The sequence below is a fragment of the Panthera leo genome, chromosome D1 (genome assembly GCF_018350215.1).
Source record: "Panthera leo isolate Ple1 chromosome D1, P.leo_Ple1_pat1.1, whole genome shotgun sequence".
Taxonomy (NCBI): Eukaryota; Metazoa; Chordata; class Mammalia; order Carnivora; family Felidae; genus Panthera; species Panthera leo.
The window spans coordinates 41,093,648-41,165,736 of record NC_056688.1 but is presented as its reverse complement, the minus strand read 5'-3'; positions in this window follow the sequence as shown (position 1 = coordinate 41,165,736).

Sequence of the window (72,089 nt, the reverse complement as noted above, 5' to 3'; positions counted from 1 at the left end):
TTTCCGGACTAATGCAAATTAATTGAGGAAGCATCTATGAAAATATACTATGAACATGTGAGCTATTAGGGTGATTCTGTTCACAGATGGGCTGGTACAAATATCGATAGGGTAACAATTCATAGGCTCCATCCACCAGGAGTTGGAAAGCTGTGTTACTACCTATTGATGAATGAGGGAGCAGCAGAGCAATAATCAGGATAAAGTATCTTTGGGAAACCATATTTGTTTCCCTATAGAAATTACAATTTAGGTTTTAGCTCAAGAAGAGAGTCTGAGATCTGATGCCATCAGGCTACATTAGAGAGTTTCAGATCCCCCATAGAAGCTTGGAACTCATCATTTCTATTTGACAAATGCAGCCATAAACCTGAAACAGGAGAGGCAGACATAATTAAAGACTAAATGACTGTTCTTTAATGAGAAACAATTTCTGTTTTGACTCCAACAGCCTTGAATGTTGCCTTGAATGTTAAACTCCTTGAGTCGCCAAGGAGTTTAATTTGAAAATACAATTCAGGTAGAGAAATGGTGATTTCAATAGAAGCATTATCACCCTTTAGGTTCCTTTTAAATCTAATTCTTAAACCTCCCCCCAGTGAATGGGATGATGATAACAGCAAATTCACAGTACATGGACTCTTGGGTTGTTTGTTTGTTTGCTTGTTTACATGTTCATTGTGTTTGTTTGCTGCATAGCATGCTCCCTTTCCCTGGAAACACCACACCTATTTCCTTTAATAGAATTGCCTCTGTGCAGCCTTGGTGAATCTTATATAAATTATTATTTCTTTCATGAAGGGAAGGGTGGGCAGTTCATGATTCAAGCTTGGCCAATAAGACATTGAGTGTAAAGACAAAGGGTTCTTAAAGATGGCTGGACCTGACTCCTCCTGCAGTGTTATCTGATGAGACTGTGATTAACTCTTGCTACCTGATTTCCCAAAAGCTCTCGTTTATAAACTCTTCCCACTGTGGTTCCTCAAATGTTCCTTTGGTTCTGTGAGTCAACTCATACATTTTCATTAAACAACCTCTGTTTCAATTAACTAGAATGGGTTTCTGTTGCTGGAAACCAAAACCAAAACAAACACTCAAAAATAAACAAAAACAAAAATGCAATGATATCCCAACCTTGTAGAGCTCAGAGCGAATTATTTCATTCAACTATAAGACTTGTGGGAATAAGCAAGTTGTTCAGATTTATTTTCCATTGTGCCTTTAACAAAGGAGACAATTTGAAAGTAAATCTACCCACCTTTACAAGGCAGAAACTCCATCTCTTCTCAGTTTCACAAAGGAAAAAGCACTCCTTGATGGCATTTAGACCTGCCAAAAACAGAAATTTTGGTGTAGTCCATTTATCTATCTTTTTATTACTGTTTCATTGCTTGTGCTTTTAATGTCATATTGAAGAAATCATTGCTAAATTGACTGATCCACTGTCATGAAGCTTTCTCTTTTTTCTTCTAAGATTTTTATAGTTTTAAGTCTTGCATTTAGGTCTTTGATTCACTTCAAGTTAGTTTCTGTACAGGATGTAAGGTCACAAACAGAAATTTAAACTTTATTATCCAAGAAATCTTGGCATCACTTGGTGGAAGTTCTAACCAAGGTAGTTTACAGAATCAGAATCTCTGAATGGGAGAGAAGAGTGTAAAGGAATAACTAAAGGCATAATGTAAGGAAAACTATGGGTTTGGTAAAGTGTGCTTTGGGTACCATCCCACTTTGTTTATGGCAACTCTTTCTGCCCATCTAGCACTCAAAGCCAGTCCTCATCCATATCCTTCAAGATACTACTCTTTTCAAACTTCCAACCAAATACCACCAAGGTATATGCTGGGAAAGAGAGCTGGCCTTTGTGGAGTACCTACTGCATGCCAGAAACTACTGTATGATCTCATTTCACAGCATCTGAACAAAGTTTGCTCATGTCTATCCTATATATGGTTCCATCTGCACTCAAATGAGGAATTCAAGACTAAAAACCTTTCAAATCCATTTATTCCTTCACTCATTCATTCATTTAGTCTTGCTTCCTGATAACTATTGAGCACCAACTATGCACCAGGCACCATGCTAAAATTTAGAAATATAGCTATTAACAAGCCCACAAAGAACTCAATACCTAATGTGGAAGGCTGAGATAATGCAAGTGATTCATTTAATAACTTCAAAGAAATCCTTGAGAACAGCAGGTTTGCAAATTGATATCTGGGAGTAAGCAACTCCTTAGCCAAAACACCTTGGGTCTATACCTCATAAGATCTTATTCATGAGGTCATTCCACATTCTTCTTAGGTCACTTATGATGCATATAATGTGATTTGAAGCCATAGTGTTTTGAATTTTGATCAGATGAGAGACCAGCTGGTATAAGGACAGGAGAAATGATAGCACATTGTCCCCTCTGGTATCTAGCAGCAATTCAATTGTGTCTCATTCTCACCTCCTCTCTCTCATCAAAAGATAACTGTCCATTAAAGTCCAATAAAAACAAATACAAAAGTCCATTTTTTTGCTAACTTCAAACAGGGCCACAGATGTTACTTGCATGAATGCCTAATAAATTGCTGACTTTCCACAATTTTGCCACCCTGACTTTGTCCACACGTTTTCCAGTTGCAATCTCAGGCATTATAAGAACATGTCCTGATTCCCATATTTTAAAGCAATTGTATATTTACGATGTAGGTTGCATATGGTTTCATGAAAATTTTTGCCTGTGGTAGAGGATGAAAATTGCCCTTTATTGAGGTTTTAATTTTTTTTTAATTGAGATTTCTGTTGTTGTTGTTGTTGTTGTTGTTGTTGTTGTTGTTCCTGTTCCTCTGTTTCTTTCTGTTATGGTAAGTTTTTGATTAGGAGATTTGGTTTGGTTTGCTGAGGGCTTTTCTCAGGAATTTCACAGTCCACCTCCAGGAGGTGGTGTCTTTCAGCATTTCCCATATGTCAATCCTCTGTCAACTTAGGACAAAAAATTAAAATTGAACCAGATGACTCACTTTTATCAGAAAATGAGCTACACTTTAAGCCTAACTTCTGTTAACTCCACTGGGAAGGGGGAGGTAAAAGTCTGTGAAGAAAGGTTTCTTAGAGACAACGAAAGATATCTAAAGTGGATCAACAGGACAAGCACACCCATACCTCGTGTTTTCTGACACGAACAGACACTTTTGCAGCACAATAGCTTATATTCACAAGATGTCGGGCTATTGAAAGATTTCTTCAGACTTTTTGAAATCTCTCTCTAATGAGAAATTAAAGCTAAAAGAGTGATAGTATCAGAGAGATTTTTTTTCCCCTCGTTTCTTTAGCTTGAGAAACAAAATCCCTGAATACTCTTTTGTGATTGGACTTATTGACCATTTCTGGAGGCTCAGGGGAATTTCTTTACATGGCTGTTTAGAAGACTCAATTCAGGTGGGGAAGGTTGAGACCTGTCAGCTAACCCATCCTCCCTCAGGGAGCGTTCAAAAGGAAGAAGAGAGTGAACACTGATACCCAGCACTTAGGAAGTGCTATTCACCTGGGTTCAGAGGTTGCTTTACCTCGACAATACCTATTTTCATTTATTGAGCAACTGCACTCCATGAGGCACCTGATCAAGCACTGACCCAACTGAGATTTCAGCTCCTAAATCATAAAAAGGAGGCAGAAAGCACAAAGGTAGAGATAGATGAGAACATGCAAATGTAATTCACCTAATCATCCAGGAGTCCTAGGTAAGCCATAGGGAGCCCACATTTTGTCTCCTTCTCAAAGATGCAAGTATAAATGACCCACTGTAGAAATTCAGCTTACTTTTCTTCCAAGTAGATAAGCAGGCAACCATGCAGCAGCCTGATTTGTGGAAATCTAACATATTACAACTCAAATTCATGCATGCCCTCAGAATACATTTACAATTCTAAGGCTTCTTGTCTTCGAATCAGTGATATGACCTAGTGTCTGGGGCCTACTGTGTGACCGGGAAAGACCCTGACTGTCTCATTCATCATTATGTCCCCATACCTGGCACTGTGCCTAAAACACAGTAGAGTCTTGATAAGCGGGTGATGAATGAAGGAAAGAAAAAGGGAAAGTAAATTAACCCCAAATTATTAACAATATGTGCTGTATGTCACTTTTTTCTACTTAATCAGGATTCTGTTGGTTTCTGTTTTGACTTACCATTTTGTCTAATATGATAAAATGGAAGTTTGGATGTTAAGGAGTGTTTCTCTGTTTTGATTTTTAGATTAGGGCTGAGGGCAGACATCATAAATGTGGTATTTTTGTCCCTCCCGCTGTTAGCCTCCAGCAGGACTTTCAGCTTCCCTCTATTCCTCTTCTCATGTTATCTCTTCTTTCTGCCCCAACAATGTAAACAGGCCCATTTTTTTCAGAAGGAAAAACCTTATATAAGAACACAGCTATCAGCACCTATTGGGCAAACACCTCCATGGGCCAAAGCAGTAACAGAACACAGGTGATGTTCTGGCCACCTCTCTTCTTCCACTGCTTCGGCACTCTGGGGACTCACCTGTTTATCTCAGGGGAGTAAGGCAACTACCAGAGCCTGCTTCCCCTTTTTCTCATTCCGTGTCCCCTACCTTTCCCCTCCCTCCTCTACTTTTTCATGCTCTTTCCTTTCTTTCTCCTTCTTCCTCTTGGCCAGAGTGATTGCATCTGTTCTCAGGCATTCCTCTTCTCCCAGGAGGCTAGGTAGCACAGGCTGGTGCAGCTATCTTTCCTAATCTCTGTTGCTCACCTCCCCTAAGTTGTTTACCTCATTCACATCAAAGCATGAGAGACTTAGGTGGCTATCCTAAAGATGAAATTTAGATTTCCTTAAGCCTCTCCTTCACAAAAATCTCTGCCCATCAAGCTGCCATGATAGCATGCTCTCTTCTTAACTTGCTCAATATTCTATCATTTCTTCCCTGAAGCAACACTGTAGAAGCCGATTATAGAAAGGTCCATGCGATCTGTGATGGAAGGATGGACTGCTTAATAGATTACTTCAGTGTCAACCAATATAGTATACTGGTAAATAGAACAGACTATGGAGTCAGACTGCCTGACTTTTAATCTCAGATCTTTATTTATTAGTATTAATATTTTGAGCACATCCCTCTTTATTTATTAGCATTAAGACTTTGAGCACATTTCTAGGGGTGCCTTGATGGCTCAGTAGGTTAAGTGTCTGACTTCAGCTCAGGTCATGATCTCACAGTTTGTGCGTTTGAGCCCCGAGTCAGGTTCTGTGCTGACAGTTTGGAGCCTGGAGCCTGCTTCAGATTCTATGTCTCCCACTCTCTCTGCCTCTCCCCTGCCCCCACCTCTGAAAAATAAATAAACATTAAAAAAAAATTTAAAAAGGACTTTGAGCATATTTCTCAGGTTCATCATTTGTAAAAGGAAGATAACTATAATACCTATCCTAAAGAGTTGTTGTGATCATTAAATAAGCAGTTAGATAGAAGATAGATAGATAAATAGATACATAGATACACAGATAATAAAGAATAGTCCTTCACATTTGGAAGCTGACTTGGCACTCACAGGTAAGACCTGTTACTGTCCTGTTGGGCATAAAAAATCTCAAAGAATACTAACTTCAGACAAAGTTATTCTGAGACCATGAGAGAGTAAGACAGAGCATAGCCACTTCATAATTTTGTCTAAGAAAAGACAAAAACAAGGTCACTGTGCTGCTCATAAAATGCTAAATATCCCCTACACACACCACCCTTGGCTAAAATGAGTGACTGCTACTTCTTTACCAATGACAGCTTTACTCTGGCTCCAGTCTCCACTCCCCAAAGACAAGATTTAATGAGATACTCGATCATAAAATTGCCCCTGCTTTTTGACAGCATTCAATTTAGCAGAAATTCCAGCTTTCTTAGACCTTCTCCCAAATCTCTCAATTGGATCCTAAATTCTTTAAGTTTTTTCTAACACCCTACTGTTGAGACATCCTACCGTTCCCTTCTCATGTTCTCGCATGTTCTCCCTTTTTGGCAACTAGTAATAAACTCAACTTGTTCAGCTTCTGGTGTTCCTGTGGTCTTTGGCTGAAGGGCACTGATGATAGATGGATGAGAGGCACAGAGAAGGATAGCGCCTGCTCGGCCTGCTAGGCATATCACACGAAGTGTTTTAAAGTCTTTCCTAGCACTATCATTATCCATACCTTGAGAATATTAAGTACAGGACAGGGAAATCATGTGCAACATAAGAACCAAGAAGGAGATTCGGAAGGTCAGGCCTATCAATCAAATAATAAGAATAAAGCATGTGTCTAGGACAGAAAGTCAGTACCAAGGCAATGAGACAACTGGGTAAGCACCGAAGAGCAGAGAGGCATTTTTGGTCAATAAACAGAGCATACTAGAAGTGGTAACACAATGCCTCGCACATAGAAAGCACACAGAAATGTAGCTATTTTTTTCATCATTTTCATCAAATGTTCAGGAAACCACTTGGAAATAAGATGATGCTGGCCCTCTGTTTATATGGTAGGAGTCCATAAAGGACAAGAACACTCTTTCTACCCGAAACAGTACATGACTAAGTACCTGGAGGTTCTCCTTTCAGAAAGCTCTTGGCATTTATGTCTGTAACTGGAAAGCACAAATATGTTTTTGCACAGCAACCATATCACTGTCATTTGGCATTCTGTGGTACGGCCCGTGACAGCCATTTGCAGTGTAAATTCGAGTCACATCCCAGCAATTTTGCTATCACTCTTACTGTAAAGTCACCTTGCAGGTTTCCTCTATGAGGCTCTGCTTATTTTTCAACTTTATTGCTAAGCTGATTTGTTTTCCATTTGCTTATTGATGAATTGCACTGTTAACCAGAAATATTTGTTCACTGGCTAGTAGCAAGCCCAGGGAATCTTTGCAGGACAAACCTTACCAGCTGGCAGGAGTAACAGGCAAAACTCATGTGGATCCAGCTCACATCGCTCATTCCACAGCCTGTGTTCCAGGCACTTATCAATTTATTCCACTGATAAGAATGGCAAGCTCACAACAGTCATGGGGAGAGGAAAACAATATATCTCTGTCCATTATTTATTCATGCCCAAGCCACATGGATGAAAAATACTAGCCATTAACACCAGAACAGCAATCTTTTATGATAATTGTGCCATTGCTTTCTGTACCATTCATTCCATAGTGTACTGCATACAGCAAAAAATGGTAGTTTGGTAATTAGTTCTCAGCGACTCCTCCAGAGTGTAGGAGTAGAGATCAGAGTTTCTGGCTTCTCATGTCAATATTGTTGGTCTCAAATAAACACATAGGGTAACTCACTTCACATTAGTTGCCAAGATTAACAGGAAAAAAAAATTCTATTGCTTTCGCATCCCTCCAAAAAATACTCACTGTTAATATCTTAATGTATTTTAAATATTTTTAACGTCCATGGTTTGTTTCACACGTAAACATTTTTTTTTTCAACGTTTTTTTATTTATTTTTGGGACAGAGAGAGACAGAGCATGAACGGGGGAGGGGCAGAGAGAGAGGGAGACACAGAATCTGAAACAGGCTCCAGGCTCTGAGCCATCAGCCCAGAGCCCGACGCGGGGCTCGAACCCACGGACCGCGAGATCGTGACCTGGCTGAAGTCGGACGCTTAACCGACTGAGCCACCCAGGCGCCCCACACATAAACATTTATATATACATATGTGTGTATATGTACGTGTAGTTGTATTTTCATCATACATACAATTTTAAGAAAAACGTTTTCCCCATCTAATATATATATTCTGGCCATATCTTCCAAGTGTTTGGCTGGAAACTCAGGGATTTGCTTTTTCTTCATATGCTTATTCCTCTTTTGTATTAAAAATGCAAAAGAGGGGCACCTGGGTGGCTCAATCAGTTAAGCGTCCAACTCCAGCTCGGGTCATGATCTCATGGTTCACGGGTTTGAGCCCCACACCAGGCTCTCTGTTGTCAGCACAGAGCCAGCTTTGGATCCTCTCTCCTCCTCTCCCTATCCCTTCCCCACTTGTGAGCCTGTGCATGTGCTCTCTCTCTCTCTCTCTCTCTCTCAAAAATAAACATTAAAAATATATATTTTTTTAAAACGCAGAATTTTACTCTGCCCCTTTCATAATGTGTTATATCCCCAAAATACATGCAGTTTTGTTTCATTGTTTTTGTTTGTTTGCTTGTTTGTTTGTTTGGTTTGTTAGTAGATCTCATCCTTACATCAGCGATAGCTCCTGTTTCTCAAAAGACATTACTTAACGACATCCCGGAGAAAAATCACTCACATAATTGCCAACACAGCAGTAGCAATTTCAGTACTGAAATCTTGTATTTTTGTGTGTGCCATTGTTTAAAGGAGGATAGTGTTGGCTAAATTTCCACATGGGTAGGCAAGACCTGGAGAGATCCTGTAAGGGACACATGGAGAAACACTTATATCAAATAAGGTAGAGATCACAGTGGGAGATAATGTGCAAAGACTGGAGGGTTGGGGGGGATGTGCAAGGAAAAAGGTAGAACTGAAGAATAATTTATCAAAAAGAAATCTAACAACCCAAAGGAACACTGTAGCTTGTTACACAGGTTCCCATGACTGGAAAGGATTAGAAAAGTTCCTGTATAATGAAGGGGCAATTAGAGTGAGTTTAAGGCAGCCTTCTTATTTATGATTGAGCAAGGTCAACGTGATTAAGTCTCTTCCATTATTTATAAGTTTGTATGTAATTACTATAAATTCTAGGTGTTTTGTATATTATAATAGACCTCAAAGTAATGTTATTTTAGATCCTCTTGATGTGTGCATCTGTTCCCCCCAAAATTTCAGTCATTAAACCAAAAATACACACAGTATACTCTGACACTAATCAACAGAAAGAGCAAATAATTTTTGGCAGACTCAAATTTTTTCAAAAAGTGTACAGGATAATGAAAAGCATAGTCACTTTCATTCTCTATCCTTTGCTTATGGAAAACAATTTATATATTTATTTTTAGAGAGAAAGAAAGAGAAAGTGCAAGTGGGGGATGGGCAGAGGGAGAGAGAGAATCTCAAGCAGACTCCATGCCCACTGCAGAGCTAGATGCTGGCTCGAACTCACAACTGTTAGATCATGACCTGAGCCAAAATCAAGAGTCAAAAGTTCAAGCAACTGAGCCACCCAGGCGTCCCTGGAAAACAAATTTAAAAGCAGTTTACATCAAACTCTTGACTTGAATCTTTTTTGGAAATGTCTCTCTTGGTGGCCACTTATAATTTAACACACAACTCTTAAGATTATTGTCAATGTTTGTGACTAAATGAGTCAATTGTTCAATCAGCTACAGCACTGAAATGTAGGCATGAACAATGAAGGAGCGCTCTCCTCCAAATTTGCATGACTAACATTTCCACTTTGATGGGAGAGTTAGCTTATAGCATCTGTTTCAGACACATGAAAATTCAATTAAACTATCAGCTATCAGAACTGCCGTGGAGCAAATATCAACATAGGAAACCATGACCTAATTATATTATGAATTTTAAACCAGAGATTAAAGCTACATTCCAAGTTAAGTCACACTGACTGACTCATTTCCCAGAAAGCTAACAAATATTTTTGAAATAAAATATTCTCTGGAAATATAGGCAAAGGAGAATCTTCTGTAATATATTACTAGTTTTTTTACTAGTTTTTTACCAGATCCTTCTAAAAATACAATTTATTATTATTTATTACTATTATTATTTTGAGAGAGAGAGTGTGCAGGCAGGCATGAACGAGGTTGGGAGGAGGGTGGGGAGGGGCTGTGGAGCAGAGAAAGAAAAAGACTATTTTAAGAAGGCTCCAAGCCCAGCACAGAGCCCAAAGCAGGGTTTGATCCCACAACCCTGGGATCATGACCTGAGCTGAAATCATGAGTTGGACCCTCAAGCGACTGAGCCACCCAGGCACCTCTAAAATACAATTTATTATTAACAAATTTAAAGCTTTAGTAAAAGAAGCTCAGACATTGGAGCAAGAGACAAGAGGTTAAATTGGAAGACTGAGCAAAAATTTCTACAGTTTTGCCCTAGCTAATAAGAAGGACATTGAATCAAGACTTTGACAGCCTTGAAACTCTATTCACACTAGCTCTGACTACAAAGGAAAGCAGATGTGCTATGTGTGAGATCAGAGAAATGGTAGATCCTAGCATGAGGGAATCTACCCAGGCAGAGCTAAAACTAGACAGTCTGTGTGAAGACATGCCACCATACTGGGAGTTTCTTCCATTGGAACTTAGCTAAGGAGTTCAAAAGAGGTTACCTGTCACTCTTCCTATTTAAATTATACATGTAGTTTGGTCACAGAGGCATTCAGCCAACACGAGGAAGTGGAAGCCTTAGAACAAGACAGAGCACCAGAGGCCGGCCACCATGCTCACTGAATATACCAAGTAGAGTCTTGCCTACCAAGTCTCAGACATGGAGTCCTCTCATCCTCCCTGACCTACAGTACTTATGAATTCTACCTTATTTACTGATTGATGTTCAAAATTGTTTAGTCTCTTCCTAAAACAAATGACTAAAATAGTTACCTAAGGACAAAAGATTTTATGAAGTGACAAGTCTCAACCAGACAGAGTCTTATTCAGTATTAATCAAGCAATAAGACCACGAGTGTCACTATTGTACATACTCATCTTATGTCCCCAGTGTTCCAGCCACACTGGACATTTTACATTGCTCAAGCACATACGTTTGTCTCCATCCCCAAGCCTTTGCTCATGCTGGCTGCTCGTCCTATGCCAGATATGCCCCTGTGCATCTTGTGTAGCCGGTCAATTCCCAATCTCGCTTTAATATCTAATTAAAATGTCTAACAGCACACTGTTACCTCACAAACTCTCTTATAGCCCCTCGTATACTGTATTTTGACATATATTTGTCCCTGTGCTTTTTTGATTGTGAACTCAGTGACAAAAGAGATCTAAGAAAGATGAATTAATTCATGTGATAAGGTCCTCTACAGAAGAATCTTTAATTGCTCTGGCCCTTAATTAGGGTAGGAGTATCTGGGGGAAGAAAAAGGACTTACTTCTATTTCCTTGCCTAGACCCTTTTCTTAAGAATGAGGAGATCAAGCTCCCATTCCACCAAGGAATAGGAGCAAATACACAGGACGGTCCATTATACAAACTGGATACATGTGAGGGGGAAAGCACAGTTAATACTCACAGAAGTACTCATGTGTTCAGTTTACTTCCAAGGACACAACACCATGGAAATGAAGACTGCAGACTAAATCCAGACTATTCACTCTGGGGAGTTTATCAGAGCTATAACAGACACTGGTTGATACCTATAACAATAACCTAAGGATGAAGTCTGAGCCCTGGGTCAAACAGAATCTTTAAACTTTGTGATCATGGCACACAGAACTGGATAATAAAAGTTTGTGCCTACTTCAGAACTGTTAACAAGAGCTAATGAAAACTTTTAGCATTTTTCCATTCCTGTATCATTCCATATTGTCCCATCTAGTATTTGTAAGTCATTAAAAGAGTTGAACTGACAGAACAAAGCAGTTACCAGATTTCAATGGAAATAGATTAGGGAAAGTGAGAGACCTACCATCTTCATGGAGACACTAATATTTTTTTCTGCCTACATGTTCATGGCAAATCCTATTTGAAATAAGATCCCTGTAGCCAGCAAGCATGTAGGTGGGTTGTGGGAATCTTAGCAATCATTAAACTCCATATGCTTCCTCACTGCTGCTCATGTACATTGTATTTTTGTTACTAGGCAATTTTTTTTCATTGAAGGAAAAGTGACTCTAGCTCCATGCAATTTTTAATATGTAAAAACCCAGAAAAAAGATCATTAAGAATTTGATAAAAATTCTTGTAAATATATGATATCCTGGGGCACCTGGGTGGCTCAGTTGGTTAAGTGCCCGACTCTTGATTCTGGCTCAGGACATGATCTCAGAGTTCATGAGATCAAGCACTGACAGCACAGAGCCTGCTCGGAATTCTCACTCCCTTTCTCTCTACCCCTCCCCTGCTTGCTCTCTCTCAAAACTAAAATAAATAAACATTTAGAAAAAATAAATGAATAAACATATGATATCCTGGTTTTTTTCTTATATATCTTTGATTACAGAGAGTTGTCTACATTCTCAGTCTATTATCCCTTTCCTCCCAATCTCTCTTAAACCCCACTCTACTCAGGGTTTTGCTCTGTCTTCCTCCATTCTTCTCAAAGTAACCAATGTGACCTCCATGTTTCTATGGAGCTAGTGGGCAATTCTTAGTCTTTATCTTATGGATTTGCCAACAATGTTAGATACAGCTGATCCCTTTCTCCTCCTTGATATACTTCCCTCACCTTGCTTCCCGAATGCCACCCTTCCCTTGTGTTCCTTCTTTTTCTCCTTTGCTAGCTACTTTTCCTCACCAGCCTTTATCATTGGAGTGGTTCAGGTGTTTATCAGCCTTTGCTCCTCTTCCCCTCTCTATTTGCACTCATTCCTTTGGCGATCTTACCTAGTCTCTTGAGTTCTATGTACCCTCTGCATGCCAATGAGTCTCAAACATGCACAAACATTGCAATCATGGCACAAAATTCTTTCCCAAAGTCCAGACTCATTTATCCCCTGCCTATTCAACATCCCCCCTACATGTGTCTAATAAAAACGTCATGTTTAACATGTCTGCAGCTAAATCTTTGATCTTCTCCCCCAAATCTATTTTATCTTCAGCCTTCTCTCTCCCTGTTGTTAGCAATGCCATCTGTCCATTTGCTCAGGCCAGAACTTAGAGGCGTCTTTGACTGATTTCTTTCTCTGGCTCCCACATTCAATTAATCAGCCAATCTTTTTGGCTCTACCTTCAAAATATTAATCCAGAGAAACAATCATTCTAGAAATATCTACAGGGAACAAAAACATTGTTCATGGGACTGAAATATAATTTAAGAATCACTCCATGCCCATGCTTGCATGGATTTCTATGCCATGTAATGAACCCAGTAAACAAACTGCATATGGCAACTGAAACTATTGTTTTTGTTTCTTCTCTGAACATACTAAGCAAAAGAAAATTAAGTTTTGGTTTAATCTCTGCTTTATTTTTTTCTAAATATCTTTCTTCACTGATGCTAATGTACCACAGCTAGTTCATTATTAGAAATTGACTATTTTTTTCTCCCAGAAGAGCATAACACTATTCATTTGGAACTCCAGAGAGCCTATTAATACAATTTAAGGTATGTGAGGATAATCAAGGGCATATCATTTTTAGCTTAGTGTGCTTGCCAGGTAATTAGTAAGAAAGAAATCATTCGTTTCCATCTCTTACTACTGATGTATTTCTCCTTTCTCTCTTTCTTGTTTCCTGTTTTCCCTGTATATATAAAACACATTTTTCATCAGATAGGGGTACACAATTAAAAACAGTGGATAGTAACAAATTCACCTCCATGTTCTAATCTATTCAGCTAACATACACGATATGCCAGGCACTTTGCTAGGCACTGGAGATTCAACAGTGGTCAAGGCAGATGTAGCTTCAGTCTCTCAGTACAACTTAGTCTAGGGACAGCTACAGTCAGAGAAATAGTCTATTTACTACAATTGAAGATCTGCTGAGATAGGTGAGGACCAGAGTGTCACAGGAACGCTGACTTGAGCATTTCAGCAATGGCCTCTAAGAGAAAGCAACTTGCAAGGTATGGTCTGAAGGATGAGTAGGAAGAGTCCGTTTGTCAGGGAGGAGAGACTACTGTTTTAAGGAAAAGGAATGTCACATGCAAAGACCCAGAGGTGAAAGAACACTAAAACACACTGGAAGTTCAGAGTGTTCAAAGAAGCGGTAAGGAAAAGAAACAAACTTGGGCCAATTCTAAGAGAAGGCAAAGGGCCTGCACTTGATAGTAAGAACTGCAGAGAAACCATCTCAGTCTGCTCAGTCTGCTGTAACAAAACTACCAGAGACTGGGGGCTTAAACAACAAGCACTTACTTCTCATAGTTCTAGAAGCCAGGAAGTTCAAGATGGACGCACCTACAGATTTGGTGTTTGGTGAGGGCCCATTTCCCATTTCAGAGATGACCATCTTCCCTTTGTACTCTTACGTGGAAGAAGCTTCAGGGGAGCTCTCTCCCTTTTTATAAGGGCCCTCATTCTATTCATGTGGGTTCCACCCTCATGGCCTAATCACCTCCCAGAGGCCCTAGCTCCAAATATCACCACGTGGGGTCAGGATTTCAACATACGAATTTGGGGGACACACAAACACTCAGTCTCTGGAAGAAACCTTAAACCTGAAAGTGAACAACCCAGTTGTGTTTCAGAAAGATAACTCTCACGTCACTGTAAAGAAGACACAAACAAAGGGGCAAGATTAGAAGTAGGAAAACAGGTAACAGCTAACATAATCTTGGAGAGAAATGATGGTGGTCCGAACAAAATGAATGAGAATACAGATAGAGATAACAAACAAGAGAGACCCCACAAATTTGGATCATTGCCAAATAAAAGTGTGGCTATCTAGGGGATTTTAAATTCTAGCACATTCCCTCAGCAGCACTTGTGGAGCACCTATTATCAAAACAGGCATACCATTATCTGGAAACTAAGACCCAAGGAAATTAATGAAATTAATTAAAGTCACACAGATAATTACTGGTATAATAGAGTCTAGTATAGGTCTTCCAGTCCAGTGATTACAGCTCAATGTTTTATATGTAACAATGCTCAAGCTATCTCAATAAAATGAATTCGTATCTATCCATCCAAAATGATACAAAAGCAAGGTTAGGAACTACAATGTTTAAAGTGAGTTTAATTCTGATCCTTATAATTCGCATTTTAGAAATGTAATTTGGTTGCACACCTTCCCTCAAACAGTTTAAGTCCCTTTGAATTAGGCTGTATGTACAACTGTATCTCCAACCAAGAAGAGCCTAATATTGTTTGCCAGAGACTGCCTCCAGCCATGCCACTCAATTTGGTACAGCCATCAGCAGACAAATTTATCACATACATTAACCTGCTGCCTTGAGTGGAAGGTTACTGAAATAATGACTAGGAGTATCAAAATCATGAATAAAATATGGGAATTGGGATTGCAAGTTATAAAGTTCTCTTATCAAGTCTGCAGACTAAATGTGCTCTCAGAGGTGGTGCTCCCACCTCGGGTGACATAGATGAATGATGACACTTATTTTAAAAAGAGAGAAGAGCAGATTCGCACCTTAGGTTGAATTTTGTTGGCGTTGTTATCAGTTGGATCCAAATAAAATGTGTTAATTTTTCTGTGTTTTCTCAGAGTTCACTTGTGAAAATGGAGATGTCTCATGGAGACGAAAATAAGAAAAAAGTGAAGATAAAATAGGTCTTTTCAAGAGACAGAAGCATGGCAAGTAAAAAGAGAGGATATTTGGGCTAAAATCAAATTCTTCTTTGGACCAAGATATAGTCTTAGTTTTCTTAGACAGAGTGAGGCATGGAAAATACAAGGTAATTTGTTGGGATTATAAGTGGTAGGTGGAGAAGAAACTGGAGTATTGCCCTGTACAAAGTGGTGGGGCGGGGGTGGGGGTGGGGGTTAAGTTTAACATATAGAATGTATGTTTAGACTCCTGGGTTGAATTACCTAGATAAGCTTTGACAAAGCTGTTAAGTATTTTTTAACAATTCTGCCAAATCTCTCCAAATTCAGTCATGATTTAAACACTACAGAGAAGCTAGCAATTTCATACGGCACCAAGTCTTACCGAAAGAGTCCAAAGTAAGCCAAATTTGACTGACCCTTGCCAAGAACCTCGCAGAGGTTTTAATCACAAGAAGGTCTACTGGAGATCAGCCCGACTTCCTGAGCAATTCTGTAGTGTTTCACCTGGGAATCGTCTTTTGTTTGCAAGTCAGTGCTGGGTAAATTTCTATTTGGGGGGGGGGGGGGAATTCACCAATCCTTACTTATTTTGAAAGTGTGATTATTCATCTTTGAATTTGGATCTTTGTACTTAGTAAAGAAAACAATCAGGCAGGTACAATAATCACGTGCATAAAATGAGAAAGAATGTTTGTATTTCTCTAGGGAACTAAATGCTTGCAAGCACTTTAAAAGCACCCCTTTGTACATTAACATAAGAATGTCAGAGTCAACTCAAAGAGAAATGTCCAGTTTTACTCCACATTACTCAGAACAGACTGTAAAAAGATACTTGCTCCTTCTGATATCTACCTCAAAGTTTATGGATTGAGAAAAAAGGTCCTAGCTCCTGTTTTTAATTCAGGAGGAATTTGTTTCATCCCTTTAACAGTCTTATTATATTTTCATCTATAACTCATCGTTTAATGTTTCATTTAATCCTTATAGAAACACTAAAAAATAGGGATTAACTTATCCTCAGGCTGGAAAACCAGATAGCTTCATCTGGGAATTTATTCATTCAACAACTATTCATTTGTCTGGTTTTTTGGAGGTCATACAATGAATAGATGAAATTGTTGCCAGATCTAGTTTGGAAAGTTTTGGAGTCAGACTGACTTGTGTTACAGTCTCCCGGGTTTACTAACTTGGTGAATTGAACAATTTCCTAAATCCTTTGAGTCTCAGTTTAATAATCTATAAAATGGGTTTAATAATAGTACTCACTACCTACCTGGTGACAAAATGTTTATAAATTGTTCTAGTAATGGCCTTCAGGCGCCCTTCAATTCTAGGAGCCCTTCAATTAATTGCACCCCAAGAGGAAAGAGACCCACTGTTGTTAGATCAGTGTTTATAAGATTTTTTTGTTTGTTTGTTTTTGGCATTGAGCCATTGAAAGGAGTCATTTAGCATTAAATGATCCTTGTTCCTAGTTTGACCTCATTTTCTTCTTTATTTCTTCCTTTGGGGAAAATACCCAGGGTTTACTTGTTCTTATTATCATTCTCGCTTTGCCGTCTCTCCCTCTCTCCCACCACCACCACCGCATTCTCCTGAATGCTGCAACAGTGAGGGAATGAGCCTAGGCCAGTTCAGCTCTAAGATCAAGGGATGCCAACTCTCTTGGTTTGTCTCTAGCACCACTTCCCGTGCCTAATTTGTTTTTGGATGTTCTTTCCTCCCACTAGTGAGAAAGATAGAAAGCGCTGGTTTGGGCTTGGGGAAAGTATCAAGAACAAGTCTTGCATTGTTTTCTTTCTGGGCTACTTAATCTTAAGTAGTTTAGGGAAAAAAACAGCCCTCTTTATGGTCCAGCTTAACTTATTGGACCAAAGTCCTAAATAATAAAGGGTTAGTGTGCCCTGCTTTGACTTCTTCGTGCATGGACCTCCCTCAAAGACTTCATTCATATCAAGGAAGCAAGGCTGCACCAAAGCTGAAGTCTTGTGATCCTTAGTGTTTAGCCTAAGAACACCATAACCTTCACTATTATTTCAATCCCTGCTACAATTATTAATCAACTATTTGTCTCCTATTCTTAAGTTCTGTGATATGGAGGGAAACTCAGGAATTTAGTTTGTCTACATGTTTTATGATTTTAATGACTACTCTCACTTATAGGAGCAATGTTGTATAAAAACAAATTAATTTTATTCTTTTAAAATTTGTTTTAAGTTTATTTATTTTGAGAGACAGAAAGAGCAGAGGAGGGGCAGAGAGAGAGGTAGAGAGAGAATCCAAAGCAGGCTCTGCGCTGTCAGTGCAGAGCCTGATGCAGGGTGCAAACTCACAAACCATGAGATCATGACCTAAGCCGAAACCATGAGTTAGACGCTTAACTGACTGAGCCACCCAGGCACCCCAAAACAAATTAATTTTAAATCCCTCTTTCTTATTATCAGATAATTTACAATGTCGAACATATTAAGAAAGACTTTTCTCTGTATAATTATATGTCATTGGAAATAATAATACTGTATTTTTATAATACATATTCAGACTTTTCACTTATTTACATGGGCCTTTCCCTAGTTAATCCTAAATAACATTGTATTGATTCATAGGCTTTTCTTTGACTTATACTCATTCTAATCTCAGCCTCAGTTTTCTTATCCCTAAAATAGGAATAACAGAAGAGTGCTTATTTCCTGGTCACTTGGAACTCACTAAATAAGAAAAAAAAAATGCTGTGTTTGAATAAGATGCTTTACAGTAAGTTTAACGTGACTGAATGAGGCATGAAGTAACAGCCATACACTTAGACCTTGAGTAAACAAAATAATACAGACATTTCAGCTAAAATTACCTTCTCATTAAAGACACTCTGCTGACATAAGCCGTGATCCAATTATGGCAAACTTGATTTTATAATCAAGTATTAGCCTTATGGGTTTTCCCAGCAAGCTATAAGATTTCAGAGTATCACTTCTAGGTGTATAATCAAATGCTATAACCCAAGACAGTCAAGCGGTTTTAAAAGGCATTCATAATACAAAGTCTTTCTAAATTGCTGTTTTTAAAAGATAACAGCTCTGAAAATGAAAGAGGCTCAAGAGATAAGATCTAATCTGATGGTGAAGAGATCCAAATGTCTTTCTAAAGATCAAGTCATTGAGGTACCAGGCATATAGCAGTGGTATTCTGAGATTGAGATATCCTTTAATTTAACAAGCATTTATTGAATGCCTAAACACGGCAGGCCAGAACTGAACTAGACTCCAGGGATACAAGAACCAACTCACTGTGACTCCAGGCCTCAAGAACTCCTAGTCTGGTGGACAGGGTTGTGTACAGTACAGTGGGGTAGGGACAACTATTCACTGTCTATGCCTGAGGACGGAGAATAAACTGGGCCTAGTTCAGGAGAAGTTTTATAGCATGAGTCATATATTTCCAAATATGCTTTCCCAGGTAGTAAGAGAACTGATGTAAAATTGAGTGATTTCTTGAGGTGTGGGGAAACAAACATTCATATAATTTATCTCATTTAATTCTCCCAGCAAACCTCAGAGGCAGAATTGTTACCCCTTTCTATAGAGGAAGTGACAGAGATTCTGTGGCTAAAAGACTGTCCCTCACAATGTGCTAATATGTGGCAGGCCCAGGTGCTTACCCAGATACAGCTGATTTCAAAGCTTTGTTCCTTCTGTTGTACCACGTGGCTCCTCTGCAAGGGTGTGAATATCAAGCTGTGTCTGAATAGTGTCTGAGCTTCCAGAAAGGAAAACTCTGACTCCTGCTTCAGAGGACAGACCTAGTAAGTTGCTCAAATTGGCTACAGCAGAAAAGACAGTCAAAACCTTAACATAGGACGACACACTAAGAGGTGTATGAAAGAAGTTGGCTGCCAACAGATGGACCATGTGCACTAATTTGCATCCTTCCTTGTCCAGAGTGTTGTAACACACTGGGGCAACTCTAATTACACAAAGGGGTAGAGCAATGGTGATCACAGTTATGCATAAGATTGTCCATCACATGAGTCACAACAGATGTAAAGGTGATGAAATACTGCATCTCAACTGTTAGCTATGTATATAAGCCCTGGGTCTGTGTCCCATTCACTGGTATAAGCTCAGCACCTATCACAGTGTCTTCATACAATAGAGTTTCAATACTTGTTGGAGGAATTAATGAATGAATGATAGTAGCAGACAAAACTCCATATACTTTAGTGCAAATTATAAGTCAGGTTTTTCTTTCTCAGTCTGATGATCTGAGGCCAGAAGGTGGGCCTCCAAGTAAGCCCTGGACTCTGATTGAGGAGCTCCTATTTACCTCCTGGGAATACCCACAATCTTCCAGGTGAATTCAGTGTCTTCATATAATTTCCCCAGAGCTCAGCTGCAGCACCTGTTCAAAGGGCAGCCTCGATGCCTGCCTCAGAATTTAAATACCTGGTGGCCCTGAGTATGCTCTGTAAGCTCATCTGTTTTTTTTTTTTACAAGGAGTCACTGCTTTCTGTCTATGCAACCTAGTCCGCAGATCAGCATAGGTGAATTAATGATGTAGTGCATTAGTGCAGAGATTCAGAATCTCCATCAGTACATGCTGTCTCTCTGCCTCATCAATTCCTAAAAAATAAATCTGTCATGGTGAAGAAGCAGAGGACTCATCATAGGACCCACCTGATGTAAAAGAGAAGCGGGGTAAGGGAAAGCTGACAGGCAGGGTGCACATGTGTGGGGAGAGGTTTATGTATGCATTAGGAAGTGTGAATCTCCATATATTTAGAAGAGGTAAAAATAAACATGTCAGTAAGGTAGTGTGTGATATGGGAGAAGCATGGACCTTGGTGACCAACAGGCTTAAGTTCAAATCTTACCTCTAACATTTACTTTGTCATGTGACCTTGGACAGGTTATTTCACATCTCTGGGCTTGAGTGAAGTTATCTTCACATCTATGGGCTTAAGTGATCAACTGCATATACCTTCATGGGTTATGGTAAAATTTAATTGAGAGAATTATGTAAATCTAATGACAAAGTGCCTTGCACTTCACAAATACTAGTGACTTTCCTTATTCTCTCTCCTGAAAGGGGAAACATCCCTTACTAGTATGCTCCTTAATTTGGGAGCCTTCTCCTCTCCATTCATCCAGAGCCATTTTCACCATTACCTAGTCATTAAGAACCATATTAACAACCCCAACCACCAGAGTGACTTTTCTTGTTCGCTATTAGAGACATCACTCATCCTGTCTTGACTGTATCAGAGATACTGAAAAAGCCTCCACCATAAAGCAATGCCATTATTATTTAGATTATCAGAGTACTTTCCTATGAGGCTGATCATGAGAGGAGTGGCTTCCATGTATGGAGTTCTGATGAGGGAGGTAGAATTTCACAGTAATTAGGAATGTGGAATTTGGGGTCAGAACCCCTCTAAAATTTCACTCTACCACATTCTAACCATATGACTCTGGAAAATTTATTTGACTTTTTTTTAAGACTTTTTATTTATTTAAGTAATCTCTACACCTAATGTGAGGCTCAAACTCACAAAACACTGAGATCAAGAGTCACACGCTCCACCAACTGAGCCGCCTTCTTTAAGCTTAAGCTTAAGTTTCTTTTAAGCTTCTTTAAGCTTTATAATCTCTATAATATAGGAATAATGATAGTATCTATTTTGCAGAGTTGTTGTGACGATTAAATGAGATATTTATGTAAAATAGCATTAGAGTCATACCCAACCCATGTTCGTTTTTATTGTTACGTAGCTGATGCTCCATGGAGACTTTTCTAATGCAATCCTTTCAGCCCAGGGCAGTTGAGGCAACTGAAACTCAGAGAAGTTAAGGAAGTGTTCCAAATTCTCACACTCTTTTCATTTCTTTATTGATTGCCCCTCCCTCCATAAGGCAATTCTGTCAAAGCTGCCTAGAGCAGGGAGGCTCCTGCAGCGTGGACAGAGAGCAGGTCTAGGAGCTGCGAGAGACCATTTAAGCAGTCGTTACTCCACTTATCAGCTGCACAAGGGGGCAATTCACTTCACCACTCTGTAAATGAGAAGGTTTGACAAGGTGTTTGCTAAGGTCACCCCTGGCTCTGACACACAGATTCCATGTGACAGGTTTGGAGACAAAGAAGCACACTCATCTCATGGGACCTCAGTGGGCCTAACCGATAGTGATGACATTACTGGGATCATCACCCTGCTTCCCTCACTATTCCATTCACCAGGATGGCCCTGTCATCCCTCTTCCCACAGGGAACTAAATGAGGTTCTCATTATAATTCAACTTCCTCATCTGGAAAAGTATATTCCCAAACACCAATCATGTTTCCATATGTACAAAGAATAATTCATTTCCTCTTTTTGCTTCCTTTGATTTGTCATCTTCAGTCTGGGTTGTCACAAGGTAGACTTTCTTGAATATTTTCAGGCCATATCCACTAAAAATGATCACAAGAGTCAGAGGTTGTAAATATTGAAATCATAAATAACATTTTGAATCCTAATTCTAAGGACAGACTTGAATTTCACTGTTTCTGGGAAAGGGTTCCCACATTTATACTGAAATGGCATGCATAAAAATAATATTCGATGGGGGATGGGCTAAATAAGTGAGGGGTTAAGGAGGGCACTTGTGATGAGCACTGGGTGTTGTATGTCAGTGATGAATCACTGAATTCTACTCCCAAAACCAATATTGCACTATATGTTAACTAACTAGAATTTAAATAAAAACTTGAAAAAAATAGCATTCAAGATATTTTGTTTAAATTAAAATGCTGATAATCTCATTACACTGGCACAAATATATCTATTCCTTTGCTATATTTAATATGTATCGATCCCTCACCATGTCAGGCACTGTGCTAAGAACTTCATAGGACCTATCTCATTTAATCCTTAGAGCATCCTGGGGATACTAGAACTATAATTAATTCCATTTTGCAAATAGGGAAACTGAGGCTTCAACTGGTTAAGGGAAAAAAAATACCCCAGATCACACAGAGATAACGGAGATAATTAGATTCCTAATTCCACGGAGATAACGTGGGCCAAGTTTTGAACGCAGGTGTGTCATATTCTAAAGACCGAGGTCTAAATGGTTAAGCTATTCTGCCCCCATCTGTAGTCTTTCATATTTTTATATAGTGTCAATAACAGTGGACATGAGGTTCTTTTCTGGAATCACTTGAATTAGTATTTAAAAATGAAAATAACAATGAACGTCAACATTGCCAGCACCGGGCTAAGTGCTTTACCATCACTCTTATTTGACCTTCAAAATACTGGTGTAAGGTAAAGAACTACGCATGTCTCCATTTTGTAGATAAAGGAACAAGCTCCAAGAGGTTATACACCCGACATGGTCACAGCACTTAGACATGGCAGAACCACAATTTAAACTCAGATCTGCCTGACTGTAAAGCCCAAGCTCTTAACTCGAGCAATACACTGAATAACATTCTGATAACACTAAAATATTCTCCACTTTCTAAAAGGTGCAGAGATAGCAAGAAGTAGTGGGACTTCCTCCAGAAGTGGTATTTCTTTCCATTTTCACCTGTCATTATTCAGGGACTCTGAGCTTTCAATAAAGGCCTAGGACCTCTGCAAACCACAGACGAGATTACAAGAAGCTCTGGTGAGAAAGGGGCTTGCAATGGAAGCCACGCACAGCACTGCTTCAAATGACAAGGCCACCAAGAACTGTCCACATGGAAGCCCCATGGAACTCAAGAGGAAGGCACAGAAAGTGATTCCCTCAGTTTGGTTCCTCAGTGACATCTTCTACCACTAGGCAAGCCAGAAGCTGCCCCCTGTGGATTTCCATGTGGGCTCTCTATTCATACCAGTTCTCTCCATTGGCAGAGATGGTCTTCCAACTATTTTTTCCAGAAGTTTAGGAGAAGGAAAAATTCAACAAATGCCCACTGATAGAGTCTTGAGCTCCACAGACAATGTTTGTGAAAGAAATGATAAAGAAAGTTGTAGATGTGGGCTTCCATCTCTGTTTTACCACTTTCTAAGCATGTCACTTCACCCTTTGAATAGCAGGTTTGTCATCTATAAATATGGGCAGTAATGTCCCTCTGAAGACCTTGTAGGGAATGAGATAACTGACACAAGACAGTTGGAGCACTCTTTTCCCACCTTAACAAAGAACACAAATTCTGGGCCCTCATGCAATGGCTACCTTTCCTCACGGACACACATCTCTGAAATCAGAAGACATTCTAGTCCGAAAGACCACAAAAGCTGACTCACAGCCATGAAAGCTGCCGAGCTATCCAGTGGTACTATACACTCTACATGATTTTATGGCAAGGAATATAGCCATATTCCTTGTAAAATCATCGGCTTAGAGCCTCCTGTCCAGCCCCTATTAATTTTCCTGCGCAGACGATAAAACGGAAGAGAGCTTGATAGTGCCAAGGCTTCAGACAGCAAAGGCAAACTCCCCCTCAGCTGAATTCACTTACACACAGATTATGCTTAAACACTGGTCATTATGCACGCCTAGATAAGATTTCCAGATGTGCACATTTGGGAGACCAATCCTGTGTGTTGGAAGACTGAAGTGAACTGTGTTTTCACTGATGATAAATGATCTCTTCACCCATGGAATAACTCTCAGGAAGATAGGGACGAGCATGTCTGGCCACCACAGGGCTAATCCCCAGTTTTTAGGTACATGCGAGGCTCCTTTCTTGGCTAAGGCAAGACCCTCATCCATCAATGGAGGGAAATCTGTGTTTTTCAATACTTGAAGTTACTTCTGAAGCTTGGAATGCAGGATGGTGGGACTGCTAGAATTCTGCATCAGACCCTAGTGTTGCCTCTTGTTATGCAGGCTCTGAATCATTCAAGAAACAAAACACTACCCTTTATCTCCTCTGCTACTTTTTATCCCGCTAATAAAACTGGAGTTGTAATAGTGATACCTGTGTCTAATTATAGCAAGGGCTAGGGTTATGGAGCACAGTTCAGCCAGGATGGTAAAAGCATTTTTCAAAACATAGTTCATCCATTCTCTCAACCTTCTTCCACTCTCATAAGCCAATTCCTGAATGCTCAAATTATTTGAACAGGCACAGAGCATGGTGCATTAATAAATGATCAAAGGGTGTGCATTTTCTAATGTCCCTTTGGCCTCAATAAAGAAACTGGCAAATATTCCATTAACCACAACCCATGAAGTCATTTTTTAAACTTGAAATATATTTCCCCAATCTCATGCTGGAGGTGGGTCACCAGGATTGCTTACTTTATGCACTTGAAAAGTGGATCCTTAAAGAAAAAGGTTGAGATGGATTATTTATGAACATGTGTAAATTATGTAGTGACTTCATTGAGATTTCTGGGACTTCTATGAAGTGGAATGTCCCCTGTGGTGGCCACATCTCATTTAAGCCATCCGTTTCATCTTTTCCTCCACTTCAGAGAGTTCTCATATTTTAAGGTTCACTTCGAAACAATAGCTCATTTTGAAATGTAATTTAGAAATATATTTATTATTATGTGTTTCTGTGTAGCATTAAATATTGATATATATATATATATATATATATATATATATATATATATATAAAGAATCCCACACAACAGGAACCAGGAAAAACGAAGTCATACCCAAGAGTCACCTTTCATTTACGATAAGATGGGCAGGGGTTGGGGGGTGGGGCGTGAGGATAAGAATATCAAACGAAATCACAATACGGAAAAACAATGAGAAAAATTGGAAAATAATAGCCACGAAAACTATATGTGGCATCATTCTTCTCAGTGCTTTAAGGCACTTATTATCTTCCACAAAATCAGAGTATTACTAGTACTATAATACTAGTAAGTACTACTAGTATTACAGAGTATTACCATTTCTACTCATTAGCCATTTCATGAGTAGAACACTGAGGAACATAAACTCACACATCGTACCAATCTTACATAAGTGAATCACTTACAAATCAGCACTAGAGATCTGCAAAAAATAAACGTATTATTTTCATCTCAGCTGCAGAATTGGAAAACAGGAAGTCACTGTGGCCTTTGGTCAGTATTCCAAGGGACACAATCCACATAAACAAGAGAACATTCTAAAATCTATTCGTGTGGTTAAACTCCATACTTAATATATGCATATCGGTACCCTATTACACAAATAATATCTACATAGGTAATATATCAAAAATATTGTGTAAAATTAGTCATCACAATTTTTGGAAATGATTTTAATATTTAATAATAAAGGAGTATATCCATATAGTAAAATACCAAGTAGAAAATTAAAAATAGCATTAGAGGCAAATCTTTATTAACATGGAAAAATGTTTTTCTTATATTGCTAAGAGAAAAATAAAACAGGCCTCAAACAGTACTTAAATTGTAGTATTTTTATAAAGAAAAAGCATGGAAAACCCTGACAGATCATACATCAAACTTTAACAGTAGTTACCTTTGGTGGTAGAATTATAGCTGATTTTTGTTTCCTTTGTAAATCTCCATGTTTTATAATATTATCATGTTGAGCTTTACTATAGCTGTAATTAGGGAAAATTTACAAACCACTTTTTAAAAGTAAAAATAAAAATACTTTGTAAAGAGACCACGCCCAGTAGTGATTAAATGAATTACACAGATTCTAGGTACTCTCTTCTTGAACCAGTCAAATTTTTCACCAAGTTAAATATGCATTTTGATGCCTTGATGGTCAAGTTCAAATTGGGAATATCATCATCTGAAGAAGCCTTTTCCTTAATTTTCAAAATGAACAGGGACTCTAACATGAACATTTAATGAAGGTTTATCTATAGTTCTATAACTCAAAAGAATTGAGATCTGAAACATATGAGGAGGCACAGCATAAGGTTTTGAGGTTGTTATCACTCAATGTCTAAGTTGAATCAACAGTCTAGTTTAATCCAACCAATATTTGCTGAATACACAATATATGCCGGGTACTCTGCTATGTGAAAGGAAAACAAACATGAATAAGACATGGTCCTTGAAACTCACAGTCTAGTGTAGAAGGCTGTGTGTGCTACAGGAAAGAAGACAGTATATGAAATCAGAGAACAGGTATCCAAACCATACTAAGGACTGAGAGGCAATGAAGATTCCCTGAACGACTTGACGTTGAAGTGAAGAATAAATACAAAATGAAGCACATAAAGAAAAAAGGGAAGATCACTCCAGGCATAGAGAACTGCACCAAAAAAAAGGAGAGAGAAAGAGGGAATTAAAAAAAAGACAAATATTTGAGTTATGTTCTAGCAGGACTCGTGATGCAGGTAGTGGTGGGGATAAAGGCTGGACAAGTAGGCACAGGCCAGATCTTATACTTACTTGGTTATGAAGGAGAAGGAAGGGCTTGGGATGGAGGGTGAGATTTATGGTGACTTTCAATTTTTTTTTTAACGTTTATTTATTTTTGAGACAGAGAGAGACAGAGCATGAACAGGGGAGGGTCAGAGAGAGAGAGGGAGACACAGAATCTGAAACAGGCTCCAGGCTCTGAGCTGTCAGCACAGAGCCCGACGCAGGGCTTGAACTCACGAACCGCGAGATCATGACCTGAGCCGAAGTCGGACACTTAACCGACTGAGCCACCCAGGCGCCCCTATGATGACTTTCAATATGTTGGCTTGGATAGGTGGTTCCATGACACCTCTCACTGAGATAAGAATAATAATAGTGATAATAGTGTACACTTCTTGAGATCTAAAAACTTGATAGGACCTGTGCTAAACACGTTCACATATTGGCTCACTGAAACTTCCTAAGAAGCTTATGAGCCAGGGTGATGCTGAGATGCTGGGAGATAGTAAATAGAGGCAGGTGAACAGGCTGGGTGGGAGGAGCAGACATTGAAATCAGGTTTAAACACACTGAGGGGTGCCTGGGTGGCTCAGTCAATTAAGCATCTGAATTCAGCTCAGGTCATAATCTCACAGACCATGATCTCAGAGATGGTCACCATCTGGCATCAGTAAGGAATGGCTGTAGAAAAAGGCAAAGGGCATTTATAAACAGTGCTGTGCTCTTACTAGTGACCTTAAATTGTTTCCACAAAGTACATAAGCTATTTTGAAGGATGTGTGCTTTAGAAATAGTACTTTGATGGGGCACTGGATGGCTCAGTCAGTTAAGCATTCAACTCTTGGTTTCAGCTCAGGTCATGATTCCTTGGTTCATGGATTCGAGCCCCACATCAGGCTCTGTGCTGATGGTGCAGAGCCTGCTTGGGATTCTCTCTCTCCCTCTCTCTGCTCCTCCCCTGCTCATGCTCTCTTTCTCAAAACAAACAAACTTAAAAAAAAAAAAAAAGAAATACTATTTTGTCAATTTTGTAGAGAACAGACTGGGGGAAAGCCTAAAATGTAGACAGGTAGACCCCTGTGAGTACCTAATGTAATAATTCAAGGTTGGCTAATGAGGCTTGACCTAAAGAGATGAAGATGACTTAAAGTGAAGGTAAAGATTGGGAGGAATGGACATTTTAACATTATATAAAATTAGCAAAAAAGGAGAGAAATATGGAGTGGGCAACATGGTTCCTAAACATCTGATAATACCATTCATTAAGAGAAGGGAAACAAAATAAAGAGAAGAAGTCAGGGTGGAGTTGGAACAAGAATCGAGTATTAGCTCATATATGATTAGTTTACATGTCTTTGGGTCATCTCACTGGAGATTTGCAATGAGAGGTATGCACAACTAGATTTCAGGAGACCATTATGGACAAAAGATGCTGGAAGCTATCAGAGTAATGGTTGATAAATCTACTGCTAGGCCTGTAAATGGTAGAACCGGAATTCAAAGACAGATGGATTTGACTCCAAATGTTCCATTCTTCCTTCCAAACACTCTCGCTCCCAGTCATGCTGTCATGACCAAGAGTAACTCTAAGCCTGATTTAATCATTTAAGAAATCTACACAAATGGGAAAAGAGAAGGCCTAAATGAGAATCCCGAAGAACATCAATATTTAAAGCTAAGTGGAGTAAGGAAATACAGAAAAGAAAAGAAGGAAGACCAGAAAATGTGGTTTCACAGCCACAAAGAGCTTAGGGTTTCAACAAGGACTACTGCCATAGAAAGCAGTAACATAAGGACTGATAAGTTTCCATTGGATGGAGTTAAATGAAGGCATTTGTGACCTGGGGATGGCCTTTTCCATGGAGAAAAGGGATGAAAGGCAGATTGCTTCCTGTTGAAGATTAAACATGTGAGGAGAAAAAAGATAGCTTAGAGGTGAAGAGAGGGCAAGAGACAATTAGCAAAATAAGGTAAAGGAAAGATTTTCTTATGATTTTGTTTTATACTCACAGAGGGACATGAGATTTTTACTGAGAGAAAAGGAATGGCAGAAGTTGGAGAAACAGTCCAGAGGAATTAACTGATGAGTTGAGTCTCTCAGGGAAAACAGGTGCCAGAACAAAAATGGTGGGATTAGTTTCCACTTCTTGGAGCCACCTTTCATCTACCAAGATGAGAATGAGACAAAGAAGGGGAAGAGGCAGATAAGACTCTTCCCCCATATACAAGTTAACCACCACTAATGCCACATGAATTATACTACACTCACCAGACCCCATGGGCTTAAAGATTACTTAAAAGAGAAAAAGGAAGAGACCTTAGGCATTATAATTTTCTAAAGCCCGTAACATGCATAAATAAACTTGTTAAATTATTTCCTAACCACAGCATATTATTCTAATTGCTAATAGTCTAAGGAAAGAATCAAGAAATCAACAAGTCAACATATCAACTCTCTCATGAACCCTGCTGATCTTTAAAAAAACAGACATTTTCTGAGGCCAAAACAATAATTAAAATCATAAATATGTATTGCTACATCAAGTCAAACAATTGGAAAAGGCAAACTCATTAAGAACATTTTAATCATCTCATTACTTCTGTGTCATAGTTGTATATAAATAATTTTAATTGTTCTACAGTTTAAGTGAAACATTTCAAAAACACAACTTGTTTTTTGTGTGTCTTTTTTCCCCAAGGCAAAAGCAGAACTTCATTGAAACTGGGGTACTTCCTATGGGATAAACCTTTCACAAGGAAATAGGATATGGAAAGGCATATGGATGAAGTGACATTTTGGTTTAATTATTGAGACCACTGTACAAACAAATGCTGTGAATAACAAAACAAGTCTAATTCCAGGTTGCTATAAACAGAGAAATGAAAATCCCATCCACAGATGATACCTCTAATACATGATGCTGAAAGTGGCCTTGGAGATTCACTTCTCGTTACCTTCACCTCACAGAGTCACAGGCCTCTGAGAAAGGGATGAGAAATATACTCATTCATCCACAGTGCATCAGCAATCAAAGGAATGGATGGAGGCAGCCATACAAGGCATCCATACATCACCCCTCTCTCCATCTCTCTTCTCCCTCCTCATTGCCCCTCTCTAGGCCGGTCATCAGTCTTTGTTCCCGACCTCAGACACAGAAAAAAGGAGTAGTTTTCCAAAATGACAAATAAATATTCACACTGAGATTCAGTCTTTAGCTTTACAATGTACTGCATTATGTTGCACCACTGGCCTCCAGCCCGGTGCAACAAGATGTATTTTCAGAGGTGGTGGGCAGTGGGGATAATGGGAATGAGGCCTTGATTCACATTCACCAGAGAAACAAGCAAGACACTTCTCTTTCGGTGAACCCAAAAGGGTCACTGCCACAAATCAGCAGAACTCTCATCCCATGCAGAGCAAGGCAAGTATTCATAGGAGACGAGTGGTTGATATTTCTCTGTGCACACTGCAAGCCCAGATAAAGGCTTCTTGCTTTCATATATTTTTTAAAAAATGCCAGTCTTCTCAGCAGCCCAAGGACTGTTTAAGAAATATGCAGATTTTAAGTTTTCTTTTTATAGACTTAGAGAATAAATTCTATGTACATTAAAAACATATGTGGCCATCACTTCCCACCCCATCCCACCAACCATGCCTTTACTAATAAGCCAACACAAAGGCTAACCTAACCTATGACCAGACCAGGGAGTTATTTTGCATGGAAAAATATGTTCAAGAATTAAAATTCACTGCTTCCTAAGGCAAGAAACCCAAAGGTGACAAAGGAGTTTAGCTTCCGATGGCAAAACAAAACATGCTTGTGCCAGGTGGGGAACAAAGGAACAATTTTTTTATTCGGTAGCCAAAGTTGCTGAAGCGCCCTATGGAAGAGATGGCAGTTCTATTCAAACGTGCTAGTAGGCCCAACTTTGGCAGAAAGCTAGGCCATCCTGACCACCCTCTCAGAGCCATCTCACCCTCACACCTATGATCAGAGGACACTCACCCATTAACCTGAGACAACCTGCCCAGCAAGTGCTCTTCATTCCCAAGACAGGGCAGGGTCACTGTCAGCCCAGAATTGTTTACAACACCTAAGGAAAGCCAGAGGAAACCTGAACAGTGCCTTAACACTTGCTCATTCATTCAATCAGCCAGTTAGCAGACAATTCATCTGAAAACATTTACCAAATACTCATTACGTGCTTGTCACTGTACCGAAAACTGGTGAGAAGAAGAGGCACAACTGCTCCCCCCAAGGCTTACAGCTTAGTGAGATCAACAGGTTCTGATGTAGTAAAATAATTCAGGAGCTCTGCATGCTCAAGGCTGTGGGCTCTGCTTTTACCTGGGATGGAGTGTGGGGGTAGAGTGGTTTGTCAGCAAACATAGCTCTGAAAAAGTTAAATGTGAACTGAGATCTCAAAAAAGGAATAGGAGTGAAGTAGGATGAGTGTCCCAGGCAGACAAAAGAGAGCATGGAAAAGCCCTGAGATAGGAAGGAGCGTGGGATAGGCAAGGAACTGACCCAAGGGACTGGAGAGCAGAAAGGCAGAAAGGAATTCAGAGTGGACACTCAGTAAATGTTTCCAGTGAGCAAATAATGGATGAGAGAACACATGAATGAACAGGTGTCTGGTTACATAAGCATCCAGCATTCCAGCCATTCATTCACATAAGGATACTCAGGCAAATTCCACCTGCTTATTTTCTTTTGACTTCTCCCAGTCTACCTTTTTAAAATTCAAGTTTAACGAAAGTAGAAAAATTAGAGAAAGGAAAAAAGAAGTAAAGCAGAGTCATCCTTTCCAATATCTCCAAACCGAGATCTACCACCATCATACCACAGGAGAGAAGTGTGCCAGGCACCTTGTTAGGGGCTTTTAATGCACATTATATTATTTAATCTCTACAACAACCTCATAAGGTAGCTATTATTCCTCCTATTTTTTAAGATAAAGAACAGAAAGGTTTATCTACCTTGCCAAAGTCCTGAAACATAAGCATATGCTCTAACCTTTAGATCAGTGATTCTCATCCAGGGCCAATTTTGCCCTCAGGGGAATATTTGGCAATGTCTGAAGACACTTTCAGATACCATTGACATCTAGCAAGTAGGGGCCCAAGATGCTAATAAATGTTCCGTAATGCATATGGCACCCCTCACAACAAAGAATTATCAGACCCAAAGTATCAGTATCACTGAAACTGAAAAACTCGGCTTTACACCATTCTGTCTTTGAAAAAAAATATATACTTTTGCATCTCAATTCTTGCACTTACCAGCACACGTGGGGAACTGTAACATCATTAAATGGTGGTTTTATGTCAAACTGTTTACTCTCCCCAAGAGTAAGTACAGTACATGGCACAAAGTAGATGCCTAGTTATCATATGTTCTTATTGCTTTTGAAGTTAGGTAGTTCAAATATGGTAAAGGGAATTAGTGACTTCCACTGGAGAACGGGTATGGGCAATAATTTCAAGGCTGAGTGTCATGCAGTAGCCAAAGGCCTCGTCTCACCCTCTGGCACAGACCTTTCCTCCTTATGATCAGACTGCCTATAAACATTCACGAGAGGGACCTTGCCAAGACAGAAGGAAGAAAGCCAGGATGGTAAGATTTAATATCCTCAAAAGGTAATGGATTTTTCAAAAATACACCTATAGAGACAACATGGTCTCCAGGGCAGAATCAACTTCTTCATCTACACTGGAGATTAAAAAGACATTATGTAAAATGGCACAGACACTTGGAAAAGCAGTTTTTCAGTTGACCCAGTATATACCCAAGAGAATTGAAAAGATATGTCCACACGAAAACCTGTACATAAATTGTCACAGCAGAACTATTCAAATAGCCAAAAAGTGGGGGCGGATATTTTCAACTGATAGATGATTTTTTAATGTGGTATATCCATACAATGATATATTTTTCAGTGAAAATGTACTACATATGCAACAACATTGATGAACCTTGATATCATTATGCAAATTGAAAAAAGCCAGACACAAAAAGACATATATTGGATGATGCCATTTATATGAGATTTCCAGAATAGTAAGCCCACAGAGACAGAAAATAGATTCACAGGTGCTAAGGGCTGGGGCAGAGGAAATGGGGAATGACTATAAATAGATATATGTTTCTTTTGGGGGTAATGAAAAGGTCCTAAAATTAGATAGTGCTAATGGTTGCACAATTTTGTAAATATACCAGAAAACACTGAATTGTACACCTTAAAAGGGTGAATTTTGTGGCATGTGAATTATATCTCAGTAAAGCTATTACTAGCAAAAGACATTTAAAGTATTTTACTTGCTTCAGTGATAGGATCCACCATTATTCATGCTATTCTTGGCACTGTATCTTAAAAAGTATTATTGTTTACCTTTGAATAGGTAATTGAGTGATTACAAATTCATTTGGAGATTTCGTGACTAAAGGGCACTGCTTCTGAAGGTGACTTTGCCTGCCCACTTAAGAATGCAATGTTCTTCAAGATTTCCCTTTCTGGTATTTACAAAGTTAGGTATTCATTTGCTTTCCTCAAGAGTCCACCTCTTCAGCAATATCACCCATTATAAACTTGGCCTGGAGATGTTACAGGATCAGATTAGACAGAACTGAAAGCTAAAAAGGGGGAACTTTATGTTATTTGATCAAATATCTCTAACATTTCCTTGCAATTTTTTAAACACTTTGCCTACAGTGAGAGTACCTGTTTTATTTTCTTTCTACATCAATGCTCAAATCCTTCAGGATTACCAGGAAAATTGTATTTTGAAAAAAACACATCTACTGTCAATTTCAAACTAATTCTAATCTCCTAATGTTACCATCCTAGTTTTCATTAACCACATCAGTGGGGAGAGCTTTAAAGATTAAAATTTGAAGGACACTAAGATCCTTCCAACCTTCACTCTTTCTCAGGAACCAGAGCCTTCCCTTCATCCTCCACCTCACACCCTCATCAGTCAAAACCCTCCAGGGAGGGAACAAAGAAGAAATAGACCATTTGATTTCCTTAAGGTCCTTCTCTGAGCACAAAATGTCCACTTCTTCCATCCATTCAGCAGAAAAAGGAAAGACTAGCACAGAGCAGGTAAGTGGATTCCAAGATTCTAATTTACTTCCATAGCCACAATAAGGACTACAGGCAGACACCAGGGCCAATGGATTTTGTGGACCCTTGGGCAGTTCCATGATACCACCTGGAGCTCTAGAGTGCTTACGACATCTGTAGGCTCTGTGGTGCTTGAAGATGTAGGAGCTCATGGGGCATCTTTTCACGAAAATACAGAATCTCATAGTTGTGAAAAAACTAAATATGAAGTTTTGAATTTCTCCTCCAAAAGTAATTATCTAGCCCTCATTTGCACTGCACCATTAATGAGAAGCTCATGACATGGAAGATAATAATTTGAACTTCATTCCCTGTTTTGGGATTAATGAAACCAAAATGAAGAGCATATTCTGGTCTAGACTATAATTGTAGTTTTATCTTTTATCGTGTGATTATTATCACTATTATTTTCCCCCGACCGCCTTTCTGTCATTATTCCCATCTTCCCTCCCAGCAAAGCATCATGGATCAGACAAAAAGATAGAAATGCTGTGTTAGATCCTCTTTCCACCTCGAGCCCTGAATTTAAGTGCCCAAACAACAAAGCAGGGCAGCTGGTTAGCAAACACTAAAGAGTGCCACACATCCTTAAGGAAACTAAGCAGAGAGCTTGCTGCCCCCTAACATTTATCCAAGAAACAGAAAGCACCAAGCTATGATTGCCTGATGGTTTGAGTGCCACAACTCAGAAGCCTGAGTGCAATCCAGCCTCTCTCCTTGAGAGAAGGCCTTAAGTAGGTATGGGACAGAACACACATGAGCACATAGAGATGACCCTGAGCTATGGCACCAATGCATGTTATCGTGTTTCAGGATTTCATTTAGATTTAGGGAGAGGGAGATTATTTAATTATACCTTATATTAAATGGCCCTAAACTGGATGAGTGGAAGGAAAGAAAAATCAATCTCATTTTTACTGAGAAACTACAATATGCCAGCCCTGGTGCGAGACATAGAACCATTCATTCCTCAGAAAAGCAATGACTACACCTAGAGATGGAACTGAAGCCTGGGAATTGAGCCAAAACCCAAGAACCTGCTTAGTTACTGAAGTGCTCTCCAGTGCTCATTGTCCCCAGAGGGAGCAGTCAGACCAACTGGTGTCAGCTGCCCCATGGCTCCCTGGAAGTCTCTTGTTTTAAAGCCTGTTGCAAGTAAAATGACTTATGTAAGCATCCTAAAAAAAGCCCTAATTCTGAGATGAACAAATCCAAGAGGAATTCCTTCTACATGCTTCTAACACCAAAATGAAGCACAGAACCCCAAATTAGCCACTCCTTGAAACCAGTAAATTGAGCACCACATCAAGAGTCACTACTCTATCCCTGGGACAGTCTATGTTCTCTATATCCTTGAGTTAATATTTATTGAGTTTTACCATGTGTCACTCATTGTGATACAAATAGGGCATTTTATAATAGATAAAAATTAGTTTTGTGTCTTTAGGAATGTATACTCTTTTAAGGAGGTATGAACACACAGCCAGCTCTGCAGGTTAAGATGTTGCTGAGGGTTTTAATGGAATGCAAATGGCAACCTAAAGAATGGAAAGATTAATTACTATTTTGAAGCATCCAGAAAAGCTTCCCAGATCTGGACATTATTAAAAGCCCAAGATTTTTTTAAATCTTTTTCTTTTAAGTTTATTTATTCCAAGAAAGGAAAGTGGAAAAGAGAGAATCTCAAGCAGTCTCTGCTCTGTCAGCACAGAGCCTGATGCAGGCAGGGCTCGATCCCATGAACTGTGAGATCGTGACCTGAGTTGAAATCAAGAGTCAGACGTTTAACTGACTGAGCCACCAGGCACCCCAAAAGCCAAATATTTTAAGGCAGTGTAGTACACCCCCTGTAGACAACATAGCATAATAATGGCACAAAAGTATATTGTATGTTTGAAAAAATCATGTGGATGAGTTATTTAGGAAGGGAATGTCATCCTAAAATGTTCAGCCTTGATTTGTGAGGGGACAAAAAGCCAACAAAGCCCTTGAGCAGTGTGTTAACATAATCAACACTATATTCAAAGCTAATGAGCCAGGAGAACAAGGGAGGGCTTAACAGAGGAGGTGACTTTTCAGGTAGGTCTTGAATACTACTTCAGAAAATAAGAATACTGATCAAAAGAAAGGCAAAGACCCTTCCCTCGAAGATGAGTAAAGACACAAAGGCAGCAGAGCCCAGGGCACATTTTAACAACATCCTGGAATCTAGTTTATCCAGGTGTTAGACAGTACACATGACAGGAGAGTTAGAAGCAGATCATGAAACACCTTGAATACAAAAGCAAAGTTTTCAGAATTTTTCAAGAGATGCTGAAAAGCTACCAGTGTTTTTGCTTGGATTTTGTTCATTAAAGTTTTGCTTAATGAGACTGAAACTGACAGCCTGAGATAGAAAAATTTAGAGAAAGACAATGGAAGAGAGGCGATCAAAGGAATGTTGTAATAACAATGGCTAACTTTTATCGAACACATAATTACCTTTATGTGCATTATTTCATTCTTCACCTATGGGGGTCAAAGCTTATTTTATCTGAGTTAAGGGAACTAAGCATTTGAGAGACTGAATAACTTTTACTATGGCTCACAGATAGAAAATAGCAGAGCTGGAACACAATCCCATTCCATCTGAAACTGTATCTCCAGTACTTAGGACAGCTCCTGACATAACGGTAAGTAACAAAAAATGGGTGAACTACTTTTGTTGAACCATCTCAACTCTGAGGCCTAGATCCAATACCATCTATTAAAAAAAATATTTTCAGCTCAAAAACGATATATTTTTCGGCATCCCAACTCTATGGATTATACTAATTTGGGAGTATGTCCCACTCCAAGTTTGGGTAGGTAGGCAAGACATGTACTTCATTTATCCTTGCGGTTCTCACAAGATGTCCACCACACTGTCTACTATAGACAAGAGGCTTGATAAATATAGAATTAATGAAGGGATGGATGAATGAGTGAGTAGCATTTGCTAAGTGGTCTCCTCTCCATTTTAGCACAGGTAAATTTCAATGACGTTTCATGAAACACCCAAGGCATATAATTGACTCAGGATTCTCAATCAGATAATTCCTTCCATTTTCTTTTCTGATGAAAATCTTTATTGGTTGTGACTTAATTTAATCATTGCATTCATATTCTCTTTATAGAAGCCCAGGGGCTCTAAGGTGGTGGGTTCTGTTTAATTAAATTTAATCAAATAATAATGATCTTTAATTTCCTAAAATCAGGATCATTGAGCATATAAGAGGCCTTTATTTAATGCAATTTTATGACGATGTTCTCATTTCTGTGTTAACAGATACATGGATCAACTAGGTGTCCTCACTGTGAGATTTAGTGGAACTAGGAAGTCTCTTTATTTAAAAATGACTCTCATACTAGCCCGCTCCACTCACTAAAATTCCAGCACTGATATCTTATTTCTTTGGGTCAGCAAGGGATTCCTTTTAAAATGCAAATGATTCATGTCAGGGAAAGCAAAACCTTAAGTGACCCTTTGCATCTCTTTTATCTTTTCTGTGCAGGGACAAAGCAAACTAGTATTTATAGATGAACATCTACACACCAGGCACTGTACAAGGCACTTTACAGACATTACTTCATTTAGTATTCACATCTCTGTGAAATATTTCTTCATTTGCAGATGAGAAACCCAAAACTCAAATGGCGATGAGAAATTGGACAAAATCAAACAGAAAACAGTAGAACTGGGATTCTGGATTTGCTATTTCTAATTCAATAGTTCTTTCTTCTTTTTTATGCTGCCTCATCTTTGAGAGAATGAAGTTGTGAAAGGAAAAGGGGGGTATTATGTTGTAATGCAGTAATATGGTAGGGCTATACCAAGAGACTGAACTGCCTGTGGGCAACAGGAGAGGTCAAGGGGATTCTAAGAGAAAGAGGAGTGGTTATAAAACTTATTGGCCATAGAATGCTCTAGGCCAACTGACTATAGAGGATGGCTTATAGGTAACTAATTTCAAAGAAAATACTTGCTGATAAATGTCAGCATTTGTCCAATAAATCATATATTAGAAATATACAAATAAAAAGGTACTATTTTCTTTCCATTTAACCTTTGCTTTTAAACCAATAAACTGAGAGATTTTCCCAAAATGTTAACATTTTTGCACACCATCCATTATGAACTAAGTGTTTATGAGGGGAAAAAAAAACTTTAGAAATCTACAGCGTGGATTATGAAGGCAGAATTGGAAAGTCTCCAGCCATATGAAAAATTCACCAGGCTTTTTATCTGATTCAGAATCACAGACCTCTTAACCTGTTTCTGAATGATATGTGACATTTGGTCTGAGTCTTATGGATCAAACATGCCCCAAAAAAGACTGGCCTGGGTAAAACACACACAATGTTACAGCTATATGTTCAACTTTAATGCCTTTATAGAGATGAATCAAATCAGTGTGCATTTCTGCCAACTGCAGTTTCTTGGCGGCTTTTCACCTTTAATTTTAGAAAAACTCACCTTGAAAAAAACTGTGATTTTTTTTATTTTTCACTGCAAATTAATTCTTCACTCTTAATTTTTATGCTCACTAATAATTGTTGTAGGATTTGGGGGAGGAGAGGGATTGTCAAGAAACTAGTGAAATCAACAAATTTAGAGAGAAAGAAAAACCTAGAATACAATTTCATCCCCGACTTGTATTTTACATCTGGATGAATTAACTCAACTCAAGTCCTCCTGAAATGTACCCCAATGAGTGGGAGGTGGCTCTATTGAAACACATACATCTTTTTATGGCCAATGTACTGCGAGTTGTTGCTTATAGAGACACCACAGGATCAATATTGCAGGGTACCCCAGTGTACTATATTATTGTTAACATCCTGCTAGATTTCCATTTAATTGTGTTCTTATTTAAAATGTCTGCTGCACCTGCAGCTGACTTGATCAGTATTAGCTATTTGCCTGGTGTCGTGCACATTCATGAACAATGAAAACTTTAGAAAAAACGTCAGGAAAGATACACAGATCATAAATCACAAGATGATAACATCTCACATGAAAAGAAAGTCTCTGAGAAAACAGCTCCAGTGATGTAAATATTGAATTTACCAGCCATGCCATATCCCTATGGAGGCTGGACAATAGGCTGTTTCTTAAATGGCAAAAGGGATGAGCTCTCTCCTTTATCTGTATTCACTTTTCCTTTTATTTCATTCCTGGGAAAGAGAAATGCCAGAGGAGAAGCTTAAAACAGATTAGACTGTGAGTACTGTATATAGGCTATTACATCATAACTGTCTTTGAAAACTCTCAAACAGCTGACCTGTTTATATTACAAGACAGGGTCAATTTCCATTCTAGCGACTCTTTTGAAGTTTGTGAATACTAATGGTCTCCCCAGAATGCTGGCTTTAGAATAACAGCAATTGAACCATTCAGCCTTCTCTGATGCAATCTTTCTGCAGCTAGATAGGATTCTATACATGGATTTCATTGAGCCACACAGCTTGGCATGATCAAAAGCTTTGCTGGAGCCATCAGTAAATGATGTTTCAAATAATAAAGTCACAATGATGCCTACAGTTTCTACTCTAGTCACTGAGGCTGTACGTATGAGCATGGATGTGTGTATGTATGTAACAACAATGCTACAGTTTTGCTTCTGTTGGAATGCAGAATGATTAAACATCAAAATGAAATAACAGGGTCATTTTCATCGTAAATGTCTGAGAAAGAGAGAGCTCCACAGCCACACAGAATGCTAAAGAAACTGGTATAGCTGCGGTGTGAGCAGGACATGGATTTCACTTCCATTGCTACATCTTTCCAACAATGGGAACTCAAGCAATTTATTTGACCTAGGCCTCTGATGCCTTATTTCTAAAATGCAAATGACATCATCAACCTGAAAGGTCGTAATGTAGAAGGGATTTATATACAGCGGCAACAACAATAATAATAGTGATTAACACTCTTTGGGAAATTATCACATGCCAGGCACTCAACCCTTGACATACACCATCTCAAACCAGTCTTCACAAGAGCCTCATGAAGTAGGTACCATATTTATCCCCTTCCACATATGAAGAATCTGAGACTTAGAAGTAAGATTTGTAGAGATGAGTAAAAGGCCATGAATACACACCTCTTAAGACAAATCAAATAAGCAAGTTGGCGCATATTTTTAATGGAAAGGCTGTTCTAATCAACATTTTACCTTTGAATATTAGCAATAGAAGAGACCTTAAATTATGTGCAGTCCAACACTCTAAAGTAGGAATTCAGACATCCGCATCCCTTGTCACCATCCTGGTCACCATCCTGGTCAACACCTTTAGCACCACGAAGCCCAGCCCCACAAACCAGCCTATTCCACGTATGGACAGCATTCCCTGTTACAAAGAATTTTCATCTACTTCCCTTTATACTCCACCCAATGGCCCTGTAAAGCTAAACACTGACCCTTCAAATATTGAAAAGTAGCTTCTTATTTCCTCTAATCCTTCATCAGGCTGAGCATCCCCAGATTCTCAACTGTTTCTCCTTAATCTCCTCACAATCCTAAACTTCTCTGGTTTGTCAATGCCCCCCTGAAAACATGACAACCGAACTCTGGGCACTTTAAATTAGTTTGTAAGGGTAGTTAGTTTACAGTTTTATAAAGGAAAGATATCAACTCCTCTTATTTGCCACAATCTATACCGAAAATCAGATTCCAGATATTCGTCCCTTCATAACTCAGCCTTCTATTGAAGATTTTACCACCACTTCCATTTGCAATAGAGAGGCCTTGCTATTCAGAGGGCGGCAAATTATGAATTATTTAAATTTTATTTAAATACTTTCCGAGTTTAATCTCCTTCAGCCAGCTGGGCACCAAATGCTTGATAGCTTCAGTTTTGTACTGGCAGGTGAATCAGACACAGAGTCTTCCAATGGAAATACTGACTCTAAAAGCTTAATCACTGAAATTATAATTTTCTCCCTTTAGGGCAGGAAGGGGACCTGAATTAAAGACATTTCTTCCTGCAAAGTAAGGGATTCATTTTTTTATGGCAATGGTCTCAGGGTTCAAATTGATTAAAATTTTATAGCATTTTTTTCTTTCACTTTGATACAGTGAAATAATGCTCCAGCTCTATTGTTATCTGGCCACATTACTTTGGGCAATTCCTCTACATGTCAAGTCCTCACCTGTGAAATGGGTATAATATTTATCTAGCCAGGTGTGCTCTGATGATTAAATAAGAGAATACAAAGGTGTTAGTATGATTACCACTGAAAGGGAGAAGGGGCCATGGGGGGAAGAAATGGAGCAAGAGGAAGAGGAATAAATTAATACTCAGGAAGGGGAAAGCCTATCCCTTTCTGTGGGAAAAGTCATGAAGTTAATTTTTACTTAACAATGAATTATATCTGTATGGTTGTTTTGCTTTCACTTACTCCATTCAACCTCAAAACAATCCTATGATGTATATAGGTCAAGATCCATTGTTACCACACTTGACACTTAAGGAAAGAGAGGTTGAGGGTGGGTGAGTACCAAACCTCCAAGATCACGCAACCCAATGAGGCAGAGCTCAACTAGAAAGATTTTCTAACTCCAGAAAGAGCTGTGGAGTAGAAAGAGCATGCACAGTCTGTCTACAGACCTGGTCTGCCACATACCAGCTGCATGTCCTGAGATAAGCTATTTGCTAACCTTGTTTACTTTCATAAACTGCTGATAATTACTACCTTTCCCAGATGCAGTGGGTAGGGAGGATACAGATGCACGTGTTCAAAGAATGAAAGATTTATTTTAATGAATAGGCTCATACAACTGTGGGGGCCTGCAAATCCTAAATCCACAAGGGAGCCCAGTGGGCTGAAAAACCAGGTAGAATTTCTATGTCATTCTCTTGGGGCAGAATTCCTTCATCTCCAGGAAATCTCAGTTTTGCTCTTAAAGCATTCAGTTGATTGGATGAAGTCCACTCACATTACTGAGTGCATTCTCCTTTACTTAAAATTAACTGATTGTAGATGCTAAGCACATCTACAAAATAACTTCACAGTAACATCTAGACTATCTGACCAAGCAATTGGGCACCAAATCCTAACCAAGCTGACACATAAAACTGATTATCATGCTATTTCACAGAGTTTTTGTAAGTTTTAAAAGATAAACTACGCATCTCGTTCAAGGTGGTAAGCTCTATAGATCGGCACAGGGTGAATGGGAATCCAGGGGTTGCTTGATTCAGACACAGGATATCGGGACAGAATTCCCATAAGAAGTGAAGCTTCATTAGGTCCATTCACCTCTTCCCAACATCTACTCGGGAATGAATCCAGGTATGTGAGGTTTGAAGCTTCTACAATTTGGATGTCCTTCTTTAATGGCCATAAAAATAGTCACAATCATTACAAATTTAAAGTGTTAAAGCAAGTGAGAAATTATACACAATTTGGCCAACATGGAAGCATATCTTCTTTGTTGTCTTATGTCTACTTATTAAAGAATGGAGAAAATCAAATTAAAAGTTAATGAAATATAAAAGGAAAGCACACAAGATAAGCACTGAAATCAATAGAAACTGGTTTGACATGAAGAAAATTGAAACTGTATTTTTCAGATCATACCCAAGGCAATAATTTATTAAAAGGAAGAGATGAATTTTGAATAGCAACCATAAATAGACTTCTGGGTTGTTTGATAATCCAATTAATGAAAAGGAGTGAATCATATGAAAACATTGGCAAAAGATTTTAATTTCCTGCTGATTTGATACTTAAATAACAAAACTATCATGCTATTTTTTTTTCTGGATTTTGTAATGCTTCAGCTATTTTTCAGCTTTTAGTCATTTGTGTTTAAAACTGTATACACTGCAGGGGCGCCTGGGTGGCTCAGTCGGTTACGTGTCCAACTCTTGATTTTATCTCAGGCCATGATCTCTTGGTTTCGTGGGATAGAGCCCTGCGTCCACCTCTGCACTGGCAGAGAAGCCTGCTTAGGATTCTCTCTCTCTCTCTCTCTCTCTCTCTCTCTCTGCCCCTGCCTCGCTTGTTTGCATGCCCTCCCATTCTCTCAAAATAAATAAACTTTAAAAAATAAAAATAAAAAAAAATTTGTATACGCTGCATTATTAAGAAACTTTCTGATAGTAAAGGACTTCTTTTTTGACCAGGTATCACTGAAAAATCCTCACATGGCTCATGTTTAGAAGGATTTTCCACAGACCACCTCTCAGCTCCACACATATGAAATCTTGCTTCTTTTCCACTACCCATGTATTTCTAGTGGGTGCTGGGTGTACAGGGTGTGCTTTTACCACAAGACCATTTGTAGTTCTGAACTTTGGTTTCATGACACCAGCTGGACCAGCACAGTGGGAAACAGGAGTGTTCCTGGAAACTGTTCCCACACCAGGGTGACTAGTAATTACTTAACTTTACAGAGAATTAACTGTGACCCACTAAATTGAAACCAAAAGCATCCTCAACTTAGCCTCCTCTTAGCTAGATACCAAAAATGCCATGGCCTCTCCAACATCTCTGGACAAGAGGGGAAGATGGGGGGTAGCTGGAGCAGAAATCCTTTTAGTTAAAATATCTTACCCTTCAAAATTATACTATATATAGTATAGTATATAAAAGATAGAACACCTGTGGAGTCCCAGGTGCTTTAATTAGAAGGCTGACATGACATTTAAGTGCTGCCTTTTTTTTTTTTCATTTTGTTTAAAACTTTTAAGCCTAACCGTTTTGTTACAAAAATAAAATATTTATTGGGTGCCTACTCATTGCTCAAAACTGATCTAGTTGCAAAGGGTACAGAGTGAGCAGTAACAGTCCCTGACCTCATGAGGTTTATAAAAGGTGTGTTACAACCAGGTGATTGCAACCAGGCCATTGAAAGTAAAGGGCTCTGAAGCTTAAGCTTCATTAGCTTAATGTAAATCAGCCTCTGCCTAGTGCAAAAATAATTTTTCCCCAAATGGAGAAGATTTTTGAAAAAGTTTGTGACATCTCTGCAACACACATTAGCTGGACTCTTAGTCCCCTGTCCTTGCTTCTTTTCATATACAGGTAGCCCCCCAACCCTCAACTGAGCTCTAAACCTCATGAAGTCACGTACTGCTCACTCTGTACCTCTTACAGCTACATCAGTTTTGAGTAAGGAGTAGGTACCCAATAAATATCTTACTAACAACATGACTAGGTTTGAAAGTTTTAAACAAAATGAAAGGAAGGGCAACACTTGAAATGACTGTCATGACAGCCTTCTACTGAAACCTGGGGTTCCACAGATGCTGCAGTTTTTTATAACTGCAAACAAATTACTCTAAAACTTAGCAGCTTAAAACAATAATCATTTATTTTCACTCAAGGTTTCTATGGGCTGGGAATCTGGTGCAGTCAGATGGTTACTGGGGCTGGGTCATCTCAAAGACTTCTCCATTCATGTGTCTGGTACCTGGGCTGGAAGAACCCAACAGCTAGGGCTGACAGCTGCAGCAATTTGGGCATCTCTCTCCATCTCCCTCTCTCCTTCTCTCCACCCCCCTTCCTCTCTCTCCCCTCCCTTCCTTTCCCTCTCCCTCTCTCTCACGTCCTTCCCTCCATCATTCCCTCTCTCTTTCTCTCCCTGCCTTAGTGTCTTCCCCGCTCTTCCTCACTCCCTCTCCCTCCCTTTCACAGGCAGACTCAAGTACTCACTCGTGCTCTCTGGTTTCTCTGCATAATCTCTCCAAGTAGGCAGCTGCTAGAGAGCTGGACTTAATGTTACCTTATGTTCTCAAGGTGTATGGCCCAAGGAGAAGGGCCAGGTGGAAGCTATTTTGCCTTTTATAAGCTTTTCCAAGACTGTGTCATACACAGTCTTGGAAAACATGCAGCCTCACTTCCATTCCATTCTATTGGCTGAGAGGGTTACCAAGATCCCCCCAGTTTCAAGGGGTGAGAACATAGACTCAACCTCCTTACAGAGGCATATTAATGTCAGGCATATTAATTGTAAGTAGATCATCTGGGATAAGATATATACTGGTATGGCTATTTTAGGAAATATAAACTGTCCTATAGGAGATAGAGGTTTCTAAATTTATAAGCATTTTTTAAATAATGGAAAATTTTTGGGCTCTTGCTACTAGCTACCAGCTATTGTTCCTTTGGGGCCAGATCACTGGGTGCCCCTGCTAAGGAAACAAAGCATTGCACATAAACATTGAAATGGCCTTCCTTTCAGGATGCACACTGGTAGATGATGTTACATCTCAGAGTAGATGAAACATGTGATTTACTCTGGTTTTCGAAGTGCCTTCTAGAGTTCCACACAGCAGTCCTCTCTCTCTCTCTCTGTTGCCACCGCTATTCAATACAGGGTGGCCAAAGTGAGTAACTAATATAAATACAACACAGCTGTATACTGTATTGTTTGTGTCTCCTCCAAATTCATTTGCTGGAATCCAATCTCCTATGTGATTAGGAGGTGTACTAGGAGGTGGGGCTGTTTGAAGGTGAATATGTCACAGGTTGAACCTTCATGAATGGAAATGGCACCCATTTGGAGACCCCAGAACACTCCCTTGACTCTCCTGCCATGTGAGCGCATAACGAGAAGTCAGAAGTCTATGAACCAGGAAATAGGCCCTCACCAAATAACAAACCTATCAGACACTTGCTCTTGGACTTCTCAGCATCCAAAATGGTGAAAAATAAGTTTGTGTGGTTTATAAAACGTCCAGGCTGTTGATGGCAGCTCAAACTAAGACAAGCCCTATATTCTATTTCACCCTCTGAGGATATAATAGGCACATCTTATGGACCTCCTCAGATTCCTGGACTCATCTCCTTTGTTGTCACCTGGCACTGCTGAGGCAAAAACAACTATGCAGATCTGGGAGGTTCTGCCTCCACAAGCTGACGAACCTCATTCCTCTAGTTGCTAACACCTCCCACCACTTCTACTTCAGACTCCAATAAATGGCCACGCAACAGGATATGGGATCTGACTTTGGGAGCAGCTACCAGTTAATGCCCTGTGGGACAAACTGTGACCAACTGCAGACAGGATACAGAAGGGAACCAGCAGATAAATTCCCTCTTCTCTCTTCCCACTGATGGTCAGTCTGTAACCACAGTATTATTTGTCTGGAGAAATTCTGCAAGGCCAGACTGGTGCACCTGCCGTAGATCATGCTGTAGTGCCTGGCACAGTACTGCATTCTGTTACATAAATTCTCTTTCTTACCTGCTACACTTCCTTTTTCACTCTCAATGCTCTGGGATGACATCCCCCCCAAAAAACACAGCAACTAATCCTTTACTCAGGCTCTGTATTTTAAAGAACCTAGGCTAAGACTGAAACCATTCTTATTATCATCATTGTCTTCATTTTAAATACAAGAAAACTAAGACTCATAGAATTTTCTAACATCTTGCTGAGTGAAAAACAGTATTTGTAATAAGCATTTTTCCCCCAACTACAAAGTTCACATTTTATTTCCTTTTCCACCATGCTACTTTTTCAAGAAGTATAGCACATAGGAAAGCTGGAAAACAGGGTTGTAGTCATAACTGCAATGGTGGATCAAATAAACACTGGAAGTAATATAAGAATAATATTAATAATTAGTAAATAATAATAGCTAACAATTGTTAAGTCATTACTAAGTGCCAGACTCTGTTCTACCTAATTTATACATAATTCCTTTAATTATAGAAGTTACTTTATGATTTAAGTAGTATAATCATCACTACTTTATAGATGAAAAAACTGAGACACAGAGGTTTTCTACCAAAGGTTCCACAGGTACTAAGTGACGGAGTCTTTGTATGTCTGTCTGCCTATCTGTTAAATGTAGACATAACTCCTCTCATGCTTACCTCACAGCACTCTCATAAAGATTTGACAATGACATAAAAATGCTTAGAAAAGTACAAATATGAAGCCGCTTTAATATCTTATCTGTCCTTTTGATAAACGGAGTAAAATATCCATGTACATGCAGCATCAGAAAGCAGGTCTTCAGGCATGATCTTCAGCCAACAAAAGGCTCTACCTGGCGTGCCATCTGGCTCAGTCAGTAGTGCATAGGACTCCTGATCTCAGGGTTTTAAGTTCAAGCCCCACATTGGGTGCAGACATTACTTAAAAATAAAATCGTACACAAACAGGCTGTATCAAGTAGAACCACATTCCCCAGTAGGCATTAACCAGGCATCCATACTCCTGTGAGGAAAGGCACTCACTTTCTCTCCTATCTTAAGATCTCAAGTACACACAGGGAGCTTTCTGTTCCTCCTCTGAGTTCAGCATACCCATTTCCTTTTGATTTCTATGTATTCTAAAGATCACATTATATCAATAAAGATCACTTAGAAGGAATCATAAATCACCCTCAATGTCATCACCCTCTCAATACCTAGGAGATTAGGTATTTTCATACGTGTGATTTCCCTTTGTCCTTACGCATGAACATTTTTTACACAGTTGTAACTATAATGCAGGAAAAATAGTTTTATTCTACTTAATATTATAGGATAATTTTTAACCTCTATCTCTAAAGAATTGTTGTTACCAACATTGAGTAGTTAGTAGGAAAGAATTTCATCATTAATTAGTCTATTTTCACCATGAATCTGGCAACAGACAAAATCAAGGCAATGGGCAATCTCTTACCAACCCATTTTCTAACTCCACTGAATCTGACCTCACCACCATCTTAATTCCCAACCCTACAAGTGCATCACTGCCTAATCAAACCTCACCCTAATTTCTATGTGGGCAGGGACCATACCTGTGTCATTCATCTGTGCTTTAATAAATCACCTGAAAGTGTTAGACACTCAAAATTTCCCTTCCCTACACTTCAGAAATTGCTCAAAATCCCATTACCACAGCATTTTACATGGAATTTCCTATCAGCTGCATCACCCAAAAGCACACAGCAGAATGCTCGATTCACATTAGAAGTACACATCATGGGCTGACTATATTTGAAAAGAAATTAACTTTGAGATCACTGTTTAATTATACCTGCAACCTCATGATCTGGCTTAGGTGGCAATCACTATAGTTTCCTTCTAAAAATTGAAAATGTAACATGCAAATAAAATGTAAATTGTTAAGCTCTCTGAGGGCAGAGACTGTTTCTTTGGTCTAAAATCTGATAGTAGTACTGCTCCTGCTTTTCTTTTTTTTCAGCAATGTTTGCATGGTGTAACTTTTCTTTCTTTCTCTTATAACATACCTGTGTTATAATACTTGAAGTGAATTTCTTGTAGCCAGTGTATTGTTGGGTCATGTTTTTTATCCACTCTGGCAATTTCTGTCTTTTAAATTAATTAACTTTAAACTATTCACATCAATTAGTGATATGGTAGAGTTGAAGTCTGTCAGCCATTTTTTTCCTTGTTGTTTTCTATCTATTTCTTCCATTCTTCATTCCTGTCTTCATTTTCTTCTTTCCTGTGGGTTTCAAACTTTTTTTTTCAGGATTCCATCTTGACTCATATTTAGTGTTTTTGATATATCCCCTGGTTTAGTTTTCCTCGTGGCAGTTTTAGGTATCACAATATGCATACATAATTTCTCTTGGTCTACTGGTATCCACATTTTACCACTGCAGTGACACAGAAATCTATTTTCAAACTTCCTTCTTGTTAAATATAATTATTTTAAGTATTTCCCCTATATACATTGAGAACCACAACAGATGTTTATAATGTTTGCTTCAATCATTAAACACTATTTAAGAAAATCTCATGAAGATAGTCTATTATATTTTGGTTTATTTGTACCCATGCTGATGGTCTTTTTTTCCTTTCTGAAGCTCCCAGCCTTCTTTTGCTATCATTTTCTTTCTGTTTAGAGAACTCTCTTAACCATTCTTCAAAGACAGATTTTCTAGCAACAAATTCTGTTTTCCTTCACCCAAAATTTTCTTTCTTTCCCCTTCTTCCAGAGGACATTTTCACTGAATACAGCACTCACGCATGACTATTCTTTTCTTTCATTACTTGAAGACTGTTGCACTACTTCCTTCTGGCATTCAAGGCTCCAGATGAGTGACATACTGTCACTCTAATTTGTCCTCCCCTATAAGCAATGAATGCATCTTTTCTCTCTGCTTTCATTTTTTATTTATTTTTTAGAAGTTTAATCATGATGTGCCTTGGCATAGGTTTCTTTGCGTTTATCCTATTTGAGGGTTGTTCACCTTGAATCTATAGGTTTTTGTCTTTTGCCAAACCTGGGAAATTTTCATCCATTATTTATTTAAATTAATACCACTCTTGTCTCTCCTTCTGGAACTCCATAATATAAATGGATATTACACCACAGGTTCCCTGAGACTGTTCATTTTTATTCAGTCTACTTTCTGCCTTCAGATTGGGTAAATTCTATTGACCTGTCTTCAAACTCACTGATTCTGTCCTGTCATCTCCATTCTACTTTCTGATCTCATCCAGTGAGTTTTTTTTTTTCTTGATTATTTCAGTGTTGTATTTTTCAGTTCTCTAATTTCCATTTGGTTCTTTTTTAGAATATTTCTTTCTTTGCTAGGTTTTATATTTTCTTAATATGCTTCAAAATAATGATTGAGACTTTTTTTTAGTTGAAGTATGACTGACACACAATGCTACATTATTATTATTTCTGAATGCACACTATAGTGATTCAACTCTATAAGTTATGTTGAGTTCAGCACACATGTAGCTACCATCTTCCAGCATACACTATTACAGGACCATTGACTATATTCCCTATGCTATACTTTCATCTCCATGACTTATGCATTCCGTAACTGGAAACCTGTACTTCCCACTCTCCTTCACTTGTCATACCTATCTCCCCTACAAGGCAACCCCTCTTGGAACCACCAGTTTGTTCTCTGTATTTATGGGTCTGTTTCTGCTTTTTGTTTGTTTGTTTGTTGAAGCATTTTTTGATGGCTGCTTTAAAATCCCTGTCAGGTAATTCTGACATCTGATTCACATTGGTATTGGTGTCTATTGGTTGTCTTTTCTCATTCATGCTGTGATTTTCCTGGCTCTTGGTATGACAAGTGATTTCCTATTCTGACATATTGGATATTATATTATGGGATTCTGGGTTCATTTAATCTTTTGTTTTAGTACTCAGTCCCTCTATTAAGGTGTAGCATGAGGACCAAATGGGCCCCACCTTTACCATCTAGCAAAATAGGGGTACTGATTCACAATACCCCATAACAGAACAGTGGAGTGAACATTCAGCTCTCCCTTAGTCTCTGCTGACTCCTTTCCTTTAAAAATGAGGCACTAATAGTCAACTGCCTTATTGTCTCCAAGTGGAAGTGAAGATTAAGACCCCAATTGGGCCCAGCTTCCATCAAGTAGGAGTAGAGGGCTGACTCACACTTTGTTGCAGCAGAGTGGGGAGTCTCAGCTCCCCAGTGTATCCCACTGACATGGGGTGGGGGAAAAAGGGAGAATGAAGTCCTTACTACCCTCAATTTGCACCACCATGTTCATTGATGTCATATAGGGGTAGAGACTCAACTCAGCAATAGACCCAATGACACCAACCTGGTGGGAGAGCCAGAGTCCTACCTGGGTCTGCTGGATTGGGGATGGAAGACCAGTTCACCAATACCATCTGGCGTGGGGGAGGTGGAGTACTGACACCTGCTCCTTCCAAGTAAGGAATGGAAGAGAAGGTCTCTGCTCCACTCAGCTGATATCAGCCAGTGGGAAATTGGTGCACAATATTTGCTTCCATGGGGAAGGGACTGAGAGGTAGAAAGAAAGATCAGTTCCTCTCTGGCAGGCTGAAACTATGGAGAAGAAATAGTACGGTTTTTCTGCTAGCATTTGACTGGAGTAAGGTTAAGTACTGCCAAAAAGAGTTCCTATTGTTAGGCTACCCTTTTCTTGGTCCTTTAGCTAAGGGAAAGCTAAGGCCTTTCCTGGAGATTTTTGTCTGTGCTTATTGGTGGTTCTGGGATGGAGGTTTCTGTAGCACCCTGTTGAGGATATGTTGGAGGCAATAAGGAAACCCAGGGAACTTATCAAAGTTTTGTTCCTCAAGTCCTAATGTCCCAAGGCAGTCCACCTTCTTCTTTCCACTTTGAGAGTCTTCCTGACCTTCTTTGTCATGTTATAGTCAGGGCTTTTAGTTGTAAGAGGGAGTACCTGTGAGGAATAAGCTACTCCACCTTGACAAGACCCAAGAGACTATTTCTTATTCTGCAAGTATCTTTGTATGTTATGAAAGTGCCTGGCACACAGTAGATATTTTGACAAATATTTAGCCTACAATGAAGGAGTCACTAATGCAAAGATGGATATAGTACAGTCCTTCCCTATAGTAGGTTAGAGCTGGATTCTCTCGGTTCTAAGTTTATGTTTTACACCTGCCACTTACCAGTTTGGGCAAGGTCGTAAACTCTTTAAGATGTACTACCTCTAAAATGGATATTCTAATCATTTCTGTTGGAAGTAAATGGTTTTCCCCAATTCTTATGTTTCTTTCCATGTCAAAGTGGCTTCATTAACATGTCAGTCCTGGCCTCTCTTCCCAGTTTCTTTCTCTACCCCAAGCAAGTGGGGTGACTGCTTGATTGGTGAGTTTGGAAGGAGAGACTAAAAATATATACTGAACTTCTAAATTATTCTAACTTATCTACACAGGCATCAACAGCACTGGTTGGGGGCATGTCTCACAGGGAGGATCATAGAGGATTGTATGTCTCCACTGGGCATCTCATGTCCAGGGAGACAGAAGGATGTGCTCTGCATACCCAGTGTCATTAAAATGGATTATAAACTTCTGTCTCTCCTAATTCATTGTAAGGTTCTTGAAACTAGCAAGGAATATTCAATAAATACCTCTTAAGCAATGACCAAGGGCCAGAGATTGTGTCGCTAAACAAAGATGAATTATTTAAGGTGCCTGCCTTTGTGTAGCACATTGACTATCTGGGAAACTGAAAATATAAATAGTAACAAGCAAACAACCTCTTAAGTGCTACAACAGAATTATGAAAATATGGTGAATTGAAACAAAAGTGTGGAGAGCAGGTAAGCTTTCACAAACATGGTCTAATTAACCTAGCATCAGAAAAAAAAGAAAAAAACACCTGGGAAGTTAATCATAGTAATAATCACAATAGTAATAGTATTGGGCACTTACCATGATGAAGTGCTGAGTGCTTTACATGGACTATCTCCTTAATATCAAAGTAACCCTTTAAAGAACATACATCCCTACCCTCATTCAGGGAAGAGAAAACTAAAGCATAAAGGGGTGAACAAGCTTTCTTGAGATCACACAGGTAGTTAATGATGAGTCCACTCACCCCAAAGTCTATAATCCTAACCAACAGAAGACATTCTCCACTCTTAAAATGAAGAAATTAAGGCTTAATTTTATTTAGTTTTACATCTCCAGCACTTTACCGCATGCATGGCAAACACCAAGAACTCAATAACTACCAGGGGATAAAAATAAGATAGGAAAGGAGAAAAGAAGGGAGGCTCTTTGACTTAGAAAAAAATCATCCATCAGAAAAACAGAATGATATATTATTGTGGCTCCTGGTAGTGGTACGACTGTTGTCACCAGGAAGCAGTCATTGAAGGACAATATATTTGTAAATATTTTGAGTTCTGATTTATTGTAAAAAGGGCAGGCTGAATACACAGCTGTGTGCACTCCTATATATTTGTTTGGTCTATAAATAATAGCAATGTGGTGACAGTCCAGAGGCTACTCAGAAAAAGCACTCCTGGGTGACTTATCTCACCCTAAACAGCCAGGCTTCTGAGACCAGTCTACATGACAAAGCAAGGGCTTTCCATTCTAGCTGACCTTAGCCAGAGAGTCAGGGCAACACAGACGACACAGGTCAGAGGAATGACCAAAGAGTTGGAAAATAGAAACAGTGGTCAGTATTTGATTACCGTTTTTTGTTTTTGTTTTAAACCATTTTAACTCTCTGGAGTTATATTCTCTATTTCTTCAGAAATATTTCTATTTCTTCTTCTATTCTAAATCTTCTTCTATTTCTTCAAATTCTACAAATTTGAATTGTTATCACCAATTAGAATTAATTCTACCTCTCAGAGAAAATGTAAAAATAGTTTCATTATTTCTCAGGGCATTTCTTCTGCCATGCACTATATAGGTGTATTCTGGCATGTGCCTGTCTGATGTTCTAAATACACACACGTTATAGGTAAAGGCATGTTGTTTTTTAAATTTTATTTATTTTCTTCACTCCTAGTTTCTTGCATAATAAAGATATAAAATGACACATGAAAACTCTCAGTAAATGACTGAGAAATTGGTAAGTAGTCATTAAGCAGTCCATTTTTCCTCATGCTACCAAATCTAGAGACTGAGTATTTTAGTCAGAAGAGAAAATAGGATTTAACCTGTTGGCAGCTTCCTCCCTGCTTCTCTCCTCCCAATCCATCCAATCTTCTCCACCTATTTCCTGTTTATCTTCTTAAAAGCACATTGGGCTGCTTATTTTCTAAAGCTGCGCTTTCCCATACAGTAGCCTCTGGTCACGAATGTCTGTTTACATTTAAACCAGTTAACATTAAATTAAAAATTCAACACTTCCTCCCCACTTGCTGCATTTCAGTGGCCAAAAGTCCCAAGGGGCTAGTGGCCACTCTACAGACAACACAGAGAACATTTGCATCTTCCCAGATAGTTCCCTTGGATAACACTGCTTGAAAGACTTCCTTCTGCCCCCAGCTCTTAAGGTAACACCTTTATTAAGAGTCTGACTCCTGCTTCCCCCGGCATACATCTATGTTTTAAAATGCACACACATATCTGCTGTGATTTCTCAGAATAATCTCGAGGCAGGCACAGAGCTGGTAGGAAATATCTAGGGGACTGTTGGTAAAGGGGTTGACTGATGAAAGTGTCTAAAATGTGACTACGCCCCACATGAGAATAGGCTCCCCAGGACTTGTGCTATTTGAGCAATTACATGTCCAGGGTTAGATGATTTGCATTCTGATGGGGTTGAGGGGTCAGGTCAAAAAAACAGTGCATCTCTCAATTCTTCTCCTAGGATGTGAGGGATTGTGTGTGAATCATTTATATGCTCCCCATAAATATTTATAGAAGATAATATATATGTATAGATGTATGTATATATTTACTCTATGCATATGGTTAAAATTCATCTACATTAGACTTGAAAGACCTAATGTTTGCCATACTAGAACAACTGTTATGCAACTAGAAATCATTCTGCAGGAATGAGAGCAGGGAGGATGCCTTTGCCGAGGCAGAGCAGCCAGGGGTGTGCATCTAGTGAACAATATGGCTTTTCTCCAGCCATTTTTTTTTTTTCCATCCAGCCACTGCTGATGCAGAGATTCATTGCTGTGACACTGTAAGTCTTGCTGTCTACTTCATCGGGGGGATCTCTCTGATTGTCAGGCTGTTCCATCCTCTCCATTCCCATTGTAGGAATGAACCACACCATTGTTTTTATCAACCCACTTAAATACCAGTGTAATGACAAGAAAAAAAATCCTCATTGAAATAGGTTGATTTTCAATGTGCTTTTATCTGCCTGAAATGGAAATCTTGCTTCATTATTATTAATTTGTTGAATGCTTACTGTATACGAGACTCACTCTATCCTTTACCTTATCTGATCATGACAATGCCCTACAAGAGCAGCACCAGTAACATATCCATTTTAGAGATGAAGATATTAAAGCTGAACTAAGTTAAGCTCTTTTCAAAGATCACACAGCAGGTAAGTCTTAAGATTCTGGCTCAATATGAAGCACATCATTCTAAGAAGCTGGGAACGTGGGTGAATTAGGATGGAGGGAAGGGAACCTGATGTTGTACATCTTAGTGATTTATGTTTGCAGCAGAACTGCCACTGTCTTGGGATACTTGTCTATGTGGAAAGGCCATTCGTGCTCTAAACTTGACACTCACTCAGGAGCACACATTCCTGCTCTGTTATTTCCCCACGGACATGTTCATTTCCCAACTAGTCTTCCTTTTTGGCTCCAAAACTAGGATTGCGCACAGTAGCAGGGCTGGACACTAGGTTTTTAGATTGGTGAATTCCCTGTGTGCTTCCCTTAATTTCTTCAGCTTTCATTTTCACACCCTTTGAAAGAGGCACTCACAAATACTCAAACAGAGCAACCAAGAATTGAACCATCTATGGCTTCAGATAAGATTATTCACAAAGACAAAAGCCTGGAACAGTTAACAAATGCAAGTGTAAGCAGCCAGTTCAGTCTACGAGGGGCAGAGAAAATAGATTGCAGTGTCAACTTAATCAATGGTTCATCGCTGTACTTTTTCAGTGCTTGAACCTTATTAGGATTGAGGCTGCATTGCTCAGTTGAAAATCAATCTGGAATTTTTCAAACAGCTACAAACTGTAGAAATAAAATTGCAAATAATTTGATGACTTCTCCCAGTACCTTGGGAAAATCCATGCAGAACTAAGTGGGCGTGGTACATGGATGTGCCTCTGGCTGAGGCTCAAGGGCAGGAAAAGGATGAGGAAGCCAGTGGAATCCATGTTGGGGTTCCAAATCCAGGGCAAATTGACTGAACTCCTGTCTGAGCTCAGTTTTGAAGATGCAGTGACTAAACATAGTGGTATGAATATTAGACTCTCTCAATACAAAAACTGACTTCAGGCTAAGGTCAGAACAACAGAACATACACAAGATCATAGAGTTTCTCTTTGGAACCTGACCTAGCATTTAGAAAGGCTTCAGGGATGATATGGATTGCCAGGACCAAGGGAAAGAAGAGAAGAGACACTGAGAGATGAAAGGTGAGATAGTCTTAGTGAACCTAAGCAGGACACAGTGTATATAGACTTATATGTCTGGCCCCAATTAGCTTGTGGCTGAATATATGATAGAATGATGCTCAATGCAGACATTAGAAAATAATTTCTAAAGTTTTAAGATACAGGGAATCCCAAAATGGCTAATAGGCTCATAAGTATAAAAATAGACATACTTGCATTGTGGCTAAGAAAATGAACCTTCATATAAGTGAAATCTGGATTAAATCCTGCTCCACCATTTAGTATAGGACCTGGCAAGAAGTACTCAACCTCTCTGAGTCTCAATTTCATAGTTAACAATGCTAGCACTTCCCACCTCTAAGGCTTGATAAGAAGATAAAACGAAATCATTAAATGTCTAGGACCATGATTGGCATGTAATGCATGGTTCCAAAGGGTACAAGTTGATGCTATTACTGTGAGGAAAAGAAAAAATACAATTTTAGACTAGGTCATTGTTATGAGTTGAATTGTACCCCTCCCCCAAAAAAATATGCTGAAGTCCTAACCCCTTATATTTGTGAATGTGATCTTAATTCTAAATAGAGTATTTGCAGATATAATCAAGTTAACATGAGATCATTAAGGGAGGCCCTAATCCACTATAGCTGGAGTCCTTATGAGAAGAAACAGACAGACATGCACAAAGGGAAGATAGAAGAGACACACAGAGAAAATGACCGTGTGAACCCAGAGACAGAGATTGGAATTATGAAGTCCTTGAGGATTCCAGCAGCTGGAAGAGGCAAAGTTTCACCCCACAGAGGTTTCAGAGGGAGCGCAATCCAGCTAACATATTGATTTCAGACACCTGGCCTCTAGAATTATGAAAGAGTAAGTTTCTCTTACCTTAAGTTACCTGTTTTGTGGCACTTAGTTATGGCAGCTACAAGAAACTAATACTGTCATAATTCATACCCAAAGAAAGTCTGTTTAGAGGACATTTAATTAACTCTCAGTCTTAACTAACTAGAGTCACTTTGGTGCAGTAGGAAAGCTCACAGAAATACAGAAAGACTGCAAAGTTTTGAATGCTGTAATTTTGAAAAAAATTGTGATTTTTAATATAGTTATAAGTTTAAAAATATGGTACAGTTTATTGCATTAGTTAGCTCAGGCTACCAAAACAAAATACAAAAGATTGGGTGGCTTAAACAACAGAAATTTATTTTCTCACAGTTGTGGAGGCTGGAAGTCTGAGATCAGGGAACCAATAAGGTCAGGTTCTGGTGGAGACTCTTCCTGGCTTATAGATGGCCACCTTCTTTTTTTTTTTTTTAATTTAAATTCTAGTTAGTTAACATATGGTGTAGTACTGGTTTCAGGAGTCGAATTTAGTTATTCATCACTTACATATAACACCCAGTGCTTGGGGCACATGGGTGGCTCAGTCGGTTAAGCATCCAACTCTCAATTTTGCTCAGGTCATGATCTCACGGTTCATGGGATCAAGCTTCTCATCAGGCTCCTTGCTGAAAGCATGGAGACTGCTTGAGATTCTCTCTCCCCCTCTCTCTCTGCCTCTGCCCTGCTCTTTCTCTCCCTCTCTCAAAATAAACATTAAAAAAAATAAGTAACACCCAGTGCTCATTCCAACAAGTGCCTTCTTTAATCCCCATCACCCATTTAGCCCATCCCTCCACCTACTTCCCCTCCAACAACCCCTTCTTGCTGTGTCCTCACATGGCTTTTTCTTGATGCCATGTGAGAGAGGAAGAGCAAGCTCTCTGTTGTTTCTTCTTATAAAGCCGTTAATACCATCAGACCAGGGCCTCATCCTCATGACCTTACCTAATCCTAATTGCCTCCTAATGGCCCTATCTCCAAATAAATATCATCACATTAGGACTTAGGGCTTCAACATATGAATTTGGGAAGGGATGCAATTATTTACTTCATAACATAAGTGTTGAACCAGCATGCTATATATTATTCACTTTCTCCCTCAAATATATCATGAGATCAGGTTCACATACCACTTTGGGTGAGAGGGGACAGAATATGCCCAGTGGTTAATAAGACATGGTCTCTGCCCTCAAGCATCTTACAGACTAATGGAAAAGATAGTTTGTTAATAGAACACTACAATCTAATATGGAAGATACAGTGCTGGAGGTGAGCCTGTGGGACAGCAGAAGAGGTTCAGGGAAATGTTCCTGCAGTGGACCCCTAAGTCCAGGGAAGGGGTATGCCTCATTCCTTCTCATCCATTCAGAGCACAGCATATTGCAAGTGATATGACTAGTGTTTAATAAATACTCATTGAAGAATAAAGAATAAATGAAGCATATTGCCATTAACTAGAATACAAAAATTCCTTACCACCAAGGATGGTATGTTAGAATTTCATTATAAATTCTAAAATGTAAGTTGAGTTGTCGTATAGGAAAAAACATAGAACTAGGAATCTAAAGAATAGGTTTTATTCCTCACTGCCTTAAACTAGCCCAGGAACCTTGGATAAGAGACTGGAAAGGATACATCTGAGAACAAAGGGATTCATTCAGCTCCTGTTAGCTCTAAAACTATAATTCTGGGATTCTCTTCTTAGATTTCATCTGAGGAACATTATGAATAACATCAGGATTTCTAAAAGTAACTCATTACTCTCTGTATGGTAAGAAAGGACTCAACGATCCAGATAATAGCCACAGACATCTGCTGAATAACAAACATTCAAATGTTGGTTGAATGTTTGTAAGTAGTATAATGCAGAGGTGCCAATGGATTTTATTCATTCATTTGAAAGTATTTATTCAACTACTACTAAGCATCACTCTAGGTACCAGGTAATGGTATATGAAATATATGTAAGTATATGTATATATTATATTTATATATATATATATATATATATATATATATAAATTTTCAAAAATACTAAAATATATTTCTCCTGAGCAACTTTCTAAAAGGCTTTTTAAACTTTTCAACCTGACTGCTCTGTTGCCACAATCTCACGTTAGCAGTGCTCTGTGGAAAGGAATTTCCTCTAATGCTTTTAGTGTTTGGCTCTTATATCTGAACCATGAGGTTATTGTAGTTGATAAAAGCCAAAAATAGTTTTATAAAATGCAGCCTCTTTATTCCCCTTATAAGTTGAAAATTCTTAATAAAGTTTCATTCATTTCCAGTTTTTTGGGAAGAATATTTTTAAATTCTTCCTGAAGTCAAGTCCATCCCAGTATCAATGAAGGATCGCTTCCCAGCCTTTCCTACACCCTAAAGAGATAATGAAGTTTAAATATACAAAGAAAATGACAGCCCGAGTCTTGCTCCTCTCTGCCCTTGCCTTAGGTTCCAAAGAATCATAGAATGTTAGTGGTAGAGTGACCAGAGGGCTGATTTAATCTGACTCCTTCATTCTGCAGATAAAGAATACCTAGGGGAATGAATTGATTACCCAAGGTCTTTCAGCTAACTACTTTGTGAGGTTGAGACCATCTCCCAAGTCTCCTTATTTTAAGTTACAGTCGCTCCACTAAACCATGCAGCCCCATTGCCCAGTTTCCTTTTTGTCCTTCACATGGCTTAGCTCATAGATGTGGGCATTCTGACATCTTTGTCATGCATTCAACTGGTTCATATCTGTTTAGATCAAGGGCCAGAAAACTTTTTCTATAAAAGGCCAGATAGCAAATACTTTAGGCTTTGAAGGCCATATGGTCTCAGTTGACATTCTCAGCTGTCACTGTAGTGCAAAAGCAGCCATAGACAAAATGTAAACAAATAACAGTACCTGTGTTCCAATAAAACTGTATTTACAAAAACAGGCAGTGAGCTGCATTTGGCCAGTGGGCCATAGTTTTCCAAACTCTGGTCTAGATAGATTTGTCTTCCCTACTCCTGATCCTAGAAGGCTACTTGTCAGGATGAGAATGAAAGATACCATCTTTCTTCCCTTATTGTAAAAACAAGATCTTATGAATTTTATACATTAGTTCTACAGAAATCTATTGAATACCTACTTTATGGGAAAAGAACAAGTGGTAAAATACGCTGCGATAATAATAATAAGGTATGATATCTGTTGAGCACTTACTATGTCCCAGCTGCCAGGCAAAGTACTTTATGCACATGCTTCTCATTATCCTTACAAAACCCCATGTTACTGCTAAGGAAAGTAAGGCCTAGCAGGAGTAGGAAACTCATCCACAGGCATACAACTAGAGAGTTGTAGAAGTAGGATTTGGGTCCAGATATGCATGGCTCTTATCACTGTCACTGTCTGACTTCCTGAGATGTTGGGGAACCTGGTCTCATGTAACAAAGGCGGCATAGCTCTAACCCGGGGTCCATTACTTAGGAGCAGGAATCCCCTCCCCCATCTATTCTTCCACCTCTGCTCTCATTTGGCAATAATTTGTGTTCCCAGAGATAGCTGTGAATGGCGTGAGTTGTTGAATCAAAAGAACAACAGCAAACTATGGTGATATATTAGTCTAGGTTTCAAAAAAAAAAATGGTTAAAAGCCTAATTATAGACCTTTTATTTTTTTAAAGGTTTATTTTTCTTCTGACAGTTTATTTATTTTGAGAGAGAGAGAGCAAGCGAGTGAGCAAGGGAGGGACAGAGAGGGAAAGAAAGAATCCCAAACAAGCTCCATGCTATCCGTGTGGAGCCCAATGTGGGGCTTGAACCCATGAACCAGGAGATCATAACCTGAGCCGAAATCAAAAGTCAGATGCTTAACCAACTGAGCCACCCAACCAACCCCAAATTATAGACCTTTTATAAATATATATCAATCAGTCTTTCAGTTTCTCCATATGTATGATTTGTCCACTCACTCTGCCGCACACAGTGCTAGGCACGGCTAGTCCCTCACACAAGCAAGACTTTGAAGTCCTAAGGTTTAGCCCTTACTCTTCAGCTATTTAGTCAAGAGAACTTGGTCCAATACCTGTGATCCTTACATTCCCCTTAAGTAAAATGAGGGAGTTTTATTTAACACTGACCAAGGCTCAGATCGTCCTCTTACTGAGTCTACAAAGAAGGTAAAGTGCCACACATGCAGCCCTCCGGATTTGACTATTCTTCAAAGAACTATCTTTGCTCCATAAGGTTCATGTGAAGGATGTTTCTAGGGACCAAAATTTAACTAGGAGCACCGACTTAATACAAATGCAACTGCATTTGTGTGAGCACACATCTGCATGTGTTTGCCCAACACTGTAATGCGATAGTTAAGAACCCTGGCTTGGGCGTCAAACACCCCTGGTATCATGTCTTGATTTTACTGCTTTTTGATTACATGGGCCCCTGCAAAGGGAGGGTTAAAGTGGACTGGACAACAGGTCTTCTCTAGCTAAGACATGAGAAGGGAAAGAAATGGAGGTGAGGGCACTGGAAGCTTCACAGTGTAATAAATTGAAACACTGGTGACTATAGGGGAGATGTCAGATCCAGATAAATAAAAAAAGGAAATGAAATGAGTAGGAAGGCGGTGAGCTCTCTGTCCATGGGAGGACTCAAATAGCAGCTGGACAATCACTTTTTGAAAATTATAAAAAAGGAATTGAGTTACCAGATAAGAGTACAGCCCGATAGACTCCAAGATCCCTTCTCTGAAATTCTGTGACACTAGGGTGTATGAAATGGATTTGTTTGCTTATCCTCTGTCAAATATATAAGTAGTCCAAGGATCATTTGGGTTTAGTTTCCATTCTCTTGGAGTATCATGAAGAGCACTCAGCAGACATAGCCTTTCAGCATGCCCAAAGGGCATTTTCTTCCTTCCTTAGAACCCAAATGACCCCTCAAGTTATTTGTCCAGCATGTATGCAGTGACCTTGAATTCACTCTTTTCAGGCAAAACAGACTGACTGAGAGCTGTCTAAGTGGCTCCATGGAGTTCTCAGTTCAATGTTCCCTAACTTCATGGTCACAATTGACAAAAGTTTACATTGCTATTTAGAGCTTTCCAGTCACTAATCAGAACCCTCAGTGGAATGAGCTGCCTCTACAAGGTGTGGGCCCTCCTCACTGCAATGTAGTAGTTGGATAAATACTCTTTCATTCAATTAACAAATCATACTGTTGCACTTTCTAAATGACAGGCACCATACAAACCACTGGAAATACAGGAGCCACTTGCCATTAGCCCTTTGTACCCCTAGTTCCCAGCATTAGTGCTGTGATTGATAATACCTTGTGTCTGGATCTCTGTGTAGGCAATGCCAGCACTGAATGCAACAGAGAGAAGCATCACTACTGGAGCCAAGTGTGATGTGATGAAATGGGATGCAGTGTCAGCAGTAAAAGTACATGAGATGATGTTCTCTCCAACAGGCGCATCTCTATTTCTGACTTTTTTTAGCTGCTTTGAGAGGCTTAGCAATAAATTGTCCAAGAACGTATGTGTCCAAGCTTTTGCCATGTCCTTATCAAAGTCTGCCATTTGAGCTCTGTTTTGGAACTTGTCCATTCCTCCCTACAGATCATCCAACTAAGTAACTCAAAATTCTTGAGGAAGTGTGTGGGGCTCACCTCCAGCTATCGTATCCTCTGACTTCCTTCTCAGATTTCCCTTTACATGATTCCTAACAGAACAGAGCTGGAATAGCAATCATAATAATAGCAACAATAGTAACTGTGGCGTATGTTGCTGACTGATACTCAGTACCATCCCTGCATTTCTCAAGGACCGAAAGCCTAGAACCTGTATTTTTGATATTCTTCTTCCTCCAAGATGTATGCTTAACCAATAAGGCACTTTCACAAGATCTATAAAACATAAAAAAAGAAATACGGGCATGGACAACACAGCACTTCTCCAAATGCTTTCTAGAAAATCCCTGATCATCACCCATTTCCATGATGCTGGCAGCTGAGATCACAGGTAGTGGCTTCTCTGTGAATCCTGAATATCAGTGTGTTCTGAAACCCAACAGCAGCCGTCCTAATCTTCTTGCCCCAGTTCCTCCAAGTCATGTAAACCTCTCTCTGGACCAAAACTATAGATCCTAGTGGGGCTCATCTAAACTTCGACAAGTCTCAGTCTTGAAGGAACCTAAGTGCCAGAAAGGACAGCATAGCAGGAACTCAAGTATGGGCAATAAGACTGGGGATACAGTGACCATTTGAAGTGGTCAGAGTAGAACAATGACTGATAGAAAGTAAGAACCCTCAAAATATGAAATGTGATGGCATGCTCTAGCAGCTTCTTGGCTACCCCTTTTCACACCGTCCTAGAATCACACTGGGATTGTTCTCAGAGACTAGTGAGGAGATAAACTTTGATGTGGGTGTCAGGAGGCCTCAGTTTTAGAATTTGTAAAAGTGAGAAGACAGAATTTAGACAGTTTATCATTAACATGCCATGCTTTATTCTTTTCCCTTATCATTGAGCCATTGTGTTGTACAAAGAACCACAGGCTACAAAAAAAATAAGCAATAAAAGCTATAGGGTGTGTTAGGTAGGGTTCCCTAAAAATTTATTCAAGCGATTTATTCAGGATGCATTCTTAGGAGAAGGATTAAAAACTAAGGATTAAGGATCAAGGATTAAGTCCTTTCTGATGTCACAGGGAAGCTCTGGAGAAGAAACTGCACCACATAGTTAGCCCCACCTTAAAGCAAGTGAGATGGCCTCTTAAATGACCATGCCAATGAGACTTCTGCCCCAAAAGAGGGAAGGAGGGATAGCCTCCAAGGTGAAGTGCTCCATGTTAGTCTAAGGTGATTCTTTAAAGAAGGGGATAGCCGTGAACTATTGCCAGCCAACAATCTCAGCAGGTGGGTTATGGGTACCCTTGGTGATTAAAAATATCTGGGCAAGGCCCCAACAGCATCCACTTCAGTTCACTGCTTACAGCACTTCGATCCATTTGTTTCCTACATTAAGTTCACTCCTTCTGAGTATAGATTCTTGAATTCTCATGTGTCTCAATTTCTTAGAGAACTTACAGGAAGATGGTGAATTGAGATGAACAACATCTGCTGCTGCTGCTGCTAAGGCATAACTGATACTCATTATCTCTAATTTCTGATGTCTGTGTTAGATTTTGCTCCCCTTGGGCCACAGTTCTACTGGTCTAGGTGACTTGTCTGATGCCTTACCATGAATTCTCATCCCTAGGGCTCTAAAATCCTGGTTACTATGCTCTGATTAGACAATGGTTGCTCTATTTGTTAATTTGAAATTACAAGTGGGCATAAAGTACCAAGAGATGCCTAAGTGGATTAGCTCTGTTAGGCATATTCCTCCTTGCCTTCATTATGTATAAGGAATCCTACCACCTCATGATAATCAGGGTTAAACACCTCTGCCACTATGGTAGCTCCTTTCTTTGGCTGATGGTCAGCTGGCTTGAGGATCCCAAGGTGACCATGAGGCAGCCATAACTTTAGATTAGGAGTACTCTTACTATGTCTCCTGGTAGAAACAATCCCTTCTGGGACCTAAGACCTTTAAACCCACAGAGCCTAAATTTGCAGGAAAAGTTTGCAAAAATTCCACAAATCGTTTACAGGGAGTAAAAATGAATGGTGCCATTTTTTTAAGCTTATTTATTCATTTTGAGAGACACACACACACAGCGGGGGAGGGGGGGATGAAGGGAGAGCACGCACAAGTGGAAGAGGGTCAGAGAGAGAGGAAGAGAATTCCAAGCAGGCGACAGCACAGAGCCTGATGCAGGGCTCAAACCCACAAACTGTGAGATCATGACCTGAGCCGAAACTGAGTCAGATGCTTAACCAACTGAGCCACCCAGGTGCCCCAAGAATGGTGCCATTTCTACTTCAACTCTTTGCTTCTCAGTCCCATGTATTCTACCTATTGGGAACATAATAACATATAATACCATTAAGGTATATACTGATAACACTCCATCTTTGCAGGTGTCTTCTCAAAGCTGATGTTCCAGCTATGACATTAGGAGCTTATTTTCATTGTTCTCCCAAGCTGTAATCTTCTGGATGCTATAGTACAAGGTAGGAGCAGTGGATGCCACAGCCATGGGCTGCTTATGTCCAAGCTTTTGCAAGCCATCCCAGCACTCAAGGTCCTATGCCAAGGTGCTAAGTGCTATGTCACAAGAGAGTGCCCCCAGTACAGATAGACTCTCCTTATCTAGCTTTATATTCTATTCCCCATGATCTAGCATTGATTCATTCACAGGTATACTCTCCAGTTCCTGCCAGTACATGTGAGCCTAGTCCTACAGCTATTTCAGCATACAGTCCTGTCCTGTCTTAGTAGGATGGTTAGGTTATGCTGCAATTTGACTTTAATTATGCATATGGAACCAGAGGAGGTAGGACAGATCCCAAAGTGTCTTATAAGCCTCCTGCTTCCTTTGAAGTCTCTCATAGTCTTCATTCAAGGGGGTTAGGGGGGCAGGATTCCATTTCTAGAAGCTACTTCTGCCAGCCCAGATGGTTCCAAGGAATTTGGTGATTCCAGGTTCTCAAGTGCATCTACCAGCTATCCCCATCCCAAGGCTCAGAGTCTGACTCATTCCCTAAGAGGGCCTTGTCTTTTTCATAAAAGACTTGCCTAGGCTGAGGTTTCAGGCCTCTTTCAAGTTCTGCTCTTTTGATAAGTCTTATTCCTGACCCTCAGCTGTGGTTCCCCTCTAGCTGTTGGAGATGAAGGCTTTTTTTGAAAACTTCCAATAACATTCCCTGTCTCTCACTTGGCTTTAAATTGCTGATAACTACATCCAAGACTGTCACTTCTCTCTTGAATGAACTGATGATGCTAAGAACAACTACCTACTTCCGTAGTCTTTGGACTGCTATTTCCCTGCACATCTCAAATGCCTAATATAATGCATCAGCTAAAGCAACTCTTCCAACCCCAGCTCACCTCAGGCAACCTATACCAACCTATACCAACGCCAGCTCACTTCAGGCAAAGGTGAGCTACCTTTGTCAGAGGTTATCCTAGCTACCTCATGCCAGAGATTATCAAGACCCCACTTACTACCAGTGACAGGAGTCCTCATTGCCATCCAGCCAGTGAGTGATCCAACTCCAGAAGCCCATCCCAGGACCATCTGCGGTGCAAACTGACTCAGGTCTAGAAGCAGAGCCCAAGAACAAAAATTGGAGCGCTCTCAAGAGAAGTGCCAGGGAAGCAGGGTCAGGAACAGGACAATTTCTAAGCAAGAATGTTATCGCATCTAAAGATTAGCATAGATTTGATCCCACAGGCACACTCTGGAACACGAACTGTACCACAGAATCAATCCTATCCTGGGGCAAGTGGACCAGCCTCTTAAGCACCTATGCCAGTCTATCCCTGTCTGCAGTTTGCAGCAGGTGAGCAGGGGAGCACAAAGCAATTGCAGCTTACATTTAGCCAATGGTACTTCTCTAGAGGGAGAAGAGCTGTAAACAGTGATCAGCCAACCCTCACAGCAGTTGGGGAATGAGGTAAAGGGGATCTAGGCTGGGCCCAACAGCATCCACTACACAGGAAAGGATCCTGCTCAAGAAAATGTAAAAGCTTATAACTGAATTAGTTATTGTTTCTAAATTTTAATAAGCAGTCACCAGTATAGGGTGAATTCCTTATCACTAGAGAGGTATGATCTGAGCTGGCTGGCCATTTGGAACTGGTAAGGAATCAGTTCACTGGGCTCTGAGGTCCCTTCCACATCTGAGATGCTATTATTGCACTTCAGTGGGGAGAAAAGGAGTTGGAAAAATGAATGAGGAAAAAAGGGAGGTTAGAAGAAAAAAAAAGAAAGCAGAATCAAAGCCCTAGAAAAGAGGTCATTTAGCTGGAGCCATTGAGCATGGACAATTTAGGATTGCTCAGAAACCCCTGAATTTGTATGCAAACTTCTGTGTGAATGGGAGTGTGCTTTTTGCTAGGAAAATAGTCTATAGCTTTCATCATATTCTCCAAAGGGTCTGTGCTATAAACAGAATTAAGTGAGAGAGAAAGGCTCCTTCTTAGAGAAGCAGAAATCCCTCACTGGAACTCCCTACATACTCCATGGCTGAGTTTTCCTTGTACTGTTTTGAAAATGCATTAATTGAATTTCTACAAGAGGAGATTGAAATCAAAACACCAGAGAGTAAAGACTGTACCTGATGTTCTGCCGCATAGCTTACAAGTTTTGGACCGACATTTTTTCAGGACTAGTCTTCCAATGGAGAAAAGGAAACCAAAGTAACTAAAGACATTTCATTTGTGCTGAACTAAAACAAGGCCCTTCCTGGTGAGTGTCACAACCCTACCATAACCCGTGCCTTTGCCACATATATTTTGATTCTGACTCTAGTGAGAGAAAGTTCAAGTTTGGGAAGAAAATTACAAGAGGAATAAGGAGGAATCGCCTCAGAGGACAGAAAAGTCCTACTGTAGAGATAACATATTTCTCCGGAATCCAATAAACCTCAGCTCTGTGTCAACAGCTCACAAAACCGGGAAAAGACACGTAGTCCCTGTTACTCAGTGAGCAGCCCCCCCCTCATGATTCAGCGGTGAGGATGGGTCTGACCTGCAGGACTTGCCCTTATGAGATTTTTATTATGACAGCATTGATTCACTCTACTGGATAGACTCATGGAAGGGATTTTATGGTTTATCTCAACGACTTCCTCATTTTACCAATTAACAAGCTGAGGCCCAGAGCAGAGAAGTGTCATGCTTGAGAGTGGCAAAGGTGAACCTAGCCCCAGATAATATTGTACAGAGAAGACAGCTGAGATTCTTAAACTAAGTTGCCTCAGGCCAAATCCTGACTCTGCTGCTTATTTGCTGACCTGCAGCAAGCCAGGTAACCTCAGTCTACTTGCCTATAAAATGGGGACCAGGTTATTGCAGATGGAACGAATTAGTTCTTGAAATTACTTAGCACAGATCTGGTATATGGTGAAGGCATAATTAACATTAGCTCTAGTATTGTCATTTAAACAAAAGTCACCTGACTCTGAATCCAGTTTTCTGTTCAATAAAGAACAACAGGATTCAAATTTGGAATATTTCACCTATTAAATGGGACTTTTTGGACAGGTGACTTAATCTATATGTGCATATGGAAGGGGCTATTTCCCTTATCTGGAAGGTGACAATAGACTCTATAGACTCATTCCCTTATCTGGAAGGTGACAATAATAACATGCATATTGCATGCAACTGTGTGAGGACAAAACAAAATGAGTGTAAAGCACTTCACATTTAAGAAACACGTCACTTCCCTGAAAGCCTTTGATTCAGGACTTCATATTGTGAGAGAGAAGAGGGTCAATGGTAGAGAACTCAGAGACAATTAATGATTGTATCATTTTTATGCAGTGGGTTTGCTTTTACCTGTATCATCTTCATTACCTTCAATCCAAAACCGTGTCTACTATTAACCCAACTTTACAGATGAGGACAAGAGCGTCAGGAAGCTTAAGGAACTTACTGGTAAGTCTGCAGTGTTAATGTGCACCAGCGTCGGGAGTCCTGCTGAGGTGCCAGGTCACAGAGTTTGTCCACCCCACTCACCAACGCTGGGGAAATGGGGAGTTACCACCACACCCCCAAGCCCCTTCCATATGCACTGCTCTGTGCTAGGCTCTGAGGGGAATATAGACACAGGAGGAGTGAGAACTACCACTGTCAGGTGCTCCTAGATCCAGGTTTTAACAATGTTATTCCATTTAGGAAGACATGACATCCTGTGAGCCTGGAAACCAGTTCCAAGAGGACAGCACAGCATCTCACTGTCTTGTGTTTTAAGTCAGCACTGTCTGATTTTTTTTTTTTTTTTTTTTTTTTTTTAATACTAAGGTAAGCAACAGTGGTGAAGAGGCTCCTGGGTCTGTCCACACAAATGTTGACTCAGTCACCATCCCTCAAACAATTGTATTAAGTAAACTTCAAGGTGAGGAATGAACAGCCAAAATCAATTGGAGTTGCACAGTCCACATAGGTTATCTGCACAAATATTAAAATGCCTTCCATGGATTTGGAATTAACTTCTAATCCTATGAAGAGTGATGTCTGGAATTCATTGGCCACCAGTCCAGAAGCCATGAGCTGGATGTACCAGCACCAACCCGGATCTGGCTGTGGACAAGTTGGGCTTAGAAAATCAGCTTATCTGAGCTGTGAAAGCATTGTTAATTTAGCCATTTCTTGAAGAAACCACAGTTGTTATAACTGTGATGATTAGGCTGATGTGCTCCTAGCGAGCTCCTTTCATATCATTGTCTACGTATTGCCAACACATCATTTTAAAGAGTAAAAAAATAATTATACCCACATCATTGGTGATTATTTTAGCTACACACATCCATATAAATGGCTTATTACCATATTAATAATAATCAGTACATGCATGTTACTTTTCCAAAGGACATTGAAATGTTTTCTTTTATCCTGACAACTCTGGAAATTGCACTTGAGTTGTTATTCCCAATTAACAGATGAGAATGGAGAGAAATTCAGTGATTTTACCCAATATTACACAGCTGAAAATTCAGACACACTTAAGGTGGTCCTGAGTGTTTTTACCTAAAAGCTACTGCTATGCTAAGATACCAGATGTTAATGTTCAAATATCAGTTTGCTCATCTGTAAAATGGGGACATAATACTATTAAATCATAATATTATGAGGATTAAATGAGATCATTCAACTAAATCACTTAGAACAGTGCTGGAAACATTATAAGGACTCAGAAATTCTTTTTTTTTTAAATTTTTTTTTTTTCAACATTTTTTATTTATTTTTGGGACAGAGAGAGACAGAGCATGAACGGGGGAGGGGCAGAGAGAGAGGGAGACACAGAATCGGAAACAGGCTCCAGGCTCCGAGCCATCAGCCCAGAGCCTGACGCGGGGCTCGAACTCACGGACCGCGAGATCGTGACCTGGCTGAAGTCGGACGCTTAACCGACTGCGCCACCCAGGCGCCCCAAGGACTCAGAAATTCTAAATGCATTATTAACAGTTCACAGATGTAGCAATGGACTCAAAAAGCACGAAGGTTCAGGTCCTGACCTAATACTTTATAACTGCATGAGTTGCAGATATGCCTAAATATAATATATTAAATAGGATTAGGTTATTCTTGCACTACTAATTTCACAAGGTGTGTGACATTAAGTGGAAATGCTTTGAAATTTGCAAGGTCCTATGAAAATATCAGAAGTTATTATATTAGTGCAATAAAAGCTCATCAGGCAGCAGAAATAATACTAGTTAACAAATACTGGCTCCTTGCACACATGCGAGACACTGTGCTCAGTGCTTTATAAGCTGACTCCTTTGTCATTCTCACGAAGACCTCAAAGGGCAGATACTAACATCCCCATCCAATGGATGAACATGCCAAGGCTCAAAGCAATTAAGTAATTTGCCCAAAGTCACTCAACAATAAGTGATGGATGGGATAAGACCTAAAATGAAATCCAAATCTTAAGTTTAAGCTCTTAAGCACTATACTATAAAGATGAGCTGGTGAACTTTATAATGGTGAAGAAAGGCTCAACAATAAAAGAATAGCATTCTTTTATAAATGCAAGGATCATTTACAACATACCAGTGAGACTGAGTAGATAGGCTTTGTCTGGCCCTGAATGCATTGTCAGAAAACAATAAATTACATTTAGCTAAATAGCTTTGTCATCTTCACATATGGACATTCTCCCCACTTGGGGGTTCTACTGGGGAATCCCAAACTGATTTCTTTAAAAAACCTACCTAAGTATTTGTACCTCTTTCAACTAGAACCCACCACTTTAAAATGAAAACAAGAAAGTATTTAAACAGTGCCTCTCTCCCTCTCTGACCAGGGTATTCTAGAGAAGGAAATTAAAATGCCATTTCAATGGGGAAAAAATTTGAATATTTAATCTTGGGTATTTCAATCTGTTCTTTTGGAGCTTGGCAGTATTACAAACTTATTGGCATGTTTTTTAAGGAAAATACTGTGGGAGGTCCGATTGGATTTATTTTTACATAGCCATACCCCATCACCCCTATTTAGATGAGGTCATTTTGGAGGGATATTTATCTTTTAAAACTCAAAAACAAATCAGAATATTTTTTCTTTAAAAAAAAAGTTTTCAGTACATTTTAATAAGGCTCAAACTGTCTCCCTGTGAGTTTCCCTCAAGTTATCCATTTTTAATTGTCTTTAGATCTTGGCATCTTGACGCCATGGATAGGAATTGTGGCTCTGTTCTGCCAGTCTCTCCCACCCCCTTCCTTGTATGCTCACTGAAATAAGCTTAGCAGCCATCTGCATCTCCGTGTGGAGGCAGACTGAATGTCAGCCCTCCCGCAGGCTCCGCACATAAGAGAGCTTCAGAGGACCTGCTGGTCTTGCACCCAAACTGCCGTCCCCTTGCCTCGCTGTCTTTTCCTATGAATATTTCAGCGCTTGGGTTGCCTGGGCTTCGGAAGCCCTTTTGTCTCAGTAGGGAGCAGAAGACAAGCTCCATAGAGGGTCTTTTTCTTGCAGTTTGAGAACTAGTATTTAGATCTGACTAAAGAGCAGGCTCCATTATTGTCTCCTTGTAGGCTAGAGAAACTAGATATTCATGCTAACCTTTAGGAAAAGCAGAGGAGAAAAGTACAGGTTGGGCTGAATGTTAAGTAGAAGAGAAGGATAGAAAAGGGAGAGAGGACAGGGTGAAGAAGGAGGCTTATGGAGAAACGGTTCAGAAAAAGGGGAGAATCTGAAGGAGGAATGAAAGTAGACAAAAAGAATGTAGGCACTGTGCCTAGTGTTGAGATTGCAGTTGTAGGTATATCTACAGTCAGGAGAAGAGAAGTCTCTGAGAAGAGACATGGAGGAAGGAGAAGAAAAATAAAGATCCCTGTAATGCCTACTATGTACATACCAAGCAGGTGTTTGGGCTTTTATATCCTCTCTCATTTAATCTTTACTGCAGTCCTATCTGGTAGGTATAAAGAAAATTAGGTTCAGAGTAATTTTGAAAGTTGCTTAAATTTTCAAAGCTAATAATAGAATCCAATCCTTACTGGTCATTATGTCATCAAGCAAATATTTGTTGAGTACCTTATGAAGAGATTCCCTAGGCTATGACAGTTGTCCAAGAAAGTGATGTACAGTTTCTGCTCTCCAGAACCTCACAACAAATTGTAACAGACTTATCTGACAATAGGATGAAGCCTAGCCTCAGGTTGACTTGGCAGGGCTCAGTCTGAAGAAGTCCATATAATAGAAACCAGTCTCTGTGTTTCAGAATCAAGTTAGGAGCTTGTTCTAGGTTGGCTAGAATGTCTCTCTTTAGATTGTTGATGGAAGTTGCTTGGATGTAGGGCTCACGTGTTACTCAGTTTTCTCTTAATCTAGAGATATTTTATTGAGGTCAATGTGTCCCACACATACGAGGGCAAACATCAGCAAGATGATGGGCCAGGATGCCCTAATTCTTATCTCCCCTACAAAAACAACAAAAACAATAAATAAACTACAAACTGACAAAAAAAAAAAAAGGCTTTGGCAAAGCTCTGGACTATGAAAGAGTAGGAGAAATCCTGCAAAGCT